This window comes from Notothenia coriiceps, unplaced genomic scaffold (assembly GCF_000735185.1).
Source record: "Notothenia coriiceps isolate Sejong01 unplaced genomic scaffold, NC01 NC01_scaffold00024667, whole genome shotgun sequence".
NCBI classification, from domain to species: domain Eukaryota; kingdom Metazoa; phylum Chordata; class Actinopteri; order Perciformes; family Nototheniidae; genus Notothenia; species Notothenia coriiceps.
The window spans coordinates 4,683,698-4,754,500 of record NW_011357368.1 but is presented as its reverse complement, the minus strand read 5'-3'; the positions used below and the strand labels follow the sequence as shown (position 1 = coordinate 4,754,500).

The following is a 70,803-nucleotide window of genomic DNA, read 5'->3' as shown; positions in this document are numbered from 1 at the left end:
ACAGGTATACCGATTGTTACGGTCGGAGTTTGACATCGTTGGTTGGAAAATGGTCCGGAACAAGTATGGTCATAGATGACGTTTCTAGACCGGCCTCTTTAACTCAATCTAAAAAGGCGCCTTATGTTAGTGACGCTGAAAATTTCTTTTCCATGAAAAATAACTAAGTTTCGCGCCGTATACTACGAGTCTCAGGATGTAAACAATTACCAGTTAACTTATTGTTAAGCATCTTTTACGTCAAAAAATTCGCCGAGGGCAGTTATATAACCTCCTCAAAGGATAGACAAAGAAGCACAAGACATAATAAGAAGTTCTTCCCGACCGAGTAGAAAAGTCAAGTACTTAACAATACATCAACAGAGATGACCACTCTTACAAAGGTGGGTACGAATTACAAGTTTGTCCGAGAAATAAAGGAGACGGTATCGACGACCTTATGGTTCTTCGGCTCAGACGAGACTAACCAATTCCGACCGGCCGAGACAACCACTAACCGAGTTGCGAATCTCTAGACAAGAGCGGGGAGCGTCGGATAGTCGATGATAGCACAACCTCGCGATCGGTTCAAGACGGATTAAAGCGTATTCAAACGGTAACGCTCTTGTTCACTCTCTCCGGATAGTGACCGTCCGGACCCGTGATTTTTTCGTGTAGAAGAAAGGTTTTCTTTGTCTTGTCTTCCCGAAGCACGGTTAATTACAATCAAAACAAAATGAAATGCGTTTTTATTTATTTGATTGTCTAGCAGAGGTTTGTTTAGAAGTGTGGACACCGTTTATTGTTGGTATTGTAAACATAAACAAAAAATTTGCGGAGTAAAGTGGTGGAAAACGTCCTACGTAAAGTGTTGCAATCTAGATATAACCGTCGAGGCCTTATTAATGTGTAATCTGCTATATTCTAAAGTCACATCAAATTGTCGAAAGCGTATCCTTTATCTCCACTCCGCTAATAATACTTTCGAGCGGGTTTCAGCAACCGTCCTTCCGGAATGACGAGTATGGAAAGGATTTAATGTCAATAGAAACGTTGCGTTACACACCGTTTTCCTTGGAAGTGTTGGCGACGTATTTTCGACTTATTTCGATAACACACTGTATAAGTGACTCGGTGGAGGAAGCTATCACTTTAAAGAAACGTACACATTCATCATCCGACGTAGAGAGTCCTAATCGTCGTCCGCTCGTCCCGCTCAGAAAGCGGAAACAAGGAGAGGAGAAGGAGCTAAAGACGTTACAGTCCGGTGCACCTCTGTCTCCTCGTCTGTCCGTCGGAAAGAATGGACATGATCGTCCCGGGCACTACTCCGGGCGTTATGAACTGGGGACCGTCCTATTGTGATTTGCATATCGTCACCTACACGAAGAGTCCACCTAAGTAAGAGCACTTCAAAAAGGTCGCAAACGGAGGCAAGTAATACCCAAAGTCGCCACGTTTCCGTGTCCTTTACGTAGTCGGCCTGAATGTTTAGGTTCGGAGCGGAACTAACCTAATGTCTTGGAAAGACTCCCAATTCGTTAACTTTGCCTACGTAGCACTACTCTGCAGACGACGGTAATCCCCCGATTAGTCACAACCCCTTGCGGTTTCAATTTCACGCACGCCGCCTTCCGTCGACAGCCGGGTGTACAGGTAAATGTAGCTAAGTGTTAAAGTTAGATTACAAGCATCTACTAGGTTGGAGGACGGTTATGTCGTGGCTTTCTTTTTCTCACAACATCTATTTTCAGTGTGTCACGAGGACTGGCGTCAGCGCTGTTTTTGCGTATAAACTTCCCTTATAAAATCAGATTTAGACAACTTTACAGCCTCGGCCTGGTGTAGAAAATACCTCCTCTGCTTTTAGTGCAAATGTCATGACTGCCCCACACAGAAGCTTGGAAACTCCCTCCATCTATAGCAAACAATCAAATAAAAATGATTAATGCTGAAGCTGTTTGTTATGGTGCGTGTGTGGCTATGTGATCTGAACGCTTTGTTCACTCTTTGATTATTCCGACCATCTGTCCTCACTTCCCCTCCCGCTCCTCCCCTCACTTTTATTACCAGCCCACTTTCACATATGACCCACACGCACGCACGCACGCACACACACACACACACACACACACACACACACACACACACACACACACACACACACAGTGTAGTCAGTGCTGATAAACTCCTCCTCCTAAATATTGACTTATGTGCCTGTCATACTTATCTTTTCTAATTTCATTTGATTTATTATACTTGTTAAAATCATATGCACATTTGGGACGAATGTAGTTTGAACTGATCTCTCTGTGTTCAAAATTTTCTTTTGTTCTGTTGTGTAAACAGCAGATGCCACTGCTGAGCACTGACCCTGCTGTTCTCTCAGCCGGCCACAGGAGGAGTGGTGTTGTGTTTGTATTCTCTGCTGTTCTCTGGCTTCACTTCAAACACACTGAAGGTTAATCTGTGTTTTTGTTTGAATCCAATTTTGTATTTCATTATTCTTTAATGAGAAGGTTGCATTTGAGTTCTACCAACACACATTACTCTATTATTCTACATTTCTTTGGATAAAAGTGTTACAATATTATGATGCAGTAATTGAAGCACAAATACAAAATGTAGACTTCTTGTTTAGCTATGCTGCCTCACTACTTTCTAAACATTAAATCCCATCCGCTGTAAACACTGAAATGACAAACATCCTGTTCTGTTTGTTTGTACTTTGTTTACAGAACCTGGGACTCCTGCTCCACACTTTGAAACCGCACCAAATGTAAACGACCTGACCTCCCGCTACTAAGCAATCTCTGCAGCTATGAGACAAACAGCAAAACAGGAGTAAAAGGGTTCAGATCAAAATGTGTGAGTTTTGCTTGATTAGTTTTTCCCAGAAGCCCTCGGTGGACTGATGCAAGATTTTATTTTCCAGCGCTACTATCCAGACAGTCATTGAAGTGGCACCGCAGGTAGGCATCAGCAGAGCGCTTTGTAGTGCTTGCAAGGATTTAAGATACTTTGCGATCCAAGACTGGGTTTTTTTAATTTCATTTTAAGGGTAAGCTACATTTAAAAGCAGATATCTTCTTCTCTGCAAATGTAAGTCTGTCATACACATCGTTCACATCTCTGTCCTTCCTGCAGGTATGTGACTGCTGTTGCTGTCTCCCGTTATGACGTGGATTGCAGCCGGCTCCATGGACAGAACCATAAACGTGTGGAGAATAGGAAATGGAGTCGACAGAACTGGTAAATACTTGACAGAGAATTGTTTAAGGTGGCGCCTACAAATGCACAATCACTCCTCCTTTCTTCAAACAACAGTCAGTTAGCATTGGTCCAGAGCCCAGGAGTGAGTGCTTAAGACTCCCAGAAGAGTATTTGGGAAGATATCCAGCCAGAGAAGCTCATAGTGCATGTGTATTGCTGCCTGACTGCAGTGTCTAGAGGAGGAATTATGATTGATGTTTATTGAGGCAGTAGGGCTAACTACCTCTAAGCCTCAGAGGGCTGATGTTATGGAGGTGAATCCTCCTTAAAAAAAAAAAAGTCCCAACCCAACATGAAAGCAAACATTTGGAACACTAAATGAAAAGTTAGCAATCGTTAGACATCTGGAGGCCTCGAAGCTTCATCACCGCATCTGCCATCAGTCAGTCAGGTTGATAAAGCAGATTCCAACTCAATGGAGATCTGCCTTTTTATGCCTCTCTTTATCCCCCTTTCTTTTAATCTCGGTGAGTTCTCTCTATTCACATTAAGTTATTCCCTTTGAGGTTTCTCTACAGCTGATAAATGAAGGCAGACAGTGTGCCAAGGTAAATAGATCTACCACTCTGTTTTCTTTTAGAAAGGTATTCGCAGTAAACTCCTGCTGTGTTTCGTTCTTTATGTTCATATAGTCATGAGAGTCTTGCAAAGGTGTTTCAGATCATTTCATGTCTTTGTGTCCTGGAAACATCTTGTCTTTTGAGTCCGTTATGCATGTGATGAAAAGCTTTTCTTGTGATTTTGTCCAGGGATTTGAAATGGAACCCTCTGATGGGTGAACCTAAATTATATGAACAAAGGTGCTTTGGTGAACAAAGATTCTTATTCAACGTTTTTGTTAATGCCAGTAAATCCCATGAAAGGATTCCAACAGCAATATGTGTTTCCACCTCTCAACACTTTCAAGCCCATACGAATGGGTCACTCACCATGAAAGTTCAACTTTATTCTCAACGTTTTAACTTCACACCCCCNGAGATTTAAAAAAATCCCAGTGGACGCAGCGGGTCACCACGTGGGACACATCCAATCCACCCCAGAAACGGACGTTACCACGGCAACTCATTTTAAGCACTAACGTGCTTAAAATGAGTTGCCGTGGTAACGTCCGTTTCTGGGGTGGATTGGATGTGTCCCACGTGGTGACCCGCTGCGTCCACTGGGATTTTTTTAAATCTCAGTGCAGCTTGTATAAACACATGCCCGTCCTCGTTTCGTTTTTGTTTAAATGTATTTTTCACATAATGTTTTTTACTGTTGGGAGGTTTCAAGGACTCCGCCTAACTGAAATGTGCATTTCTTTTTCGTCTATGAAAGAGGATTTCGTGCTTGAAACCCTATTGCATTCTTTTAGGACAAAAAGACTGAAGTGCAGATGATTCAGGAGAGCAAGGTGCCCTTCCTGCAGCTGTGATCACTAGTCTGTATGGAACATTTTCCTCCTCCTGGCTGACTGTGTTTGCAGCCCCATATTCTAATGCTCCATATCCAGAGGATTTCAGCAACGAGGGTCACATTTTTCATGTTGTCAGATTTGCAGCCTGTTTTCTAATTTACGCATACCCTTTCAATCACACCTCACATTTAGTTTAATTTCAAAAGTGTAGACTCTTTTATTTCATCGGCTTTAATAATGTGTTTTTTCCTCACTGAGATGTGAGAGTGATCACTTCAAATAATGAGAATGCAGGCAAATAGTAAATTAGGCTCCTGCATAGCCCAAAAACAGCTTTTTACAATGATGGAGAGGAGGGAGTTTACATTTCGAAACGCATGTATTTACACACAGATCATTTTAATGCAGCTGAAGACCAATTGATGTAACATACTGCAGGATTATTGTATGATGAAGTATTACTGCATACTACTCAGTGTTTTTGTATCTTAAACTGAGAATATTTCACATTTACCGCCAACATTGCTTTGCTACCTGTCAGCAGGTGGCACAACACGTGGAAAACTGACAAAAGTTTGTGTATTTATATATATTAATATATACATATGCGTGTGTGTGTGTGTGTGTGTGTGTGTGTGTGTGTGTGTGTGTTTGTGTTTGTGTTCTCCCTCAGGAATAATCGAAATACAAAATTGGATTCAAAGACAAAAACACGAGATTAACTCTGGCAGTACGTGTACGAAGCCAGAGAAGCAGGCAGACAATAACATAGATCACTAAGCGATCACACATACACACATCTGTAAACTGGCGAGAGAGAATTATCTACAGCAGTGCTCAGCTATGTTAGGCATGTCCTGCTTGTTTACCCATACAGAACAAAAGAAGATTTTGAACACCACCAGCGCAACATTGCTTTGCTACCCTGTCAGGCAGGTGGCACAACAACGTGGAAAAGCTGACAAAGAGAGATACAGAGTTTTGTCAGAGAGCGTATTCGTTATATATATCCCAACATGTGGCATGATTTAACAAGTATAATAATAACTCAATGTAAATTAGAAAAGACGAAGATTGGGACGCAGTGGTGTGTCAGCATAGATGGTCGAGATATGAGTTAGGTGGAGTGTAGAGGGGATGATTTATTCTGTGTATGGCTCCTCCCTCAGGCCCCGTAGCGAGTCAGATCTGTGATGAGTGTGGTGCTGTGCTTACAGGCACCGTGGTGTGTGTGCCCTGTGTGTGTGTTGTGCGTGGTTGGTGTGTCGTTGTTGTGTGTGTGTGTGTGGTGTTCATGGTTGTTGTGTGTCTAGTGTGGTGTGTGTTGTGTTTGGTCGTGCTGCCAGTTTGTGTGTGTTGTCTGTGTGTGTGTGTTGGTTGTGTGCTCCGCGTGAGAGAAGAGTGAGATGAGTGAGTGTCCTAACCCCAAGGATCAGGCAGCTCTCGATCCATAAGAGACACACACAAGACACAACGGAGCTGACATGACCAGGTGGGAGTGTGTAGCAGCTTCACAGTCACAGGCTGAGGGAGAACACAAACACAAACACACACACACACACACACACACACACACACACACACACACGCATATGTATATATTAATATATATAAATACACAAACTTTTGTCAGTTTTCCACGTGTTGTGCCACCTGCTGACAGGTAGCAAAGCAATGTTGGCGGTAAATGTGAAATATTCTCAGTTTAAGATACAAAAACACTGAGTAGTATGCAGTAATACTTCATCATACAATAATCCTGCAGTATGTTACATCAATTGGTCTTCAGCTGCATTAAAATGATCTGTGTGTAAATACATGCGTTTCGAAATGTAAACTCCCTCCTCTCCATCATTGTAAAAAGCTGTTTTTGGGCTATGCAGGAGCCTAATTTACTATTTGCCTGCATTCTCATTATTTGAAGTGATCACTCTCACATCTCAGTGAGGAAAAAACACATTATTAAAGCCGATGAAATAAAAGAGTCTACACTTTTGAAATTAAACTAAATGTGAGGTGTGATTGAAAGGGTATGCGTAAATTAGAAAACAGGCTGCAAATCTGACAACATGAAAAATGTGACCCTCGTTGCTGAAATCCTCTGGATATGGAGCATTAGAATATGGGGCTGCAAACACAGTCAGCCAGGAGGAGGAAAATGTTCCATACAGACTAGTGATCACAGCTGCAGGAAGGGCACCTTGCTCTCCTGAATCATCTGCACTTCAGTCTTTTTGTCCTAAAAGAATGCAATAGGGTTTCAAGCACGAAATCCTCTTTCATAGACGAAAAAGAAATGCACATTTCAGTTAGGCGGAGTCCTTGAAACCTCCCAACAGTAAAAAACATTATGTGAAAAATACATTTAAACAAAAACGAAACGAGGACGGGCATGTGTTTATACAAGCTGCACTGAGATTTAAAAAAATCCCAGTGGACGCAGCGGGTCACCACGTGGGACACATCCAATCCACCCCAGAAACGGACGTTACCACGGCAACTCATTTTAAGCACTAACAACATGGAGTGTGTTCAAACGCTAACGAAAATCCAGTCTGCAGGCAGGTTACACAACGAATGAACATACACGACATGTTCTTGTTCTGCTGCGGCTCTTACAAGATATAAATGTCACAGTGGATATACTGTATGCACCTGACCTCTTCTCCAACTTCAACACACACACACACACACACACTTCTCCGCAGCTGCTGTATTTCAGCAAGATGTCTTAAAGTGATCCATTATTAATGACTCAGTCTGCAGCTGATTTATTCCTCACACTAATACAATTCCTCTATTCTGCAGAGCGATTCCAAGGTTAAAGCAGTCAGCAGGTTCTCTCTCTCTCTCTCTCTCTCTCTCTCTCTCTCTCATGGGAGATGGAGGGAGGCAGCTTTTAGTTGAGGAAGCGGACAGAGGGGTCATCCTACCTGCTCCTTCATTCTGGGAAACAACTCGGATGTTCAGCTGGCTTTCCTGTCCACAGGAGGCCAGTCGAAACTCCACACGGCATCCATCTGCAGAATGAAAAACAGCCACATTTCTCAATGTTCATGCTTGACGGATTTTAATATAAAAGGAAGACAAATACCCTCCAATGGCCTGTTTGTGAAGGGTGTCAACACTAGGCAAGCATCGTCTTGTATAGGATATATATTGTGTTTGGATTAAAGGGATTTAAGGGCTTTTTATTCCCAAAACTGAAAAATAACAAACACTGTCTGACTGTCATTCGGATTTGTGGATAGAAATGCTAAAGGTTGCTTTTAACTGTTTGCTAACTGTGAAAGGATTATTTAATTTTCTGTTCAGAATGAATTTATGTTATGAACAATCAACTAGGGGCCGACTGAAAAATAAAACACTTGAAGGATAAGGGCACGCAAAAACCCAAAAGACTGAAGTACTTTTGTAGCTTTCTCTTTACTTAAGAAATACTGAAAATGTTCACCGTGAATATCTAAGATAGTGTTCTGTTTCAAGATACTGAAACTACTTTCATTTAATTTTCAATCATTAAATTAGACTGTTTCTTATGATAAATCAATTCCATCTAGTTAATGAAAAGTCAGAAAAAAGACAAACAATTATGTTCGCCAGTTTAAATGATAATATCTTCAAATGATTTGATTAGTTGTTCCACAACACAAAGATTTTTCAGTTAACAATGATTAACAGGAAAAGGTATGAACACAAAGCTTTATTAGTAAATAACATAATGAACAAAACTAGTTGCATGTTAAGAAACCAATATGGATAGGTGAATAATAGGTGGAAAGGTATTTTTGGTGACATGGGTAGACTGACCCTTTTAACACTGAAATATCTCACTGACTTTAAACTGTGGTGCAAATCTGCAGGTGACTCAGAGGTCATGGGCGTCCTTCTTGCAGGAGATCGATATCCTGGTCCCACAGTTCGAGGTCTCCATGGGTGCAGCCGGTCACTAACATCTGGCCACAGGGAGAGGAGCAGCAGGCCATAACACTTGCATTGCACTGGACCTTTAATAGTCACAAAAACACCACCATTTTCAAACTAAGGGATACAAGACAGCAGCCTCGGGGTTCCTGTAAAAGCTGTGATCTTCTGATAAAGACTTGGTTACACATCAGCATACTTGTCTCGCTGGTTGTGGTTATTACTCCCATGCTTCTGCATTGTTTAACCAGCGTATAGTAGTGAGCGAGCTCTAATCTTTCTAGAGCATTGAGTGAAGACTAGGCTGAATGTAGGACTAACCCAAACAAGTCTGAATTAAGTTGATGTTTGAGGGCTAGGCCTAATAAACGTTATTTATAAAGCACCTTTCATGCAAGATGCAGCCTAAAGTGCTTTTCTGAGTAAGACAAGATACAAAATAAAGAGTGAGGAGCATAATTAAAAACAGTCTGTAAACAAACAGAAATAGTTTTTATCACAGAACCATAAAACAAATTAACATGAACACTGATAGCCTACTGCTAAAATTACCTATAGGTCTTTAATTTACTTTTAAAAGTTCCAATGGAGTTTGTTGTTCTAAGATCCAATGGGACTAAGGACTTGCTCTAAAGTTACCTCCAGTAGTACAGTGTTCATTGAAATAGGCCTTAAGATAGCAGCTTTAAAATGTTACTGTGAGGCTGGAACTAGGAAACAGGACCTTATTTGCTCTTAAATAGTGTCTGTCTGATCTGCAGCTTTAACTCTGTAGGCCTACGTGATTGTCTGGCCCACACTGTACCACCTCCTCACCTGCCTGCGAGCCCCCAACCATGGTGGATCCGTCCATAAATCAGACGCTAAAGGCCGTAGTAGTGGCCCGAAAGAGCAGAGAAACGAAGCTCCGAGAGGTCTGTGCTATAAACACAGAGTTTCATCTCCCGAGCAGGACGCGAGGAGAGCGGGAGAAAGCTCCATGGCTGACTTCGGCTGTGTGGTGAAGAAGAGTGCAAAGTATTGACACCATCTTGTGACTGGTTGGCTCTGAGCGGTTCACTCACAAGGTGGCGCAAAATACCTAAATATCCACTTGTAAAAGAGGAGAGTTGGTGGACTGAGTCAAACTGTTGCTCCTCATGTGGCCACAGTTTCAAGTATTTATTTCCTCTTCCAAGTTACAAGTCTTATTATCTTGCACTACTACTATCAGTCAGGTGAGTAATTAGCTGCATGATGTTCATAGTCCATTCCTATTTTATTGAAAGCATTAGGCCTGCTAAATTCAAAAGGTAGCCTACTCATTATCCAGAATGTCTCTTTTTTGTGTTTGATTGGATTATAATTGACAGGAAAAACATGTTAAAACTGCTTTAATGTCGATGGAGGTGGTGCCAATGTTAAATACCTTTTACCTTGGGTAGTTTCATCCTAAACAATTCTCAATATGTTATTTGATGATCATGTTTTGTATGTTAATTTGACTCTTGAGGTTACTAGTGTGAAATGAAGGTATAGCTGTGAAATGCCTGTAGTGGATTACACGTGTAATACTTTCTCCTTAAGTGGATCACAATTAAATATAATAAATAAAAAGGTGCCTTGTAGTATGTTTCAAATGAAGTCTTTTATTCATAAATACCAGATAAATAAATAGGGAAGACAGTAAGGGCCTTGTTTTTGAAAAACAGGTTTATTTTTTCTGTGCCACACATCCACTATTGAAAAATAATACTCCCACAAAAGTTGCTACTCATTTCACAATATTCATAATAAAATACAGTTACTTCTTCAAGTCTCCTGACTTCAGCTGTCTGGAGACGTCTCTGATGGACCGTGACTCTGTCCGACTCCCAGCTGGATTAAAGCCCAGCGCAGGTTTCATGTCTGCCCTCAGGATGTCTGACAAGACTCCGGCTGAGGGGAATGCTTGGAGATGAAACACATTATATGCACCACATCAATTCTTTTTAGAAGAGAAGTTCAGAAGTGTTTTACATTTTGGGTAAGGGCTCTATACAGTATACTGTGCAGGACACACGTACAGTACACATAGAAAAACAACGCACCACTCCATACACTGTTTAGAGGTCAGAGGTCAGGCACTACAATACTGAGGAGAGCAGTGTTGTGAGTGGGTATTCAGCACAGGCAGAGTACAGTATGAGACACATGAAGTGCTACAATCATCCTTATGCATTGACAATATTTTAACAAGACTGTACTGTATTTACACACTATCTAAGAAATAAGTCCTGTAAATAGTGACAGTGATACCTCCTTGTATATTACACAAATAACAGTAGAACTGCTGGCAACCTAAAGTCAAAAGCTGTAAACATTTTTTTGATTGGCTTGTTCAATCGTCCCTAAAACAATCTTTAGATTTTTTTTTTAAAGCTGTGTGCCATTTCCTGTTTTTTTCTTAGATGAGACTGACGGTAACATAAATACTTCAAAAAATAAATACACGCATATACAATAAACTAAAGTAATGATGTTAAAAAAAAGCCGAAGGCCTATCTACTATGGCCATCTTTAATTCCCAATGACAATATTGAGTACAAGAGTCAGTGCATTTTGATGAAGAAAACAGTATTGCACTTTCAGATATTAATGCTTGAAGTTGTTTTCCCTTCTGGAGAATGTGTCCTTTCACATTGCAAATCAGTGTCATTTAAACCCGTTTATGGACTTAGTGTCTCAGGTGAAGAAAAAGTCCTCCCACACCAAAGATGAAGTTTAATATGTAGAGGAGCGTAGAAAGTCAACACTGAAACATTTTCAATCCAGCAGTTCAGTCCATCGTTTGTCAAAAAACCTCCTCATGCTGTGGCCAGCTCGTCCAATTTCTGAATCATCTTCATTGAATTTTTCACAGTTATCAAAAATCAGGTTCACATCAGCGATGAAAGTTTCCAGATTCAAGTACCTGTATCAGGAGAAAGGGATTTGTTTACTTATATGCACCATTGACATTTAAAAATGGGAAATATATAGATGTTATACATATAATGTAAGACGGCATGATAAGAGCAGTATAGTTAAAACAAAAATGCATAGCCAGGGAAGGGGGTTACATTTCAGGAAAAACGTTTAGAGATTAAAGTGTGGTACGTTTAAGAGAAGGAACAAAAAAATCAGACATTTATGATATACACTATACAGTATGAAATACAAATGATATCACATGGTATGAGAGTAACACACATACTGGTTGTTGGTGAGCTTTTCTCTGATGGTGGAGAGGTCCATGGGCTTTTTGATGACCTTCCTGTATCCAGGGACGGCTTTCTGGTTGACAGGCGTGAGGAAGGGCCAGGCGTCCTGATGAGCCTCCAGCTCCGCCAGCAGCACTCTGGAGAGAACAAATGAAAGTTGAATGGAAAATCATTTCAATTGAGTGACACTAGTATAAAGAAACGTTTTGAAACATATTAGATACGATATAAAAGGACAGGATGAAATTGTCATGTTGGTTCATGACTGCCTGGGGAGTTTCTTTCTTGTAAATGTATCACAGGAGAATAGTTAAAAAATAACTTTATTTCAAACAGTGATAAGAGGAAATGCTGCTATGCTTGCAGTGAGGATGTGTTTGATCGTACCGGCACTTCGTCAGTCCATTTGTGTTGCTGTCTTTGGCCGTTTTGGCTTTCTTCACACAGGGGACAGGACTGTCATGTCTGGCCTGGGATCCGGGGGGGCTGTCGTCTCCTCTCCTCTTTTTGAACTCCTTGGTACCTTTCTTTGGCACGCTGTTGCTGCCGGCAGCCTCCTCTTTGATGAGCTCTCCCACCACAGATGGTTTACCGTTTCGTTTTACCTCACTGCCCTTCTTCCCTCCTCCAGCTGTTCGGCTCTGCTGCCTCCTACCTCGGGGGGATAGACCGCTCTCCTGAATGACAGAGCACACAGGAGACTGGTGAAGAGACACACTAAACATATCATATTATAATCACTCATGATACGGCTATATCATCATGTGTCAATTAGATGTACTGTTATAGTGGATTCTGGTGTACCTTCTCTACACATGTGGGACAGAACCAGTCACCGTCCGGTACCGTGGTGATCTTGGGTTTCTGGCAATAAGTGTGGCAGCCTTTGTCACAGCCATCACAGAGTAACAGCAGCTCTTCATTATCCCCCTTATGACAGAGCTGGCAGTGCTGGAAACACCAGATATATGTTCACGGGAGTGAGGTCAAACTACTAATGCATTTTAAATTTGCCTTATTGGATTTCATGTTCACCCTATTAAATTCGAACAATTTATTGTAGTAATACTGGATAGATGCCAAGGTAGTGAGAAATATTGTTAAGTCAATGGTGAAAAGTGAAATTATGTCAAACTGCATTGCATCTGTGGAAGGCTGAAGTGAAAATGAATCATAAGGTAAAAGAAAAATAGTGATTTATGCAATTATGTGCTGTCAGGCATATTGCATGATGTTGATTTGTTAATGATTGCCTATTATCTGATAATGGTAATGATGGAGTGTACAGATTTCTTGTGTTATCTTTAATTGCCTTCTAGAGGCTTGTGTACTAGTATTTGTATTCGATATTAATATAAGATGTAATGAGACTTATGCTGTAAATTGGTGTCTGAATTTATATCTGATGAAAGGATTTAAACTCTTCTGTGATTATGAGAGCGAGAGTGACCGTTACCACTTTCATGATGGATCGTTCCCAGGAAATGGATTTCTGCAGCTGCTGGACGCAGAGCGACAGCTGAGCCGAGCTGCGGACTTCACCGAGGGCTTTACGCCACAACCTCATCCCCGGGGCAACCTCCTCCTCTCTGCTTTGAGGTTACAGAAAGAGAGACTGCAGTCACTACAGTCTGGGACATTATCGAACTAAAGGATGATAAGTGCTAACATAAGACCTTTGTCTACGAAGAATACTGTGAGATTAAAAATGTCTAAAACGAGTGTGGAAGAAAAACAATCACTAACTATTTTGCTAATAATTATTCTTTAAAGTAATTTAATAATCCCAGATAAGGCTGGTTTATTTAACCACTCAAATATTGAGTGTTCCTGCTTCGTTTGTTTTTTAATGTATAATATATCAAAGTTCACATTGTTGGGTGATGAACTGACGAAACAAGACATATCAAAAATAAAATGAGACTTTGAGGAACTGGGATGGGATGCTGCTGCGTTTATTGTATAACTCTGGCACAACAATTTCCTTCGGGATAAATAAAGTTAGGGCTGCTCGATTATGGCAAAAATCATAATCTCGATTATTTGGGTCAATAATTGTAATTGCGATTATTAAATTCGATTGAAAGCATCAATTTATTGGAGAGAAAAAATGTGAACAGTATGTTTTTAACAGTTGATTACCCTGAACCAACATTTTTTTTTAAATTTAAAAACATAATAATAATAAAAAAATTATCGTTTTATTTTGTTGTTTTCGTAATCGTTGCGAGCCATAATCGTAATCTCGATTAAAATACGATTAATTGAGCAGCCCTAAATAAAGTCCTATCTTATCTTATAGGAATTCTTTTATCTTTTGACGTGTTATAGACCAAACAATTAATCTATGAATCTAGAGAAATAATCTGCAAATCATTTGAAAATGAAAATACTTGCTAAATGCAGCCCTAGTTCGGTATGAACCTGCACTTCACCGATGCACCACAGTGAGGAGCAGCTAGAGTGACCTTATCCCATCTGATCTGAAGGTTGTTCTTAAAGAGCTGGTTTTTTTCCTCCGTACCTTCGCTCGATGTTCCTCTCCAGCTCTGCCAGCCTGATGACAGCTATATCAAGAGGATTGTCGGGCTGTCGCACCACACTGCCAGGAAGTTCCTCCTGGCTGCTTTCTCTCTGTCCTTTCCTTTCTGCAGCCGGGGAAGATAAGAGCTTGTGCTCATGATAGACCAGATCCTCCCAGTCTGACTGCCGCTCAGGATGCATCCAACCCTGAGAGAGACATCATCACATTTGATGACACAGTAATTAATATGAAGACAAAGTGAAGGAACCGGACAGGGACAAGCATACATTGAATAATTACTCATGAAATCTACTTTGGATATGAGCCTAACAAAGATAAGAGAGTAGGGTACAGGTACCTTAACCTGCAGGCTGGCAGAGACCACCCTCCTCTCCAGACCCTCCACCTGCTGCAGTAGGCTGATGTCCTCCTCCATGGCCTGCTCCTCCACACACCAACTCTCCACCGCCTCCTCGCTCACCTCCTGCTCCTCCAGCTCTGACACATCTATCGCTGCCACCACAGCATACATAAAACTAATTACTGTTTACTGTAAGCAACTGTATGATATTTAATGTAAATAATAAAAGATCTGATAACGTCATTTAAATGTCACTGCATGTCGTTTGATATTTCTTCTATCATTTATTAACAGCACACAATGACTGTTTTCAAATGCCATTTTCTTAATGTCTTTCATTTTTGTAAAGCACTTTGAATTGCCTTGTGTTGAAAGGTGCTGTATAAATACACTTGCCTTGCCACACTTATGTATGTGAAATCTTGTCAAATGTAAATTGAAAATGTACTGGCACAATTTAACCTGTTGTCCTTATAGTGTGCTTTATTATATAATCCTTAACACCTTTCTTTCTTCAATGGGATTTCTATTTATATGTGTAAAACAACCAAATAAATAAACAAACAAATACAAAAAAAGAGAGCAGAGAAAATGTGCACCAACCATCTTTGCTGTTGGCACAGAGCTGGGTCCTGTACTCGATATGTTTTTGGATCTGTTTTTGCAGGGCCTTCTCTCTGATTCCTCGGCTATGGAGGGCCTTGACCAGACTTTGCAGTTCCTCCATGTCTGCCACCCTCCACCAGCCACACAGCATCTCTGCCAACAAACACATTAAAAAACTATTCTCACAAAATGGTTTATTTTTTTCTTTTGAGCAAGATAGAAACGTTAAACTGAGTGACAGTCTGTCTGGGCAGTGAACAGACCACCATATTTGACTTGTGCGCACTGGCAGTGAGCCGTTCTTACCCTCGGGGACTGGCTGAGGACGAGGGTAGTCCTGGGTCTTGGCCACTTCCTCAGCAGGGGACGAGGCACACTCGGGCCTGTCACTCAGGGGCTCTGGGGTCTCGCTCTTGTTGACAGAGCTGGTGTTTGCCAGGGAGAAGACCCTGTTGCCATTACCCTCGGCATGCTGGGAGGACAGATCCAGCAGGAGGGGTAGAGAAGACCCCGAGGAGGGCAGGATGGGACTCGCTGCTGTGGACACGTTGCACTGTCTGCTTTGATGAAGGCCAGACTGTATTTGTTGAGGGGGGGGGGAGAATACACACACTTTAAATGACCATCAGATCAACACATAATGTATAAGGATGTTGCAGTTAAACAGTCCAACAAGTGTATTAAAGGTCGCCTATTATGCAAAATTCACTTCTTCATGTCTTTTATACATAAACATGTGTCCCCTCTGTGTACAGAGATTCTGAAAGTTTCAGGAAAAAAGATTCTCTGTCTTTTTGTCCTGATCCATTTATATAAAAACCTGTCTGAAAATGAGCTGATCAGATTTTGGTCACTTTATGACGTCATAACGATTTGTTGGCTTGTTTAACCCCCCCCCACCTTATCACCTGAATCTCCTCCTAGAGCACCATTGTGTTCTTTTTAACCAAATATCTCTCAGAGGAGCGTGGGGAGTGACTCCTTATTTTCATCTAAAATAACGGACCCAGAATCAGCACTTTTGAAACAGGGCTGAAACAGAGGGGATTATGGGATGCTACAATGCACGATCTGTTTGGTATTTTGAGCCAAACACTTCAGAGACATGTTTTGTATATATCTGAGACCTATAATATATTGATGAAAAACCATATAATAGGGGACCTTTAATAAAAAGCACAGCGTGATCTCAAATAATCGTTACTGGTTTATCTAGGCCCTTTTTGTTTTGTTTTATGTACCGTAATTTTCGGACTATAAGGCGCACCTGAATATAAGCCGCAGCAGCTAAATTGAATGATGTGTACATATATAAGCCGCACTGGACTATAAGCCGCAGGTGTTTTAATGTTTAATTACCATATGTAAGGGTTCGTGCACAGAGGGGATTGTCGGGAAAGAGATGGCTGTTTGAGGAAGCTCCCATTTATTAACATTTCAACAAACAAGTTGCATATTTGCATAACGTATTCAAGTGTTACCATTTAGTGCAATAGTAGCTACAGAACATGTACTGTGCTGTGTAAACTGTACTGTATCACATAGCGTTTCAGACACACAAACTTTTCAACTTTCAAACTTAAACGGTGCGCTCCCAGCGCACGTACCGGCAGTGATCTACAGCAGTGGTTTTCAACCAGTGGTACGGGGACAAACTGTCTCGCTCTCGTAATGTCTGTCTGTCTTGCTCTCGTTCTGTCTCTCGTACCGCTCTCGGTTCCACTTTTACTTTTGCGCGCTACCTGTCTCACTCTTTTCCAGCCTCCAGCTTTTCCTGCTGGAGCCCGCCGCTTAAAGCCCATAGAGCCCATAGAGTTAAAGGTGGTGGACTGTAACCTGTAAAATCCATAGATTAAGGAGGTCCCCTAGTGGCCGTTAGCTGTAAAAATCCATAGATTAGCCGCACCGTTATATAAACCGCAGCGTCGAAAAATGGGAAAAAAGGCGCGGCTTATAGTCCGAAAATTACGGTATATATGTCACACTGTGGGAAACGGTATCTCGAGATTTCTGGATGTATAAAACACATGTAGTAATTTTGACAATAAAGCTGACTTTGACTTATTGTTGAAAACCGACCTGAAGGACAGACAGCTGCATGTTATTAATCCCAGCAGAAGCACTGAAACTGGCTGCAGCTAGGGGATTAGGGGAGAGGGAGGGGGGGGATTTAGTGCTGGCGGTCTGCAGTGGAGAGGCGGAGGCTGATGGGCTGGAGCCGGGGGTGGAGGAGGAGGACTCGTCGCAGGAGGAGCGAGGCAAAAGGCTGAACCACTGGTTGCGCTGCTCCATCAGCATCTTGGAGAGCTGGTCCTCATGAAGCATAGACTGAGGGCTGCAGGTCATCCAGGGACTGTTTATGAGCAGAGGTGGCACTGAAGTATCGCTTTTATCTATCAGTCCCTGCTGAAAAGTGGGATATGAGGGACAAGATGCAGCTGGAGGGATTTTAGAACAATGACCATTGTGAGAATTGATGTCCGAGTCTTGAGCCATTTTGGCGACTTCCAGGAATTTGCTGAGTTTAGAGAAGGAGCCGGGTCTCTGGAGGAAGAGATTGAGACTGTCCTGCTGGCTCTCCTTTGTGGGGGTTTCACACTCTCTGCTCTGTGCTGGGCTCTTTGTCTCTTCCTGCTCCTCTTCTTTTACCCTGACTGTCTGAGCAGTTCTCACTTGTTTCTCCTCTTGCTCTTCCTCTTCAGAACCTGAGTGACAGGAAAAGGTAGCTCAGGCAACGTACAAAAATGTCATATATCTCCTAACTGCCATTTTCTCATACATGTATACAGTTCATTTGCTCGAGGTTATATCACTTTTAGATCGTTTGACATGTAAATCATATTTCTCGTTTTTGAAAAGTGGCAAATAAATAGTTAATTATTATCACAATAATTAAAGGCTAAAACGAAAAAAATGAAATAAAGGTTTGCACCGTCACCGCTCTCCATGCCTTCCACAAAGAGGCCACTGCACTGCGGAAGGACCCAGTAACGCCTCTTGTAGCGGTCCTGACCAATCGTCATGGAGCGCAGTAAGTGGGAGGAGTCAAATAGCTTCTGTCTGATCTGACTTTGTTGCTAAAGAAACACAGAAAACAGGTTCAATTATACTTTATAAATTCCTTGATGACGTGATATGAGGGGAAAAAAGTATTCCACTCACTTTGTGTGTTTTCTCTATCTGCTTCTCCAGCTCCTCCGTGCTGGCTGATTGTACGCTGTCATCCTGATGGAGAGGTGTCATTAGTGAGAGGCCAGTGTAGCGGCTGACATTCACTATAACAAACACTATGAGCATCATGCTGTCACTGACCTCCTCTTCACATATTTCAGATTTCTTCCCCTTCTTCCCACCCGATTCTTCTTCATCATCGTCATCGTCGTCTCCTTGGTCCTCGCTGTCGTCATCCTCGTCCTCTTCCTCCTCGCTGTCCCCTTCTTTCCTCTTGCATTTGTTTCTGGCAGTGGGGGTGACAGAGGTGTGGCTGTCCTCTCCTCCCACACTGTCTTTCTTCCCGCTCTTCTTGGCGTGGATGCTCCTCAGTCTTTGAAGTCAAAATGGACAGTCAGTCTCATGTGCTACATTTCATCTGATAATAGCTTATATAGGATGCATATACTCACTTGCGAAGTTTTCCCTCGACAGCCCACTTGTCCTTCCTCAGGTTGGTCATGTGATCAATGTTTTTGTCGATCTCACTGCAATGCATCAGACAATATTTAGACAGATGTTCCTGTGACCTTTTTGTACAAAGACGATTTCTTTACGCTACACTGCAGTGTGCACCACAGCTGTTTCAAAGTGTAAGCAGTGATACTAAAACATGTATGACAAGATTTGATGCAACACTGTGAAACTGTCCATCAGACCCCGATTTGCGTTATTCCTTTTGGTACTTCGGTTAATACATCAAATGTTAAAACCCCCATGAATAAAACAAGCCAATTTTTTGGTCTCTCAGGCAGAGATCAACTTGTTTGCTTGAGGCACATAAGGAACACTTGTTCATTAAGAATCCCCAGGATTACTCTACATTTAGTTCATTGAGACTACAGCCCTACCAAACGGAGAGTTTGCCTGAGGTTCAGAAGGAGGCAGGACCCTCACCTGATCACAGCCTTACTGCAGCAGAGCTCATTGACCAGGAACGCCAGCATGGAGGCCTTCTGTGAGGGGCTGTGGGCCTGGAAGGCTTTGGTCCTGAGGCTGAGGGCCAGAGCAGCCAGCTGTGTCTGCTCACAGTGAGCCTCCATGTAGATGTGCAGGATCTCAGACACGTTGTCTCTGTTGATCCCCACATTAGTCAGGTTCTCCCCCAAGGCGGTCTTATTCTGATAAAAATAGGTGTTTCAAAAAGAAAGAGTTAAGTGGTTTTTCACAAACAAATGCTCTCCACTGTTATTTACTGTGACACCTGAGAGTAGAGCTTAGGTTGGAGCCCATGAGAGTGCAATGGGAGTAAAACACCAACATTTTGAGCAATTATCTCTTCAAGCAATCTTAAGTGCTTAAATGACCCGTGGGATGTGTGCGGATTATCATAAAAAAAAAAAATATATCATGTTTTAGTTGACAGCCATCTTCTGCCTCAGAAAGCCTCTTCATTTGAAGGGGTTTAATAATTAAATGTAATGTTAAATCATGTAAAGACATAATGACACTGACAGCACGTCATGGACAAATGAATGGTAGGTATATGTGTACTGTGATAATAGTTAATTATTCAGTAAATATTATTCATTGTAATTAATTGTCATTGTTTGTTAAACAGATCTTAACTATTAACTAGAGTTTAATTACCATTAAGTAATGAAGGTTATTACAAAGTGTGACCCAGGTCAGTGCTTGTTATTGGATGTATACACACATATGTAAAATGCAGAGCAGCAATATTTTATAATTCAACAACACACTCTCACCTTGTGCCCTGCAGGTATGCCGGGATCAGACACAGCTGCGGACAGCATGCTCACCAGCAGGTCCTGCACTTTACCCAAACTGTCCCCAGTGTTGAGCAGCCCCTTCTGGAGGTCATTGAGGTTGAGCATGTTTGGGTTTAGGTCCAACCTCAGCACCTTCCCAAAGCTGCACAGAAACTGCAGCACCACCAGACAGTCAGAGAAGGTACTTCCTGTTAAAACTAGACCAGGGATCCGGGACAACTCTGGAAGTGGCTGTAGACAAGATACAAACAAGATTTAAAAATTAGGTTAATAATAAATATCGTCTCAACAAGGATCCATTTATATACAATTTCAAAATAAATGTTTCTTACAGTGCTGATGTTTCAGACTACTTTTTTTTTTAAATGTATTTTTAAGTCTGGATATCTTGAAATCTCAAAAAGGATAACCAGATTTGTGTTATTTCTAAGTATCTGATCAGTAATACTCTGGTCTGTGTTGCGGCGTGAGTAACCACTTGGTGGCAGTATTTTTACCTACACCTGCTTCCATTTTAATCAATTCAAGATGCTTTCAGTGATATTACAAGTCTATTTTGGTACATCTGATAGTGAACAAATGAAACCATAAAATATGTGTCAAAAGCATGTCTAATCTTTATGTGTATAGCTCTTACAGTGATTAAACTGATTGATTTCCGTGTCAAAAAATCCTCATGCTAGTGGGAAAACCCTTCCCCTCACACATCTACTCCACAGAAGGAGACTATACGCTCACATACATGTACTCTTGTTCTCGTCTGCCAGCAGTACCAGTGTGTGAATACCTCATGATCTGCTAGACACATGTCTTCATTTGGTTTCTTCAGCTCCTTTGCTTTTTCCACTTCAAGTCTCCTGAGCCTTCGTTTTCTCTCCTTGTTCAACAATTTCTCATCCTTCTTCTCTTTCTTCAGACGCTCTTTCTCCTATAGCAGAGAAAGTGTTATTGTCATCGATGCAAAAATATGATGCTTAGAGGGTGGGGAACACATACGGTGACCTCAATTAGCACAGTGTTGAAACATAATAAATGCAATTATTATGGCTAGGAAAACAGAATATGAAATGTAGAACAACACAGGCACAGTAATGAGCAGGAAAAAAGGGATATTAAAAGATCAAGTGTCACTCACCTCTGCCTTCTTACGGGCGTCCACAGCCTTCATGAGCATCATGTGCTGCCTGCGTCTTTCCCTCTCCTGGCAGAGCACACACACAGTTTATTTTCTATTCACAGTCCCTAACATTTTCTGATAAGAAAAAGGGCTCATATTTATGCAATTCACAGTATGAACATGCATAGATGAAGAAACACAGATCACCATTTGTCACACAATCAAAGTGTTGTACCGTAGTTAAAGAGTTACAAACAGTTAAGCCAAACGGAACACAATGATAGACGAAAAGCCACATTGCGGGTAGTGATGCACACACAAAGCACAAGCTCACAGTTAGAACAGCCATTATTAATCTGAGCGTGTCGGCAGGAAGGCACACTGAAAGGAACAGGCCAAGAGGAACTATAAGCAGTACATACTAGGGCTGCTCGATTATGGCAAAAATCATAATCTCGATTATTGGGTCAATAATTGTAATTGCGATTATTAAATGCGATTATTCATTGACATTGAAAACATCCATTTATTGGATAAAAAAAATGTTGAACAATATGTTTTTAACAGGTGATTACCCTGAACTTTAAGTATAAACTTAAAAAAAAAAAATATATATATATATATATATTATAAAAAAAAGAAAAAAAGTATTAATAATAACAAAAAAATAATCGTTTTATTTCGATTACGTTATTTTCATAATCGTAATCGCGATTAAAATACGATTAATTGAGCAGCCCTAGTACATACAGTATTAATTGTTACAAGAAAAACACATAATTAATTACCGACTGATGTATAATATCTCCTGGAACTCACTGGATATTGAATGGAAATGATAATATCTGAACTCTTAATTTTTTACTGGTTTACTTTTTATATTTATATTCAATTATTACTAATGTGTGCTTTTCTTCCCTATTTTTTTTTACAAGTTAGCTTATTCTTTATTATCGCATGCCTTTTTTCACCTGCTATGCCACTTTTTGCTGTAACAACATACATTTCTGTGGGACTCATAAAGGAATTCTGATTCTGATGTACAGTTAAACCTAAACAATGAAATCCATCATTGCTTCTCTTACAATTAAGATGTATTAAGTGAGACTGATAATGCAACAGAAACAAATGATGATAAAACATTTAAATCTCTAGTGAGGAAAAACAGGAAATGTGTTTGCTATAACGCAGTGGTTTAAATAACTATCAAGAACACAAACTGCAAATATGGACTTCTTCCAGGTATTCAAATGTCTGCTCACACGCTTTAGAGTAAAAGGATCTTGAGCCGCTACATTTAATCAATATAAAAGACAGTAGTGTGTAGTTTGTTGTTTTTCATTTTTCACTGCTTTGCATCCTGTTATATTTTCTGTGGAGTTTAGGCGTTCTCTTGATCGGATTGGCCAGATAATGGATGTGTTTTTCTTTGGAAGACAAATAGCGCAGACGAATGCAGTGCACTGTTGAGGAAAGCCATGCAGAAGCATGTATGACTGCAGCCGATGCTACACTTTACGCTTTGCTATGATGGCAACCATTTATCACAACACGTTCACAATATGCTGTTAGATGTACAGAAACAAACATACCCATACCATATCTAGTCTATGTCTCTCCAACTCCTGGTAGAAATTGTTGGCAAAGTTAAGAAATAGAAAATCACACAGGAAAATCAATGCAAGAATGATCCAACCTGTGGAAAGCTCAATTAAAAATACGCCAAAGAGAACCCCAAAGCATCATTTGACAGGGTAAAGTGTACAACATAATTCCATTAGGGCACCTAAAATGCTCATTATTTAGAGACACGGAGTAATGGCTTTAATCAAATGTGGTTGTGGATAATAATAATAATAATAATAATAATAATAATAATAATAAAGAAACAACATACCTGGTGCTTTAGAAAGACAGCTTGCATTCTTCGTATCTCCTTATCCTTTAAGATTAAAGTCAATCAGAAACTAGATTTAAGATTCTTGTATGTCACACACATGAAATATACTGTAGAGAATGACGTGTTCACACTCAGGGAATGCAGAGCAAAGGTAGAGAATATAATAAAAAAAAATTTAAAAAATGGACTATAATCATAATTTCTCAATTAGACTCAAATTGACTAGATTAGATTACTTTATTGTCATTACATAATGCAAGCAGAGTGTAATGAAATTAGGAGGGTCTAACCAGAGTGCAAACAGTCAGTTATATACACATCTATCAGCAGTCTGTACAAAATAAATGATACAAATAAAAGGTAAATAGATGTAAAATGTATAAATAAGAAGACTATAATCACAGTTTGTCATTTACACTCACCTTGGTTCGCCTCTCAGCCTCCATCATTTTGGCATTGACTGCTTGTTCTTTCCTCTTTCTTTTTGCCTGTAAAACAGGTGGTAAAAGGTCATGCTAAGGAAGTAATAGACTCACTAAAACAAACACTAGAGCACATTGACCACAGGAAATGTTATTTTATAAATAGACATTTGATTGAGACATAAAACTCTAATTACTGAAAATCTAATTGAGATACTTTTCATAATTAAAACATGAAGCGAAAAAAATAAAGCAACAATAAAATTATCTCTAATATAATAAACATACATCTGTTTAAAAGAAAAAACGATTAGTTAAGTGTTGCACTTGATGTTATGTATTCCACAAAGAAAAAGCTAAATAGAGCCAGCGGCTTACTGATAAAGTTACATCTAACATATTGAAACAACATATTAAGCAATGAGATGATTATTTCCCCCCATTAACATAGAAAGACAAAATGGCTGCAGTTATTATGAAACACCAGCAGGCAGAGAGAATAAATTAAGCTACATTTCTATCAGTAATTATAGCCACAACCAAATCCTGTTAAGAGCTGCTTGCCAAGCGTGTCAACTGAAATTTGATTTATAAAAGCTAAAATACTTTACAGCCTCTATTAGTGAGAGAATGCAAAATAGGTGTTTCACCTAGCCATGGTAAACTCTGAGCCACCTCTTACTTAATGAAATACTGTCGTTTTTTTTTTTTTTAATAAGCTCCATCACGGTCTGAAGAGATTTTCATATTCAATGGCACTTTTTGCAGAAAACCAATTAGGCATTAGTCACATGTACTCACTAGATGTGACTTAAAGTGGGAGCACATCATTTAGGAATAGCCTTTGGTTGGGTTTTAAAAAAAAATCCCATCAACAGCAGAAAGGAAGTGTTTTAGAATGTTTCTACTATAACTTTTAGGACGAACCTCGACAATTTGCTGTGCACGGACTTCTTTCTCCATACGAATTTGCTGAATGCGCTTGATCTTCTCCTGGTAAAAGGATGAGGGCAAGATCAAATGAATTAACTGTTAAGTCATGCATGTTATAGAGTGTGGTGGTTGGGGGGGGGGGGTGGAAGAAGTACAGTGGGTCTATGCAGATGGAGAAGGTGCAGGATTTAAAGGATAGCATCTTCCTTGTAGAAATTCTAAAGCAATTCAACAGAAAAGTCCTTACTTGCTGTTTTACCAACTTCATCTGCTCCCTCTTCTTCCTCCTCTCCTCGGCAGCCATTATTGCTGAAACATAAAAACAAATCAGGCTTGCACACGGCGTCATGATGCAGTGCTAGAGAAGAGTGAGATTAGAGAGGAGCCGTTTACCTTGTTGCCTCCTCGCCTCTTTGACTGCTTGTGCCATGGCCTGCTTCTCAAGTTTCCTCATCATTTTAATCTGAGCTGCCTGTCGAGCTATTTCTGCAACATGATGCAATAAGTTACTGAGATCACAAGCATCATTAGAAACAAAAAGGTGACCCACAGATCTTTTTACAATCCCTAAATCTCTTTTTGTGTGTATTTCAAATTCAAAGTAGCGGGCCCTTCTGTGATTATAGAAAGAACCTAGTTTTGAGGAGCAACTGATGGCCTTTTACAAATGGTTCTGCAAAGGTCTTGTGATGTATTGGTATTGACGTAACCATGATACTTATGAAAATGAAATAGATATCATATTAATAACATACATATGAAGATATAACAGTGATTATTTAAATCATCAATCATTTTACTTTTAGTTTGCTTTTATACAGTATTCTTACAGTCTCTCTCTTCATCCCTTTATTCAATTTTGATTGAATTTGCCGAAAAAGAAATAAAATTCCCAACAGACAAAGTGAATGACTCCTTTGACTGATAGCACATTCATTATTTTCTATTACCGGTATATATATTTTTTCAAATATTCCAGCCTGAAATATAATTAAGTGTTCATTTAATAATCAATCATTCAATTATCCCACAAAGATAAATGCCAAAACAACTGATAAAATACATAGGCAGCAGTTGATGGTGTTTAGTGGTTCATTTCCCACTGGACTAGGGGTCTGACGCTCCAAAAGGGAACTGACCTTGAGCCTCCAGTTTACGCAGCAGCTTTGTATCACTGACATCTTGGAAGTTATTTTCCCCAACATTCAGAGGGTAGGGTTTCCACTGCCTGGCTGCGGGGCCGTCACCTAGCGACCGTCGCTCAGACTGAGGGCAGCGGCTGCGCCTCCCGTCCATCGCTATGATACTGGGAGCGACCTCCTCCTCTGCCAGCAAGAACCACTGCAGACCCTGGGTCATCAGATGGAGAAGACAGGCAGATTAGGACAAATATAGAAACGAAATAAATTGCTTATCTACTTATTGATTTAATGTATGGATTTGTATATAGAAGCATAACTACTTAAAGCTCCAGTAGAGCTGTGTAGGGAGTAAACAATATGCCTCAGAATGCATGTGTTGTGATTTTCCTGTATGGATACCCGCAAACTAATCTTTCTTAAAAGATATTTTGAAAAAACGTGTCATTCTATGAACTATTTTATCAAAGTGTTTAATCTCTTTTTAGCTTTCAAAACAAAGATGTGCAGGATTTGTTAGGCTGTTAAATCAATAACAAATAGTAGCTTTAACGTGCACATTGGACACATGGCAAAACTATTACACTGAAATGTATGTGAGAATAATTTAAGATGTAAAAGTAAAACAATGTCATAATGCATGTTGACATCCTACAGTGTTTAATCACAAATAAGAAGTAGCAACATTTACCTCTTGTCCTTCTCTGGCTTCATAGAAGTCACCAACTTTAATTTTTGTACTGAAGCTAAAATTATCCCGCGAGATTTCAGTTATCCCATTCCGGAGTAAGTACTGCAGACAAAAGAATAATACATATTAATTAAAGTACTTCATTTGATCCATCTAAATCAGTCAGTCACCACACACTTCGTCATGTCTTACCTGAGGGCATTTACATAATGCTAAAAGAATGCAGTGAGCAATGTGTAAACCTTTAAGGCTTTACATCTATTAGCTAATGTACCAAAGAAGTGAAGCTACACAAAGTAGAGTTACCTTCATTATATCAGGGTACTGACGCAGCTTCTTCCCACATGGTGCAAAGTAAGCCACCTCTCCCTGCAGACGACCTGCCACAGTCCTGATTCTGGTCTCTCTCTGCCACCTGAGAAACAAAAACGTAAAAAAACAAACTAAAGCAAACTGAACATGGTATCATTTACATGGAAAGATGGCGCCGGTGATGATGGCTGCCGTGTCTTTGGCTCCTCTCCAAATCTTTTTATCCTTATATTTCAGTGTTTGTTTACATTTCGTTGTGTGCTTTTATATACTTGAACATCAAAACATTCTCTTGCACTATTGTATCTGTGTTATGTCCTATATATATATATATATTCATGTTGCACTGTTGGAGGTGCCTGTGACTTCAGTTTTTCATTGCCATGTCTACACTGTAGCTACTGTGCACATGACAATAAAGCCTTGAATTGAATCAAATTGATTTGTTATATCCTCTGTGCAGCTGTATTCAATCCTCATCAATCTATATACATCCACTAAAGCTTGTTTCTCTCACATAAGTTCCCTCTAATAACATTGTAGGATCAATGTTGTCACAACAGCAAACAAGGAGATAAGCTATGTAAATGCCGCCTGTACAGTGGAGTCGTCTGTGGCCTTGTCGTCCTCTGACCCTTCGTCAATCACACTCCTAAATGGCCAGACGCCAACTCGGGCTACCCCTCAGTTCCCATGAGCTCCGCTGGAGAGCAGCCATGGCTTTCACACAGGACGTACAGGCTGTTATCCCACACAGAGCAGGGGCTGACATACAGTCTGATGGCCTCTGTTTCCTGCAAACACACTGATGAAAAACATCCCTAGAAGATGAAAGGCGCTCTGATCCAAGGCTGCACAATTTGTGGGCAGGGAGCTGCAAATGTTGCATGTCTGTGTTGAGGCTGGATGCAATTAACCCATTGATGCTGAAGTGCTGGGCCTCATTCCATTTCCTGCCTACTGTTCAAGACGAGGTTTAAGGACTCTAAAAGGGAGGTAAGGTTTTTTTTGTTGTGGTCTTTTCATATTAAGCTCTTTGTGAAGACATCACTGTTGTTACATAAATAAATAAATAATAAATAAATACATAAATAACTCTAGTGGTGCCTTTTAAAAAAGGTAAAATGTACAGTATTTACCCTGGGGAAATTGTCAAAGCATGATTAGCGCATTCTTGCCTGGTTTGATTTTCATAGTAACCCACTTTTATATGTTGATCTGCCAAGACCACAGATAGAAATCGTGCTTTTAGTGCCTTGGTAACAGCACTTGCTTTTTTTCCATTTTCAATCTGGCGTGATTGTTTCATATTAAATGTTCTTAATCCCAAATAAAGTTTCTAAAATTCACCGTCTGTTGTATGTGGCTAAGCCTGAGATAGGATAGCGTTAAACATTGGTGATCACAAAGTTAGGATGACCGCAGGCAACCTTTGAGGAAAGGTCACTCGTCAACCCACAGTGAGCTGACATTTTACTACAACACCAATTGCATAAACACAAACACTGCAGGAAGTATAACAGTGAAGACGAATGGAACATGGTCAGACTGTCAAACCTTAAAGTTTGCCTTTTAATATGAAGTGCATGCACCAATATCTCACCCGAACTCAAGAGGCATCCGCAGAACTCTCTCATCCGTTACTCTCCTCCTTTTCCCTGATCCTAGAAAAACAGGGGAAATGACTCAGCGCTTTTCACACCTCCAGAGGGACTTTAGCAAATCAACAAACCTGCCAAGTTTACAGATATTTCCACAACACAAAACAAGGAGGGGGGCCATTATCACAAAAAGGAGACCCTGTTGGACATATAAGAGAAGTGCTTATAAATGTTTCATTAAGATCAGCCAAAGTAATTCATGGCATATCACAGAGACAAGACTCTTCAAGTGCTATTAAATAGAAGGAAAAAAAGTTTCCATTAAGGCAAGGCAGAATCTCTGTTGGTAGCGTACTATGCTCCATGACTCATCCAGTATCAGATATGTCAGCATTTGTCTGAGTTATTAAAGCAAAAGCACCTGGGGAACATCAAAACGAAGACGCATCAGATTTCTTCCAGAGAGCTTACTTAAACCTAGAACTATTGAGACGATCATGTATTGGTAATGGAAAGAACGTTGATTTTTTTTATTTTTCCACTGATGGCTGTATAATCTGTATAAGCAAAGTGAGTGCTGGCAAGATAAATACCATGCTGACTTCACTGATGATCTAACTTTGTTATCTGAGTGAGTAACACTTTCCTGAGGCCTGGATCACACATTTAAGTATCCAAGTAAAGTGTTAGCTGAAGCGCTGTTACCTGGCAGTGTGGGAAACGTGTAGGATGACGATGGAGTGCCATGGTTACTCAGTGCTCCTGAGCTGGTGGAGGTGAGTAGGCTACTGGGTAAGCTAGGAGGCTTGACGATCTTCAGGTTAAGCAGTTTGCCGTTTGCTGAGAGCTTCGAGGAGGACTTGTGAGTAGACAAGGTCGCTTTGGTGAGTTTCAGGGGAGTCCTCTCTGCATCGCTGTCTGCTTCCGTCTCGCCACGCTCCTTCGCATCATCTTCGGAGCCATCAGAGTCGCTATCAAGATTGCTCTCCGACTCTGCAGGGATCCCAGCGTGACACAAGTAAACAGAGAGAGGGCAAGAATTATAACCTCATTAGCATTCTACTCGTATCCAAGCCCCATCTAGCATCTTACGTCTGCAATAACATGTTGTCAATGGCATTCATTTATTCAATTAAGGAAAGGTCCGTTTAATCTTACCTGACAGGCTACTGCCAGAATCTTCATCCTCAACATCATCATCATCATCAAAGTCATCTCCTAAAGAGTCGTCCGAGTCCCTGCTGCTGCTGTGGATATCAGACTCACTGCTTCTGACCAAGTCTGCAGGTGGACAGGAAGTGCTGCTTTTAGAGAGGCTCTTTCCTGGGAGGAACTTGGGAGTGTTCGACTTCCTCTGTCTGCGAACACCGCCGGGTGAGGCTGAAGATTTAGGGGTTGAATCTGAGCTGCCGGTGCTCAGGTTGATGGGCATGGGACAGGGAGGGCTGGTGGTTACTAGTGGGGGTTTGCTACAGGGGGTGCTGCTCTGGCTGCGGGGTTTAGTGATGAGGGCCAAAGGAGCATCTTGCACTGCGCCGTGGATCATTCCGTTAAGGTGGTGGCTCAGGAACAGATTGGTGTCATTGATGTGTGGGAGAGACATTAAGTGACTGCTCAACGTATCCGACGAATGTTTATGTTGAGTCAGCGATGATGAGGCTGAACTTTTGAGACGTTTATAGGAGTTCTGGCTCTTAGGTTGCAGAGACAATGCCTGCTTGATGGAATCCTTGGACTTCACGAGTAAAATGTAAAAGAAAAGGGAAACAAAGGGAAAGAAAGAGAAAGTAATTACACAAACTGTCACTCACATTACATTACTGTGGGCTGTGAATGATGAAATGTAAGGTGCAATAAGAGGAAGGGACAATGAAGAGCAGTCTCATGCCTGTCAACCACAGGAAAGACAAAAAGGCTGCTGTGGAAAATGTTTTCAAATTATTTGGCTTGGTGCCATTGTGCGACTCTAGCTGTCATCTTGTATTTGTTGCCATTGTCATACTCAAAAAGAAAGCCTGTATTTAATGTACCACCATCATATGAATTAAAACACTCTTGTTACAGACTGTTATTGTCATTATTTTGAAAAAGATGAAAAATGAAGCAGTCCTTTAAAAAGAGACAGATTTCTCCTCTCCTGATAACAAACATCCCAAAGCGTAACAGAGCTAATTGCTTGTCAATTTTATGAAGTATTCCCGATAGAGCTAAATGCATTGTCCCTTCTCGTAGGACTACATGTAGTATAATAAAAGCCCTTAATGTGTGTGAATTGTTTTTTGAACCTCAGGCAGGATTCTGATAAAAAATAACCTCAGCAATGTGAATAACAACATAACTCACCGTTTTTAATTTAAAACTTTGTAACAGTCTTTCATCTGGGACGTTTGCACTGCTCTCCTTCGTGCCATCAAGCAGCTGGGCATGATTCAGAGAGGGCATCAGAAACCTAGGTTTATGTCGAGGCTTTGAAGATAACAGAGTTGGTGGTCTGAGTAAAGAAAAGATGGAGAGAGGCTTTGGTGAGACACAAAGAGACAGAGGCTTCGAAGGAAATGAGGTAAGAGAAAAGTGTTTAGGTGAGTCAGAGAGGGAGAAGGTTGGGTGAGGACCTGGAGGGCAGAGGTGAGGCCTCCCTGTGGGATGGTGCCAGGGGACCGTTGCCACCTGCCAACCCTGTGGCTTGGATAACGCTGATGTGCTGCTGGCCTTCCTCCTCCGCAGTCCTGGAGCTGTGGAGGAACAGCGCTGCAGACTGTGACAGGCCAGCGGGATGAAGAGAGGACTGCAGGTGGTACGGGGAAGTCAAGGGAACAGTGTCACCATGTCTGTCTCCAGTTGGATCCCCATCAGCAGAGTGAGGTCTCTTCTTTTTACCCTCAGAAATGTTCTGTGTCAGCCGCTGAGTAGGAGGATGAGGAAAAGACAGCATGTCATGTCAGCTCCTACTGGGAGAGCCTCACAGTGGCAGCTCTGTCAGCTAGCACATACATCCAGTCTGCCGCCCACCACCATGGCTGCTTCTAACAATCCAACTAACATTGACTGAATAGAGAGCAAATGGTCAGACACAAAGCCTAGACATATTAATTATTCACCATTGAATTACTGCACATTTTTCTAAAAGCAACAAAAAAAAAAGGAAAATCTTTGTCAAGCTTTTAAAAATGTTATTACTCACCTTGACTTTTCTTTCAACTTGAATGTATTTTTCTGAATCAAAGTCCTCACTGTCATTGCTTTGATCATCTTCATCAATATCCTCCTCTTCCTCCATGTCGTCGGGATCACTGCTGCTCTCCTCACCATCGCTGGAGGAGCAATCTGACAATGATCCCGATTGGCTGCCACTCATGCTGGAGCTCTCTAGTGGTCTTTTGTTGAGTTTCTAAAATCATAATAAAAGTCCACATTTTTTTAGTCAAGTTAAATGAGAGAAAGGGTGCCAGGAACAAAGGGATGGTGAACAACAGAACAGTTAGGGAGTTTCCATGCAGCGTATTGTACTCAAGTGCTTGAGCAAAAACAGTGTTAACCTTGTCTTTTGTTTTCAGGGTGATCTTCTGCTGCAGCTGGCCCAGCTCCTGGCTGCTCTTTTGAATCCGACTATTGTTGGCTTTAGTTTTTCCCGAGTTTCCCTTTGTTGGTAATGAACTGGTGTTCCCAGCAGAGTTCTCGCTTGGAGAAGATGTGCTTCTACCATTCGCTGCTCCATTAACGCCTACAGAAACACACATTGTGCATTTTGTTAGATGGATATTCATGAGAACAAGCAAGACAATAGGTCTCATAATTGATGGAATCTTTTATTTTAGAGTGCATTACTTTGAAATATTATGTATGACCCATTGCAGGAGCTAGATTTTTTTTTTTTACCTGAGGTACGTGACTGCAAGAGAATTTGATTGTGGCTTTTGAAGGCTGATGCAAATACAGGATGCAGACCCAGAAGAGGAGGAAAGAAGGCTGCTGGTCCTATGGTTTGTGTCTCAGAGTGCCGCCACCAGTCTGGAGTGGGGGAGCAAAAATACCATCCACAGTTAGCCACAAATAGCTACCTGTTCAACCTGTCAACAGCACACATCACTTAGTAGAGTAACTAGTAGTTATGGGTATAGTTATCGTTTTGCATTGTTAACGAGGGCATTCCAATGACTATGATTTGTTCTCTTTTGGCTAGTTACTACCAGACACTTCACAGCTGCAACCGTTTCTCAAGAGTAGCATTCTTCTGAAACACCATCTGCTATCTTCAACCTCCATTTGCTTTGTGCTGAGTGTCAGGATATCACGTTTAAAAGCATGCAATCCGATACCATCGAGAATTTCTTTGATCCTTTTTGACATTAAAGTATGTATATCTCAATCTTTTATTAGTGTTGCTGTGGAGTTTCCTCATTGCATTGCCTACCTGGAAATGCACCAAACTGTGAGTGAGCAGCCAGGGCAGACAAACCCAGACTTCCTAGGCCTCCAAACTCAGAGCGACCTGAACTGGACGCGAAGAGCCCGAAAGCCGGATGGCTAACCAAAGGAAAACCATTGGAGCTGCCAGACATACTTAAACGCTCTTCTCCGGCGACCCGGAGCAGATTTCCTGCAGAACAAAAAGGACACAGTTCAAACACTCCTTAAAATATAATCTATTGATTTACATATCTATCATTCGGGTATTCTCACTATCTACAAAGAACAGAGAGGTCCAAAAAGCATGTCAGAATGAGTGGGCAGATATACAAATAATGTTTTACTGTTGTTAAGATTGCAATAAAGTCTTTGAGAGCCCTCATAGTTCAAAGAGTCTGCAAATGTTTTAGCGTTGGCTTCATAGAAAATACTCCTGCTCTACTAGAACTGTGACTTCAATCACCAATTCTTTAAACTAACCAGGTTATGCTTTTTCTTGGGTGACAAAATGGAATTAGACGTGTAGTGCTGAATAACCATGATTTTTTAGACACAGTATACACTCACCCAGTTGGAGCAATTACAAAGCTTTCGAGAGGTTGAAAGCTTGAGTATAATCCTATGTGTTACCATCGCTGGTTTGTGATATCATTCCCAACAAGGTATAAGAAATCTCTCGAAAGTACTCCATTTCCTCGATAATCATAGGAACGATGTGACTACACAGGTGCCAATGTGTTTTCAGTATTTAGTGTTCAGTCCAAACTAAATGATCTAGGACATTTCTGTGCACGTTTGGTGTGGGGGTATGAAAATGAATAATTTATGAGAACGTCTCTAATGTGTTCTCCTTTGTGAAAGCACGACAAAAAAAACACTACTTTTTGGGGCATCTTATCATGAAGGAAAAAAAAATAATCACAAACCACAGTATGTAAATTTGCACATTATTTTGTGGTCAGGGGTAATCTGACAGCTTATGCATCACCGCTTCTCGATGCATAATGGCTCTGACCACAATTAGTATTCAGAGAAAACAAGAGGATGTTGGCGGCTGCATGCACACTGTGAGGCTGACAGACATGTCAAATCACACGGGATAAACTGGAGCTAAAGGTTGTCAAAAGATATTCACAAGGGTGTACAAAGCCTTTTAATTGTGGACATTCATTAATTCAACAGCCTTTCCATTCCTATCAAAATAGTCTGTAACATGTTAAGACTGGGAGAGGGTGACTTAAGCCCCCCTTTTGTTGCACAATTTTAATTCAATGTTTCCCACAAAATCTACTTGGACGTCTCCTCTAAATCGATTTGCTTCTTCTTAATGAATATTTCTTTTAAAAGTATGTGTGGAAGTGTGGTTATAAAGTGCATACTGATTTTAAAGTCAGTCGGAATGGTGCATTCATTTACATTCATTAACAGCTTGTGACTTTAATTCTGTTTTTTTTATGAGTGACTACTAATGCAGTTTGCACACGGACCTACCTAGAATAAATCAACCTTCTTCAATATCAGTCCGAATGATACTAAATATCCACTTGAAACTAAAAAAAAGAAATCTTAACGATTCACTTTGAGGCTTTTTTGCACATCTAATTAGTGGGTACATACCACAGCTGGTGAGGGGGGAGCTGCCCGCGGGACTGGGGGCCGGGCTAAACTTTGTGGAGGGGGTCTGGGGTGGAGCAGGGGAGGAGCTGGCTGAAGAGGAGGCCATGTGGAGGGAGGACAGGGCTGAAGATGGGGAGGCCAGCCGCTCTCCAAACTCCATATCTGTCAAACACAATCCATCCAACACTTAGAGATGCATGAGGAGAAAAGAAGGGGAGCAACAACGAAAAAAGCCACACACCCCACTGAGACTTAGTTTCTCTCCGACGCACATCTGGATTACTTCTCAATGTGTACGAGTCCTTTGAGGCTGATCATTTATTGGTATTTTTTAATGACTTTGAGAGGTATTGTTTGGTGATGGTATGATTAGGGACAAAATGATTTGTCGACTAAACAATCAACCGAAAACTATTTTTCGTTCAAACATATTTACAGTCAAGTAGAAATCCCTATGCTGCCGAGAAGTTCTTTAATGTCATGATTTGTTTATTTCTCTGTTCAATTTCAAGACGTCACCATCCAACTTGTTATTGAGTAAATGGTCAATCAATGAATTGTAAAATGAAATAATCAACAATTAGTTACAGCCCTAGATCAATGAATACTGTGTTATCGTTGAATTTCTTGTTATTTGGAAGTTTCCTTGTAGATATTTGAAGATTTTTCTTTAATTATTCTTAGTTCATTATAATACAAATCAACATAAAGATTTAAAATGGGATTCAGTTGCATTTATATGCAGGATTGTATAGTTTAAAGTGACAGACTCTCACACCCACAACACATCTAATCCACCACATGCACACACACAGACGCAGAACAGTGAAGTGCACAAGGTGCTGTGACGGCTTGGTCATATCAAAGAGCTTCACAGCCCTTTCATGTAAAACTGTCTAATGAAGCAAGCAGCCTATCTTCAGTGTCCCAGGAACACATTTTCTTTCTCCTTCCACAATCTTTACATCAAGTCCATACGGATGAACAAACAAGAGCAGTAATCACAGTCTGCGCCATTTACTCTGATGACTCTCAGACCACTGTTGTTCTGCCCCTCGTCCAAATCACGCCACAGAGAGAGTATTACTGTGCTCCTTAATCAGCCCCACATTTCCTGGATTTTCCATTATTTATGCCACTTCACATCCCCCTGATCACAAAAGCCCACATCTAAAATCCTCCTTACGTTCCCAGATTGTGTTTTACAGCCTGCCTTTGTTATGGTATTGAACATTACACCAACACTTTCTAGATCTCCAAGGTGATTCTCCCCTGCACAAGAAAAGACAGCAGCAGCTGATTAATTTGAGGAGACAAAGCTAGCGTCTGAATATCAAGTATCATCCCTCACCAGGAACAGCCCTGATGAGACGTAAATGACATGAAAGCTGCAGCCATGCTTCGCTGGAAAGGCCACTGATTCCTGCCGTAGCGTGAGTGGGCTTTTGTGCAGAGAAAAGAACAAAGGTGCTTTCATATTTATAAGGGTACATTAAAAAAGAAAGAGAAAAAAGAAAACATTTGGTGTCAATTTGACATTGCACCATCACGCTTCACCTGTCATTCAAAGATGTCCACTATGCTAATGGTCCACTCAAAAACCCTTTCCTGTGAATCACTTAAAGTATGAATCGGTTTTAATTGAATTAAACATTTAACAAAGTGGCAATCATTTTGGAAGGATCAAAGCATAAATGGTGTCACGAATAGATTCTGCACACTACATTTTTAGGCCCTAATGTTAATTGACATCTTCATTTTACAACATTATGTGCAGATATGATCTTCTAGAATTGTTTCTTTAAAATACTGCATATTTAAATGTTTGAATATGAGATTAATATGAGACCTGTATAATGTTTAAGGTTGTCTTTCCTTTGTTAATGTAAAAACCAGATCTATAGGGAGATAATGTTTTACAGCATTTACAAAGCTGATATTCGGATATTACCAGAATTGAGCAAATCTGGGTGTTTTATAATCTACATTACCCTTTCAAATGTATTTAATGAATGTATGTACACCATCTCGAGCTAATGTAAGCATGTGAGGTAAAGATAAACAGTGCATACATCCCAAACAGCAGGATACACTTCTTAGAAAAGCATGTATATGCTAATAGCATAGGCTGAAACAACAGATAGGATTTACAGAACAAATGACTGATTGAATCATTTCACAGATATGAAGCATGCCGCAGCTTCTCTGGAAAGAACAGAATGACATTCTAATGAGACAAAGCGCAAAAATGCAATCAATCATTTTATTGTAAGCTTATAACTTAGTAAATACGCCAACGAATAATATGATTAAAGCACGACACTATGCAAGGGTTGTGAGGACGCAGTATCTCAGCCTGAATCCTCGTCTCTAGGCCCAGATTCACATTTCTTTCATGGTAGATTTTATATTTGTCTGTGTATAAATTGCTATAATGCAATCGTTTTCTTGACATTTTGTGTACACAAACTGGCGTGTATAATAAAATTAGGTGAAAATATATATATATATATGTTAACAGGCAAAACTAGCCTGTACCCAAAATGTTGGACCAGATACAAACATGGCTATACATAAATCATAGGGCTTAATGCATATAAAGTGGGCAAAGTGTTATTTTTTAAACTTTTTTTCCATTGTCTACAATTACCTTTGTTTACCTCCTCTTTAAAACAAAAGCCCAGCATCCTCTTTTATTTGGTCCCTCGCTGAACTGGCTCTTATTGTTAAAACGCATCATATCAAATGAAAGCTTTCAGTTAGTTGTTCAGTGGTGTATTATCTTAAATTAATAAATGTGACGTTCCAGAAATTATGATTTGCTCATAAGGTCTTTAATTAAGAATTATTTTAATCTGCTGATAATTTTGTCAATTAATGGTTTATCATTTAATCTACTTATCGTTGCCCACCTACTTATCATAAAGACTGGAACCGGGGTGTAACAGCTAGCCTGGCTCTGAGAGAAAATGTGCACACTAGCATGCAGACTGTGTCTAACCAAAAGGATTAACAAACGAGGCAACATTGTTAATTAGAGAGCTTTAAAATGGTTCTGGTAGACAGATTTTATTACGTATTGACGGAGACAGGCTAGCTGTTTCTAAAGAGTCTTTCTCATAATGTAAATGGATGTATTTCCTATCTATGTATTTACTCTTTCCTGTTAAGTATTTGTGTGTGTGATGGATCTGTGGATATTTCCACACATTATGTTTTGGGTACGAGTAACTTAGGCATTTGTTTTCTGTGTTCCTCCTTGTCCATCTTATCTTCTTGCAAAATAACAGATGGCTGATGCTAACAATGATAATCCAGTAACAGAGTCATCAGCATGGATCAGCAGTATTCTGACTGCAAACACAGAGTCTTTACAGCTAATGGATGCAAGAGAAACAGGTAGTGTCTAAGACAGAGAGATGCACAACTCAAAATCTGCTCTCTGGAGATCTGTGATGAACTGACTGAAGATTTCATTGTCTTTAAATATGTCAGGTTCTGACTGTAATTGCCATGCATGCTGGGTGGCCAATAATTAGCATTACATCACAATGATAAATCCACCTCCTCCGTCCTCCTCAGACACGAACATCTTTCTGATTGATTCTATAAATGATGGTTTTGAAACCAACTTCAGACTCCCAAGCCTCACAAATCCCTGCTGGTGTCCATCATCCCACTAAACTATCCCTTCTGCTACAATGGGAAAAATAGCAATGCCACTCACTGCCTGGCCTCAGTGATTTTCTAGCTGGTTGGAAATAGAAGGATGTAAAAAGCAGAGGGACTAAAACCTTCCCAGTGGATGACATCACTAAAGCACATTTATAAAAGCCATTCACCCACTTGCCGTTCTCTCTTTAAGGTCACCCAGCAGACCAGCTTAGAGTCAATTATTTGTGAAGGCTCCCCCCCCGCCCCCATCCTATTTGTGTACGCGCAAGACGTGCAGGATGAGAGCCCACTGTAGGGCAGGCTTTTATGGTCCACGAACGACAGGAAATGGAGTTAGTTAGCTGGCAGTACACAGTAGGTGGAATGGTACACCCACAGTTAGACTAGAGTACCATGGTCATAGATGTAGGGCTATGAGTTTCCATCAGTGCTTCATTCTGCCCAGGTCTTCTCATGACATGTTATTGTCCCTGGCCCTGACACCTTCACTACCTGGGAAGTGATGAAGTGTTCTGTCTCACCCATCCCACCAGTTGAGGAAGGGAAGTGCAGACTGACCTGCATCAGAGACAACACTGCAGTAACACACAGCACTACTCAGAGAGGAAAAGGGGGGGGGTTTGAAGGCCAACTAATGCCTTTTACATTGAATGATGACGCGGAAGGGGATTTATGTCACTTTGAATAACATTTTCTTTTTTTGTTTCTATGGAAGTACTTTTAGAAAAACAAACTTTCTGCAAAAAGGTCAAAGGAAACGAATATTTAACAAGGTGAGACTACATCATTTTTTAAAAAGGCACATGATTGCATACTAAGCAGAAAATCCATGTGTCTCTGCTTTCTATAACATTATACACTTAAATGTCTTCCTTATTTTTTGATGTTCCTACACATACTGTAGGAACACATCGGCTCTAGATCGAAGGCGTTCAAGTACTGTACACTAAGCATGCTGTCATGAGAACAGAGCAGAGTGATTATAAAGGAAAACATGGCATTACTAAACAATCAATACTCTGCATCAAGGGCTGATTTACCATTCATCTCATGTTTGTTCTCAGCAGCGAGGGCCCCTTTTTTTATGAGCATGCTGGGAGAAAAAAGAAACCATCTGCTTTCCAGAGGTTGTGTTCATGAGCGCACGTAAAGAATGGCTGTCATCAAGGAGGAAAGGGTCAGATGAATCTACTGAATCTTGGTTGTAAATAATAAATCTATGGAGCACCTGATCGACTGACTATTACTTTTGGGTGGCTGATGGCAGAGACTGTAGAGCCTATAGGATGCTCTATGACACTGATACAGTCCTAGTGTCAGCTAATGTGATCAATAGCAAAGCCTAGCCTAGTGTTACTAAACACTTTTAAACACCATCTATTCACTGATTCACCTATCTCAGCCAAAGTCTTTTATGCATCATTGGAATCACATCTTTGACCTCCTATGCAAATGTGCCAATAGCCGCGCATAGAGCATACCTGCGCTCGTACTGCCAGGATAATAATAATTTTTTTGCTCTTGAGAATTACCAGCAAAACACAAAGCGTAGGCATTCTGTTATCATCATTCTTCCAGGCACATCCATCTTTTAGGGAGACCGTCACGGCAAAAAACGAATTTGTGTTTGCATCGACCGCTTCAAACAAGTATTGAAAGCTACCAGGAATATAGTGAGTGGAAAGGCTGGTAGTTAAGGAGGAAAATGGACTCTGATGAATGGGGTGAGGCTTCAGTATGACAAATGTTTCAAGAAATGTATTTGTCCTTCACAGTAGTGTTGGCACAGTTTGCCGTTTGCATGTGGATCATTTTCATGAGGAGTGATCTGGGGGTGGGAGTCCCACATGTTCTGCACAGACTGACATCCATCATGAACACATTCCTAGAGCTCCTGCCTACTGCTGCCCCATCGGCAGCGAGCGTTAGCCATAAATTGTGTAGCTCAGCCTCCAGTTTTAATTAGACACATACAGAGAAGGAGGAAGAGAGGGGGTAGAGAGAGTGAAAAGGACAAGTAATTTCATGCATATCCCAATCAGCTGCTATTAATCTGTTGTTGTTGGCTGAGAAAATGCAGGTGGTACAGGGGGAATGGAATCTCCTGAATGTCATTTTCATTGTTAATGCGTTGCTATAGCAGTATATTTTCCAATAGAATGCAACGCTCAATATACGTGGCATAAATTATATAAATGAACCATAACTGAGAGCTATGGTATACCTGGTAATGGCTTTACACGCAGCCAGTTTCCTTGTATTAGCAATGAAGGACGTGGCAAGGCAAGCAGATACTTACAGATAATCACACGTACACATTATTATCACCACCACACATTACAACCATCCAACAAAGCCTCCTTGTTTACTCCTGCATTACTGGTCCCCATTGCTGAAAGCATCTTTTTGGACCAAAGATGATGTCCATGCTGATGTTCCATTGTTTAATAAATAAAGGTATTTCTAGTGTTGCTGGTGTAGGATTCTTGCACACTTTCATAACAATGATTAGAATGAACTGGAGAGAAGCAAAAAAAAAAAGGTGTTGTCTTTCGGTGAAGAAGCAAAAAAAAAGGTTTCTGCTTTTTGGTGGGAACAATGTGCACTTGACTTTAAAATAGTATACAAAGAGAAGGCAACATGCTTTAGCGTTGGTTTCCTTTGCCACTTCAGTCATTCTCTTTAGATGAATGAAAACCTTGGCTATTTAAAAACACACTGATAAGAACCATAGTTACGTTTGTGTTAACTTAGTGAACGCTTGTTTTTTTCAAATACTTCCTGACACAAACAAAGTGTGTTCATGTGTTTGATAAAATGTCAATTTCAGGAAAACATTGGTCGCATTTTGCAGTTGGTAGTGTGACTGAAAATGTTATACAAACTCAGCAGGTGAATAGGTCAGCTCGTGGTTATTGGGTTGTGAAAGATGTGTTTTTCATGTAAACAAGAAAAACAGCCTAAAATCAGGTACAAGCATCTGACAGGAAACATAGCTACAAATTAAACACCAAGGTAGGGTGCAAAGGTTATCCGTCATTCTGCACAGCTAAATAACAAGCAGCAGAGCAAAGGACACCTTCTGCTATTTTAGATCCTTGTGACAACAAGAGTGTTGCTTATTTTCTTGTTAGCCAGTTGTCCAACCCAGCACCCTTTTGTTGTTTGTAGGCGGAAGGTGGGGTGGTTAAATCTGACGGCGTGATGCATCATGCCAGAGACAGTGAAGATGAAAAGTCCAAGGCTTTGTCAGTCTTGGAGGATAAACAATGCCATTCCAATAACACTCTAATGCTTTAGATGATCAAAAAGGAAATGTACAGGAAAACATGGGGCCTAACAGGGCTTTTAACCCATTTCTCCCCACTGTCAATGTCCAAGATGAAATAAAAGGCAGCCAGGATCAAGGCAAACATCCCTATCACGGCTCTTTCATTCCCGCCTCCTCTCTCTCACTCTCCAAAGAGCACAACATAAATCACATGGCAACCATAATGGGAAGTGGGACTGCGGTGTGCCAAATGAAGCAATAAAACAGATCCCGAGTGTCCCTTTCAAAGCATTAGTCACACAGTGTCCATATGTCCACTGCTTTATTGAAGCATGCTGGTTACATTGAAACAAACACCTGTGCACATGCTGAATGTCCTAAATGAAGGTCAATGATAGGGAAACAACAGGAATATTAACTTCATCATTTGGCGCTGCACCCATACAGCTAAAAAACACTAAAGAAGAACACCGTTTTTGATAGCTGGACTCTTGCATCAGCCATCTAATGCATAAGAACTGACACATCACATCTCTACACCAGTCACTTTGATGTGGGCATCCATGGGACTATAATCCCATAACAGATTCTTGGAAGAGAAAGAAAAAGGAAGGGCCCTCAACACTTCGAGGCAATGATTAAGACAACACAGAGGAACATGAAACACTGACAGAAGAAGCAAGAGACTTTCCAGCTTTCATACCCTCTACACTGTAGAAGAACAGAAACACTCTGGAGAGTCTACAGAGTGTTTCTGTTCTTCTGTAGTCAGTAACCCATCTTTGCCTATACTACTGTGTCTTTAGTAACAGTAAGCGTGGTAAGTGATGATTTTAACCATCTGCAAGTGTGTTGTGAGTAGGAAAGCTAAGCACCTCACAGGCTACTGTATTTTTCACCTTTGCTGTGTGTCATTTAAACCCTCAAAATATCATTAGCAGTGGAAGTGGCAGTGATATAACTATAGCCTGTAGGAAAAGGAGGAAATGAAGTGAATACATTAAAAAAGGTGTACTTTATAGGTCACACCTCTAGACGAGCTGTCATCGGTTGACATGCTTTCCAGGCATTTGGAAGCCATTCACTATAATATAGAGACAATGAATTCATAAAAGGAGCACAATGCAACAACGTTTTCCCCACCACTGTGTACTGCAAATTGTTTTTCATAGTTTAATTCAGTTCCATCGCTGACACCAATGATTTACTTTGAAACCATTGGCAGAGGAGTTGCAAAAACGTGCCTGTGATGAAGCCCGCTGCTACATTTCCTGTTACAGCAACCTTACACCAACACCAAAGGAGAACAATCAAAGAAAATAACCCTCGAAGAAAATGTACCGTTTAACCAGCTTCCCCATTTGGGACAAATGTTATTATTATTATTTAAAGATGTCTTACTTATCATATGATTAATGACATTTTAGTTGGGCCAAATTAATATGTATTTTTGGCATTTGCTGCATATTTCAGGCTTTATAATTGTGACGCACATCAAACCGATATTACCGACTTCCCCACTTCCATCCATAATGCTCTGGCAAGTTGCTAGACAAGAGGCACAGACTGCATTTGGCACAGAGACAGTCCCTGTAGACACTGTGATGTTTTTAAGGTTAACAGGAAGTGTGAAAGGCAAATGTCTTACAGTGTTGCCATCCAGAATTCTTTGTTCTTGCCAGGATGCAACTTTATTTAATTTCTTAAGAAATGGTCATAAAATGAAATGGGGCAAATCATTATTTTAATTTGTATAGGATAAAGCACAGGACAATGGCTTTGAGATGAGGAAGATGAAACAAATAAGTGCTCAAAAACACCTGAAATTCATAGGAGAGTTCATACAAAGCGCATGCAGCTGTGGCTTCAATAGATGTGGGAGAGTCACTTGGGATACTCATCAGACTATTTTTATTTTTGATGAATGTGTGGTGAAAATAACTAATTTCCTGTCTGCCTCTGAGCCATCTTCACAAAAAGAGCAGCTAAATGAATATTTCCATCACCTGCTGCCTAGCTCTACTTCAGACTCGGTTACTCTCCAGTAAAATGGAGTGCTATCAATGACTATATAAAAAAGGTACTGACACCACTAACCACTTAAAGTAACCATGATGATAGGTGGACCATAGCCGTGTTATATTATTATACTGGTATAGCTACAACCACCATCAAAACGTTGGGCTACCAATGCCTCCTTTTTAAAAACTAAAATAATTGTAGAGGCTCCCCCGTTATTTGCAGACATCTTCAATTAACATTATCAAATTAAACACACACTAGTGTTGGACTATATTTTTTAGAATGATATAATACAATTAGATGACAACACTTTTCCACGGAGCTGATGAACCTTTTTGCATGCCAAAAAAAGTGCTTATCCAGTGCTCAGGGAACTGAGTACTGGATAATTGTCTACAGCCTTGCCTTCAGGACAGTATGAGATAAGTCTTATAGGCCAAACTGTCATACATTATTTGAGTTAAATGGCCTCCACCTGTTAGTCCAACGAGCAGCAGAGCAGAAAATGTCCTTGATAACATTGTCACCGCAGGACAGTTTCTGAAAATGACCACACAGAGCCTTTCTGATAGAGTTTTTTTCACACAGTACCTGTTAGTGAAACGTGACAAGCACTGCTCTACTATTCTGAAAGCTATGAGCAGCCAGGCCTGAAAGAGGGAGGGGAGGGAGCTTAAGATGAACCTCCTTACAGATAGGAAAACAGCTTGCTTGTAAGGGGGCACTATTTTGTTACTACGCTATCAAGTTCTTATAGGATGCTTACATTAAAAACGCACGTAACATGATGATCTGAATTTTAGCACCACTGAAATGTGAACCATGCTGTTAAGTATATGAATGGAGAAGTGGCTAATGCCCACAGGGAGGTGACTGGCCAACATGTACACGGCTAGCATGCTAAAGATTTTTCTTCCACTTTGAACAAAATACCTAATTGACAGATTCCTGCCAGTTACCCATACAATTGATATACATATTTAGATTTATTGTAAACTAAACATGAATTCAAATTTCACTTGTTTTAATCAAAATGATACACAACATTTAGGTTGTAAGAACAAAAATATCTAAAAAATAATATTTGAAATAAATGAAGATCAACATGTTGTTCAACCATCAACATGATGAATATTCAGGATCTGGTTGAGAAGGCAACACTGTTACTGAAGGACACTACTCAAATCCAAACATTTCCTCCTGAATATTCAGGCTACGTGAATACAATATCCATTTTACTGCAGGGGGACAGTCGGTGCATAACAATGAGATCTGCTAATGAAATCAACATTCAAGCTGAAAAACATACATATTAAACTGGGGTCTCAATGTCATTTGCATCGTTTGTTCCTTTTCAGCATTTTTCCCCGGGTTTATTAAATATATTCAATTTTGACTTAAACTTGTTAACAGCGAGAATTATTGACCGCATATCACAGTTGTATTCTGTGCGCCTGTGTTTCCTGTGTAATGAGAAGAGCAATTACCAAAATTAACATTGTTTGCATAAACATTTTCACCTTAGCAAATTATCTATTGCGAGTGAGACAATGCTAATGAAACCCACTTGTTAATATATATCTGTACGCCAGAGGAATGTCTTCTATTAAAAATGCTGTTTAAGGAAAATCAGTAACAAGATTTCTGGAGCTATAAACAGCTGCCATGGATTGGATTGGATTTGATCATTGAGCATGTTATGGTGCACCAACAATAAAATATCAGTTTCATGATTACATATGCAATCTTTCTCCCCAAAAAAATGACATTTAAGTCCTTTTCCACTAACTTTGTAAACAATAGAGGTGAGATCATTGATCATGAGAGAGGGGATCTCTTTGAGCAGCAGAAGGTCACCGCCCGCCAGACGAGCTGATAAGGGAAAATGGCGTTGATGCTCCCGAGCTGCCATTTTTCTTCCCTGACAAAGACTCCATCTGCCACCAAGCCATTTGCAGCCTCCGAGTCAGAATATCAATGATTTCTAACCATTCTACAACTCGCCGTTCACCTTGGCGTCACCTCCACACCCGTCTGAACGCTGACACCGCAGATCCTCTCTGCTCTATAGGCTGCCAACAAAACTGTCATCCAGCTAAGTGACATTTGTGCCGCTCAAGATTGGTGAGCATCTTATTAGAATTGATAATATTTGAGTGTTTTGAGATTTCAAGAAGCTGCAAAGGTTTCAGATTTTCTAGGTTATAATCGAAACGACACATCTGTGCTCATAAAAGACTTTGGGAGGTTTTTTACAATACACACTGCAGGATCTTTATTATGTGATGCATAATGCTGCTGTACTAATGAAGTCAGGAAGGGACTAAGGATCCCTGAAGACTTAATGCCTTCAGAAAAGAAGGAACAGTAGGCAGCTGGCCATGCCACCCAAGAAAATTCAATTGTCTTCAATACCATCTGCACACCTCAGTGACGCTCTCGCAGGCCTACAGTCTTCAACAAGCTCTCTTGTAGATTATGTTAGTGTTGTACTTAAACCCAGCATGTCTGACCTCTCACCACCGAAGAGAAGCTTCAATTATGTAATTATTCCACTTTATTGACAACAAACTAGCCTCTGTGTCTGCATCTGTCTAGAACTTGAACAATTATTTTTATGACATTCCTTTCAGCGGCCTTATCCCATTTGAGCACAAGTTCTCCACATAAATCCACATGGCTGCCTCCATTGTGTTCATGTCCTAAATATTAAATGACTTTCTTAAAACTCGCAGACTATACTGATCTGAGAAACCCAAATAAAACATAAAGGAATGAGCTTCAGCCAGTATACACAAGTCGCACACGCATTCGCCACTTATGGGTTGGATTGGTGTACATATAAGAAGTTGTTTGGTGCTTTCATTTATCAATTTATTATGCTAAAGGTTCATTCTCTAAGTTCCTTTGCTGCTAAATAAAGGGGTCTTACATACATATATCATCTAAACATGCACACTTTCAACTGCCAACCAATCCCCAAAACCCTCTAGAAAACAATACTACTTAGTACTTTAGAACTATTCTACAAATCAATATTACAACAACTAACCTTAAAACGTGTTATTTCTACAGATGACCCACTGCGATGTGTTGCTGAATTTTGGAACTGCTCTGGTCTCTCTTTTGTCTGCCTTGACTCAATCCTTCATGACTTTATCAATCACTAAAGTTATGTTGTAAAGAAGGGTGAACCATAACCTTCAACTTCTTTGACATGCTGTCATGGTAAACATTCAAAAGGAATAATGACTGAACAAAGCCAACAATATAAAGATGCTAATAATTACAAATTGTAATGCAGCAACAAATACCTGGATTTTGCACTAATTTTTTCATTGGAGAACTTATAGATCTCATGGTATCTTTATGTTGTTGTAAATGCATAATACTCTAGGCTCTTGTCGTCTCACGCCTAGCCTACTGCAACTCCCTTCTGGCTGGTCTACCTGCATGTGCCATCCGACCTCTGCAGCTCATCCAGAATGCAGCTGCTCGTCTGGTCTTCAACCTTCCAATGTTCTCCCACACCACGCCGCTCCTCCGCTCCCTTCACTGGCTTCCAGTAACTGCTAGAATCCACTTCAAGACACTGGTACTTGCGTACCATGATGCGAATGGATCTGGCCCTTCCTACATCCAGGACATGGTTAAACCGTACACCCCAGCACGTGCACTCCGCTCTGCATCAGCCAAACAGCTCGCTGCACCCGCACTGCGAGGGGGACCCAAGTTCCCATCAGCAAAAACACGTGGGTTTGCTATCCTGGCTCCAAAATGGTGGAATGAGCTCCCCATTGAAATCAGGACAGCAGAAAGCTGACACATCTTCCGGCGCAGACTAAAAACTCATCTCTTTCGACTCCACTCCAAGCGATAGAATTACTAACAAAGCACTTATATACTAATAAAGGGCTGGCTTATCTAAAGCCAGTTGAGTAGCTCTTGAAATGTTTTAGCTCTATGAAACCTGATGTGCTTATATGATTCTGTTTTCTTCAAGTTTGTATCTTGTTGGTCGTAAGTCGCTTTGGATAAAAGCGTCAGCTAAATGTAATGTAATACTCCCATCATTTTTTTTGCCAGTTTAATAAACTGAGGAGTTGTCATCTGAACTTTCTAGTTTAATCCAGGATTTGGTCATGTAAAGATCAGCAATCTCCTAATGCCACATGAATTAAGTGGTTCTGGATTAGTAACATAAAACACATTACACACAGTGCTGCCATTGTTGGAATCTAAATAAGTCTCAGTATTAATTGAATGTCTAAAAACTGTCAGTGTGAAAGAAGTATCCATACAACACAAACAAAACATCTTATAGTTTAGATTTGCCACAGACAGAGACCTTTCATCACTTCAGCTTTCCGTCCTGCATGTAGGCGCTCCTCTGGGCAGAGATATGCAGAGAGCAAAAGAAAAGTGGGCCCTGATAAGTAATACCTCATCATAGTATACAGCCACAGCCTCTTTTGGTCACAAAATATAGCCTCAATAAAGCTACACTATTAACCACAGCACATACATATATTAAAAAGAGGGGGGGAACTGAAGTAGCTCAACCTCTTACACATACAAAATACACTTTATAATGATGCATATAAAAACACACATGACCATAAAACTAGCCTCCCTCTCATTTAAGACTGAAGAATCAGCATTTTCCGAATAGCACTACTTTTTATGTGGTATGGAAAAATATAATATGACTGGCAGGCAACACACTACCAACTCGTGTCCACCTTCTTTAAAGTACTTTTACATTAAAAAAAAGAGGAAATTGTATCATTCCAATATTCAAGCAAACCTAATCATTGATAAAATAAAAACTGTAACACTTATTTGTTTATTGGATTCTAATTAACTTGACATTTGAACAGTGCGAGGAAAATGTCCTGCTTCACTTTGTCTCTTATTAAAATATTGTTTGAAAACAACCACGTCTGCTTTGTCCGGGGCCAGACATGCCCTTTGTGTGCTTTGTATCTCCATTGTGTTGAAGTGGTAAAGAAATGAATGGCAGCACGGCCTGGCTCTTGCTCTAAAGCAGCTGCCGGCACGAGGTACAATAAAGCACTGATTTAAATGTATTTTCTTGTTATTAAAGTTAGTCTCGCCCTCTCTGTATATGCGTGTCCTGTCTCTCTTTTGTGGTTCAGTTGAAAACATTGCTCGGGAGAGTTGAACTAAGAAAAACTGATCATTGTGTTTAGAAGAAATCAGGTAGGGACATATTGTTGGAATCATAATACTCACACATGTTACCATCTGTTCTGTTCACAAATTCTTTCTTTACTTTTTTTAAGAAATCCTTTGTACTTGATGTGATTTGAAGTGTTGTCTTTACCGAGAATAAAGGCTACATTACAGTAAAGGGATTTCAACTTTCCAGACGGCTAGAGCTGTTCTATTATTAGCTTTCATCAACTTATACATTATATACACACGACTGACAACTCTTTTTCAAAAGTATCATTGAGTAAATATGTTTGTAAAAGCACCAAGAGTGAACTCTCCAATATTTTTGTTGTAGAAATATTGAAGTATTTAGTCAAAAATGATTGAATTTATATTTGATTATGTCTAAATAGCCCATCTCTTTTTGAAGTCAACTGAAACACAGTATCAATAATCATAGTTTTGTGAGAGCAAGGTAATGATATGTTAAATATCCTTGTGTCATCTTTTGGCAACCAAAACAATGGCTGACTAAAAACTTGCCAACTTAGCCAACGTTTCTGAAACTTTCTGTTTGAGTGTGCAGGTAAGCTGAAGGTTATTCATAACTGCAATAATAAATCCTTGAGGGCTTCTACTACACACAGATAAAAGGTGGGTACTCAGGTTTAGAGATGATGGGATTCCTGTGGCCAGGCTCATTTTGCCATTGCCATTTCGACTCGGTTTGTCTGCAGCGCTACAGATGACCTGTCTCTTTCCAGGGTCAGTCACATAAACAGTAGGAGACATTTTCCTCTAGATCATGAGGTGGCCGTGTACATGCCATCAATTTCATGGCACATTTTCAGCATTCTTTGCTTCATAAAAAGTGTAAGTGGCCAGTTTCACTCATCTTTAGGATTTCACTTGATGTTAAAAAGAGCTGAGAAGTACAAAAGGAGTCAGAGTAATGACGACGCAATGAGGAAGTATTAGAATTCCATCGTAGGTAAATGTGAGCACACATCCTTCTAGAAACTATAGCATTGTTCACTAAACTATATCTGATTTTCCACAAACACAATTAACAAAATGATTACTTCGCTTGCAGCACAGATTATTTCATCTCAAGTGTGTCTGCTGTACACCTGTGTTGATTTAGTGTGAACTAAATTCAAGTGTAATTATCTTCATATAGTCAAACAGTTTCATGATAAATACCTCATTAATTAACACCGACTCCACAATGGAGCAAAAATTAGCTGCACTTGCAAGGCTGCAAATTAACACTCTCGTTATTTGGCAGCAAGTTTGGCAGTCGGAGAAAAAACTCGTCACACTTCCTGGTAGAGCTCATTTGATATACTCAACATCTCTGTCCTAGGGCCATTTGAAAACAAAGCCAAACAAAAGCTCCAACCCCACCAATTACCCCTGTTTGGCTCACAGTCATTTATCTTAATACACCCCTAAGCCAGAAAAGTTTTATTTTTTCCTCCCAAGAGATTTAAATATGTTATGAAGCGTTGACACTCCAATTCTAAGAAAGACGGGAATTAATTAGATACACACAAAATGAGAGCACAGCGTAATGCAGCACAAACTAATTTCATAAAGGAGGACTTTGTTAAATCTCAACCTAATTGGAAATTCTAATCCTATGCCCAAAAAATGTTTTAAAATGAAGTGTTCTGCTTAGTCCTGTATTACCATTCATGAGTTAGTTCCAATTTAACAAAGCAAACTGTTTTTCCCCTTGCAATATCAAAAGAGGCACTTCAAAGAGCACGGAGGCAGAGATGGACAATGGGCAGCTGATGTAACCAAACACTTACTTGTATAAGACTGTCTTCAGTTCCGTGACATCACTGGTCTGCACCTGAAACACGAGACAACAGCAGTCAGATTTATAGCTTGATTTTATCGATTTACTCATTCAGCATCGTTCCCATCTGAAAGCTCTGTGAAAATAAAATAAAAATGGTAATATGCACCCCGAGGGGAGATGAGTTATCCATTCTAAACATCAGCAGAAAATCAAACTGCTGCTCAGAGAGAAAACCATAGGGCAATGGGACATAGACAAAACACTTTGAGGAAATTGGATTATGGTTAAGTAAGTATAACAAGGGTAGCTATTTGATTTAGCAGAAATCTGATGACCTTAGGAAAGTGTATCAAAAAATGTCTACAAGAAACACATTCATATCCAAAATATACTTACTTACCATACCCTTCTACTGAAATGTCGGTTTTAAAATTCTGTGTACACAAAGCAACATTCATTCTTAATGTTCATATTTTGACAACGCTGCTCTCGTGGTCAAGATATTTTATAACGTAACACAAATAATGTGAGACGCTGCAAACATTTCTGACCCACATGTAAACTCTTTATGAATTGCCATCTGGGTTGTTTGGAATGTAAAGGAAATGGAGCCTGAATCTTTTTGATCCTTTCAAGTCTTCTTCAAACAACATCACTCAAATAAATGGACTAAAAAGGTGTCTCTACAAACATACAGTATGAGTGTTGAAGTCATGGTCCTGTATTTGACTAAAAAGCCATACCACTGAATTATAGCAGCACAAACTAACAAAAACATGAGTTATGCCAGGCCGAGCTGTTATTTTTGAAAAGGAATTTAAATCAAACTAAGTCTCATACTTATGCCAATAAAACATGAATTGGTAAAAACCAACACTGCAAAGAGCAACCTTGTACTCACTTTGTCAACACTGTTTTGGTTCTAGATTCCACCTGATAAGAGTAAAGGGATGGAGTGGTGTTAATTGAGTGCAAAAGGACAGCAGCGTGCATGATTTTGGTTTTTGTCACAGTTACAAAAGCAATTTTCAAATAGCAAGAATGTTGTCGATTCCCACCAACCAGAAGCAAGACACTAATTGAATTAAAAACTGGCAAAAGCTATTGGTTAAAATATTTATTTTAAGCCCATATCAGTCAGGTTTTAGGAAGCAATCACACACGCGTAAATGCAATAGAGTGACTATTGCCTGCTGAGACATGGTGTTGCTGATGTCTCTCCAACACTTCAGCTTGTGGACTCAAGTCAATCACCTTGCATTGAGATGTATAAGCTGTATTGTCTATAGCAAACATCATTGTATTTGCTGGTCTCTTAGAAAGACATACTCAATAGTATTTTTATATTTGTTTGCCCTTACTGGAATACAAATTGCTTTGTCACTCAGATGGGCTCAGACTGACTGGCTTGTGCTTCATGTTCCACAAGATAAGTCTGATTTGAAGAACTGCTTTTAATATAAGTGCACCCGTCTCCTGGAACAAAATACATCATTTTCCTAAAATAAATTCACTTATACCTAATCAAAAACGGGGGTTTTCGACGATCAAAAGAGCTCCCAAGACAGATGCAATGAACAAAATGTTTCCATTAATGTCTCGACACAATTCAAAAAAAGGTCAAAAGTATTACAAAACATGTATTTTCTGATAGAAATATAGAAATATGTTTACCCTCACTCTCTATGCTTTGTTAATCAGCTGTAAACATATGAACAGAAAACACTGGATCTCTCCCAACTTGAGTATGACCTCCATGCTGTAATACAGCAGGAGCAGCAACACTTGTTGTGCTTCATCTAGACGCGGGTCACCATACAGTTCCATCTGTCTCATTTTGTAGTGTGAATACTAGTGTCAAAGAGATTACTGTCTTCTGCACTTGCATGTTTCATACAGTATCAAGAGGAGAGAAGGTCACTCTCTAGTTTCAAATAATTGGTTGTTGCAACAAGCCTTTGAACTACTACAAGGCTCTCAGGTTACTCAGCTGTACATCTATCTGGCAGATAGCAATGACAAAGCTGTTGGTTATGACGAGGAATATCTAACAGTCAGTTGGGTACCAAAAGCAGCTTGTTTATAGTCTATTTGACAGTCTTTGCATTAAATGATTTGAAGGTCTCAAGCTCGCGTGCTATTGAGGTCTGGGTGAATATTGTGTTTGTTATGACTCTTACATCTTAATATTCCCTGTTTAAGTTTTAATCTCAACTCTGACAAACTAACACAAACTATATTTGGAGCATTTTTTTTTTTGTAACAATATAAAATTAAATATTGAACAACAAGTACTCAGCACTTTCTGGGCATTACAATATTAAAACCAATGGGATCAACATGGAGAGTGCCAACATAAGTTCATGTGGTACCTTATACAGATTATTTCTAAGAGAGATCATTTACGCATAACCTAGACATGTGGATAATATTCAACCATTCAGCTAAAACACTTTATAGCATTTCAATAAATAAAAAAAGAGTTTGTAAAAGGTTAAAATCACATTATGATAACCAAAAACGCTCGCCCACTGACTGTGCAATGTCTCATCTTGGCACGTAGAATTTACTCAATTAGGGTCACTAAAAACTCGATTTTGGCCTTTGCTGATTCAAACATTTTACGGGGGAATGATTTTTCTCTTGTCTTTAAGACCTGCCACTGTTGAGTGAAAATGTAATATTTAAAATGAGGCTGCAGCAGCCTGCCTAGTTCAAGTGGGAAGTGTTTGGGGCAGATTTGAAATGGACAAGGATCAATAAAAAGGGGGCTGCTAAGGCACATTCTTTGTTTGAGAGGGAAATGGTTTAGAACAAAAACTGGATGAAAGGTTTGTATTAGTCCTGTAACTATCTGACTGAGAATATGGAGCCAAATCATTCATTCTCCACTGGCCTGGAAGGAGGAGAAATACTAAAACAAACAAGCAAATAGACTTCACTAGACCACTTGCATTTTAAACATCAGCCCCATCTACACAGCAGGGAGACCTCAATCTCAACATCATTGGTTTAAATAAAGCACTACGAAAAGCATCTCCAGGCGGAGAGAAAATAGATCAGGAAGATGAGTGAAAAAGAGTAATCTCCCTGACATATTCCTAATAATCCACCTCCCTCGTGCCGGTCCCCCCAAGCTCACCCAATCATAAAGTGTCAACACTGACCTACAAAAAGGGACTCCCGTCAAGCCTTACATGTTTAAAAACATCAATCACAGCAGACAAAGAGGGTACATTGAATTATACAGCATTAACCTTCAGGGTTTGCATATAAAGACCATAGATTTATTTATGCTTGTGTGTTAAGGTCCGCGGCACTGTTCCTTACAGCAAGCTGGCTGCCAAATTGATGAACCTGCCCAGCCCTCAGCAGGAGGCCACAATCTTTGATTAATGAGTGCAAACTTGTGGAAAGGGTAAGAATAGGAGAGACAAAAAAAATGGGAGAAAACACAATTATTAGCAGTCCTTTTTTTTTCCCCTTTCAAAAAGGCCAACGGAAAAAGGGGCACTTTTAAAAGACCCAAGGACCATAAAGAGGGGAGACCCTCATATTATGTAACAACAAGAGGGGCTACAGAAATTGTTTTTGTGATCCCCACTCAAAATGTTGAGCACTGTTCAGCAAAGCACGACCAATTGCGGATTTCACAGCTTCTCTTAAAACTGGGGAAATATTTAAAACAACTTAATCCACACTACTGTTTAGACCTCACGCACAAAACTTTACCCAATATATGTGATGTATTGCTATGAGAATTAAGATTATGCTTATAGTACCTATTTGAAGTTAAAGAATAAATAGTTTCTAATCAATTAAACACAACTTGAATTAATAATTTAGCAATTATAGTTTGAAACCAGAAAGAACAAAACCATTTAATATCGTTTTAACATTCAAAGCTGCTGACTCTTGAGTTTTTTTTATGTTAAAATTGCATATTAAAATCCAAGTATACAGCATCACAACATTGTTCTCTCTGCAGAGGTTTTCAAGGACATGTGCTCTGAATAAATATGAGGCAAATTTAGTGACCTTCTACCTGTGTTTTGATTCATTGGCAGTTACTGGGTTCATGCATAACACATCAAGGATGTGATCTGATTTATCTCGCTGCCTTGGCTACTGAGGCCATTTAAATGATGGACTTTACCAGCAAAATGTTTACTGCCATTTCACTTAGGACTGTGTGTGCAAAGGGCACACTGGATTTTATTACTATCAATTATATCTGTAAAGGCAAGTCAGTTCAACTGCGCAAACAAAAAATGTCTGCCAAAACAGTCAAACAAGGTAAATGTACAGCAACAAAACACGGTTGTATGAGCCCAAATTGTTCACAAAGCATCACACACCGTGTTTCCAATCCCAGGTCTAGATAAGCTTTAGCTCTCTTATTGTAATGCTGGCTGACTGTCATTTGGACACCTGAATACAACAAAGCCATCGTTAACGCCATTAGCAACACCTGTGCTTTACTAACTGACAAGTAAAGATGAATGCAGTGAAAATATGTTTACCTTTTCAAGCCTGATTTTAATTCATTTAAGGTAGAATAGGTTGTAACATAGTTGTCTTTAAGGTTGCAATTTTAATGTAGTCAAATGTTGTCATGTATTTGCTTCGTCGCCTGTGTGTTTAGAATTGACGAGGTACTTTTTGTTATTCAAATATACTGTATAGATGTTTTTCATTTAGAGCAAGTGAAGTATGCCCAGCAATAAGTGTTTTGATGATTATTTGTCTACTGTCACTACAAGGTTTACAAGCTGAATTACTTAAACTAAGCCAAACATATGACATGTCATCACAGGAAGAGGAAAGTGGTTGGATTGCAGTTTCATAAAATACTCTATCAGTTTTGAAATCTTAAAACTCCAAACCCTATTTATTAAAATTGTTTGATTAAAACACTTCTTTCACTTTCAACTCGACATAAATAGAGGTTGTATTATTCATGTTTCCTCCTCCAAAGTTTCATAACTTTGTTACAGATAAACACAGTTTAAATCGACAGCGCTAATCTAATTTAAATACCCCAAAATGGCGAATGCCTTGTTGTTAATATGAAAGCAGAAAAATGGAGGGTATTGTCATAATCTCAAAGGGTACATTTCAGCCCACACCGCAGCTGCAGCATTAGCTGCGCTCTCCATATAGGAAGAAACAACAAAAAGAGAAGATAAAGAGGAGACTACCACGGCGGGCAGCCCCCTTTAAACGCTCACAACAAATGATTTAAGATAAAACATTTAAAAAGCCCACCTGTGTTATATCCAGTTATTAGCCCTTTTTTTTTTTAAATGTTGTCACGCGAATCGTCCACAACAAGCATTAGCCAAAACCATACACTACTTTATGATGCAGTCCAACGCGAGGCGTTAAAACCCATTTATATGTGCGAGAATCAAACTTATAGACATGTGTTTATCACCCTGTCCTGTTAACGTTTTCGGACAGACGGTGGATCCGCAGAGTGGACTAGCTGGCAACAAAGACAAGATCCATGCTGCAAGGTAATGACAAGACTGAGCAGCCTGAGCCAAGTACCGGTGAAATGTTAACGTTAGTTTCTCTACGTCCGAACACTCTTCTTGTGACCAGGGTAAAAGTGCAACATGACAACAGTTACATTCCGAACAAAGTTTGAATCAGAAACATCCGTAAACTGTGTATCTAGTTTGACGCGAACTTTTTTGTTCTTGTTAAATAGCCGCGTTGAACTCACGGAGTCGATAACGCTTCAATGAGACAAGTGTATGAACAGATGCTACTGTTATAGCTAACAAAAAACGTTAGCTTAGCTGTTAGCCCAGGCGACCGAAATCTGTGAAATAACACATTAACTGAACGTACGTTGGTGACAAACACCTAGCAAAAACATAAACAATTAAACTCACCCCATCTCTGAAATTCGATGTAATCCTTTGAAAAAAAAAGAAGCGAAACAAGGTGATGATTTACTTCCCAGTTGTGTGCAGTTTTTGGGATGTTAAACAGACATGAACGGAGAGATTGGTCAGTGTTTAGTTGGCTCCGGGTGGCAGTGTGACTAAGTGTGTTGCTCTCTGTTCGCAGATTGAAGAGACTCTGCTCCGCTTCAATCGGAGCAACTCAAGATAAGTGACGTCAGCTCCACGCTCCGACAATGCAAACTTTTGTTTCCCAAAAACTGCAGCCAGCAAGTGCACAAACTGTCAACACCAGCGAATATACTCCTCACATCTGTATGAGGCGTGCATCTGATGCCCTGCAAGTGTAAACAATAAATGAAATCATAGCTCACTAATGATGATGCAGGCATTGTCAAAACGGTATTGAATATTGATATATTAATAATAATAATAATAATAATAATACACTGCTCACCAGTCTTTAGCAGTAATGGACGAAGTAGTTAGATATTTGAGTATAGTAATACTAAAGTTTAAACAACTATTACAAGTCATGAGTTTAAAATCTTGTTTAAGTAGGCTAACAAAATATAAGTTTCAAAATGTACTTAAAGTATCCGAAGCAAGTAGTCAATATGCAGAATGGCCTATTTCAGAATAAACATTTGTATAGTATTTGATTATAGTTATTGATGGATTGTTTGGAGTGTTCAACACTTTTATATTGCAGATGAAAAGGTGGAACACATTTTCATATTTTGTATTAATAATCTAAATATGTAACTTGAGTTGTCAAATAATTGTAGTGTAAATAGTGATATGAATAATAATAAATTATATTTTACATTTTCAAATGCTACACATTCTCAGGGTTTATTTAGAACTCTTCAGAAGGGTTAAATTAAAGCCAAAGTTTAAGGTTATGTTTTTTTTAATCAAAATAAAGGCGAAATAAGGTTTAGGGATGGACTGTATTGCATGGGATAATACAATATTGTGCAGACATTCTAATAGTCTGTTTTGTTATTGATAACCTAAGGAGGCTGGGTGAGTAGCATTGTCTTTCTGACGAAGGCATGGAGAAGATACTGTAGAGTAGAGTATCATCTGAAAGAGAAACTGACATACAAATAACTAAATAATGTCTTTATTTTTTTAATGGTGCTTTAGTTGGTATCACTTCAGTGCAGGCAACAGTTCAGGTCAGTCTTATTGTTCCCAGGCAACATTTAGATTGCAGCATTACAAAAACAGACACATCAAAACACTGACAAAGCTCTGTATGTAAGGCTACATCAAAGCAAACTCATCCAACATCAAATGCAGTAAAATGTCAAAAGTATAAGATGAACATGCAATAGCAGTAAGAATAAAAGGTGTGTGCGTAAGTAAATATAATCTAAAAAAGGAAAACCACTAAATAAGAGCAATTAAATAAATGAAAACTGTAGATCTGTGACAGTCTCAAAGGGAGCAGTGTAAACTATTTTTTCCTTTTTTAAGGGATAGTAGTCTGCTAAAAAGTGTGAACTGCTTCGATGAAGTAACCAATCAAACCAAATGTTTAAAAACCCATAGAGAATACATTAACAAGGCATTGCAATACATCCTGTTCTTCCAAAAAGTGACATCAGTTTCGCAACCATCTGCCTTTTTTCCTCATCGTTAAGCAAGCATACAATCTGCAACAGGAAATGAGGTGCATTTTATCATTAAACTCACCGACAAACATTTACAGCACATTGTAATTAAACATGTAACAGTATGAAACGGTATCACTTATAAGGACTGATTTAATTGTGTAGATCCAGTGTTTAAATAGCACAAATTATGATACAGCTTTTGTAAGGAATTGTTATAGAATGAGACATTTGCGTTGTGGGAGGTCAGAATTAAGGTAATGAGATTTCTGTGTTTATTTCTGGATGAATAAAACAATGTCACTTGTAATAAGAGTATCTTGCATTATATTGTTCTGTTTGAAATAATGTGTTTGTTTTAGTGGATGGAGTGGATTTAAATGTATGCCATCTTTAGCCTAAGCACATTGGACATGACGTTTATCTAATTAGATACAGTAATTAAGGCAAGCATATAAAGCAGTGGGGGAAAAAAAACATTTGACAAATAACCATTTTAAAAGGGTGCTTGTTCACCATCCCTTGTGTTCATTGATTTTTCTCCATCCCCCCTCCTTTACTCTGTGTCATTTTAGATGCTGCAGTCACAGTCAAAGGAGCTACTGACTGAACTGAGTGAAACACGCGTGGCAGGAAGATCACACATGGTGAAATGGGGGTAAAAAAACTGTTAGATAAATGTGTCAGCCGAGCCACAGGATACCTGTCTTTTTAATTGTATTGGACACATTTTCATCAGAGTGAATGAGCGATGAGAGAGATCAGGGCAGCGCCACTTCCAAAAGCCTTTTCCGACCATGGTTTTTCACATTGCACACTCAAAATGTCAGCCTACCTTGGTCATTTGTAACATACTAAATCGCAGTCGATGGCTGCAATGCAGCAGCATGCTGGGGGAAGGGCAAACAGTCTGTCTCCCTTTAAAAGGATTTTTAAAGAGTCTTGATTAGAAAGTATAATGAGATACCAAAGTCACAGCAAAGATGATCTCTCTAGAGACTGATGGAAAACAAATTAAGATGGTGCTTTTGTTTTTAATTATTATTTTTCTATCAGTCCAAAGAAAGCTCAGTGTACCCGTAAGGCACAGGAGTTGGACTCCATGTCATTGATTTTTTTTTCTTCTCCTGTCATATTTGAATAATGCAGATTTTAATCGTGTCAGCACACAATGCTCTGATCCCTTTAACACCAAAGCCTTCCAGCACTGTACATGCATTTGATTTAGAAAATGGCACAGAGCTAAAAGCTAGGTACTTTGGTCACGTAAGTTTGCATCTGTGTGTGTGTGTGTGCCAGTCTCTGTGTGCCAGTCTCTGTGTGTGTGTGTGTGTGTGTGTGTGTGTGTGTGTGTGTCACACACCATGTGATTTGATAGATATCATATCTATGACCTTTGTTTTTGGCTGTGCATTCATAGGGTGAATCATGGATTGCAATGATTTTTTTTTAAATATCGTATCAAATACATATGTGGAATTACAAATTGTGAACACAGTCACTTTTAGGGTTTCATTTTAAGCGAACAAATAGGATAGTTAATAATAAAGATGCAGACCTGTATGAGGTAAAGAATTGAAGAATACTTTGTGTTGACATCATTTATTTGATTATACTGCTTTTCTAGAATTGAGTGCAGTCATCTAAATACTGGCCTTTATTTTGCTCTGTTAATTGGAGCATGTTCCAGGATAGTGAATGGGGGAGAAACATGAGACTTCCAGGACATGAGAAACAGATGCTCTACAATACTGTGGACACTGATACCTTTCCTGGGAAAGACATGAATGAGCTGAAGAGAAATAACTGATATGTGGAGAAAGAAAAAAGAGACGTGAGATTGCGGTGAAACCGGAAAGACAGGAATAAATTGTGACTGAATTGAGTCTGGCCTTCTGCATTTACACAAAGGCCTGATTTAGTACAATTTCTTAAGAATTAAAACACTTTGAAGTGTGTATTTTATTGACACATAACTATTCCACAGGCTTGGTAAGCTTGTTCATATCCAGTGTGCCTCTCATTTCATTCCATTAGTCGTGCTACTGTATGTCATATCTCATTCATGCATACCAATGTCCATTTTAATTAGTCATTCTGGGTCAATGCAGACCTCTCCCTGCTTTAAGCAGCGGTGTGACAGATGTGTGAATGAAATCACGTGCTGTTCTGTGAGTTAAAATGGGCCATTAGAGTCATTGTGATGAGACAACAGCCCCTCTATGGTTATAAAATGCATACAGCCCAGTTCACGGAAAAGATGGTTTTAGCGATGTTACAGCATTAATTACTTTAGTTACAATCCGCTTGCAAAAAATAAAAGGTTATGCCTAAAAAGGTTCATCCCAAATTAAATTCAAACCCATTATTTCTCAAAAAATCTAATGAGGCATTTTAGTATATTAGCATTACAATTAATTATCATAATTATGCCCGTGCATGAAAACACATTTAATAAACCCATCCTTTTGCATGTCAATACACATTTTCTCTGTTGCAGCTGACAAACACTCTTTTCCGAAGCATTATAACAAATTACAAATCTGCGTAGTTTCAGCAGACCTTGCTCAGCCTGATAATCAGATTCATTTGCCATTTTGTTTTCATGTCATTATTCATTCTCAACTAATTCTATTTGTATTGCTTAAAATAGAATGTGAGATGAGGGCAGAAATTCAGAGACCAGACTAGAATATGTATACTGCAATCACACTCCAAGCTTTCCAAATGTGTCATACAGCGTGCCATTCAAAAGCTCACAGCATCTGCTATGGAATCTCTAATACATGATACTCTGTTGCGCGTAATGAGTGTGAATCACTCTTTGGCCTTTGAAAATCTGCTACATTTGAGTTTTGATGAAAACTGTATAATTAAGTTATTTTTAAACTATGTGGATTTGAGTTAATACATAATGGATGTTGAAGTGATGAATGTTTCAGTTACATTAGTGTTCTTCAACCACCATTATTGATTATTGTATGCCCATTTTACAATAGCTTTTAAAATTACTGTATACAATGATATTTATAATAAATAACATATAATAAAACAACAACAACAACAACAACAACCCTAAAGACAGATTATATTGAGACCTGTCAATCAATTCCAGAATGACAGCAGGGTCTGATATTTGATCAGGCTTTTGTTCACATTTTTAGATATAGGATGTTAAGGCTTTTATTGACATCTAAAGAAGGAAATGATTCCTCGAAGTCTATTCACGCAATAATCTTTTAAAACATTTTTCTAAATAGTTGGTTTTTGTGGAAGAATACTTTTTAGAAGCAATAGTGTAATATCTCCATTCGTGCACTTCTGCAGTTTTGGACCTTCGTCTTCCATACCATGTTAATTATTTGCCACCACAGCAAGGTTTAAGCCTTTCTTAATCATCAAAAGGACTTTCACCTCAGCCTGGAGAAAAGACAAGCCTTCTATAACTATAACATCAGATCTTGTATTACATCTATTATAATTACTTCCCATTATAAATATATTTATGGTCTATAAATGAACAGGTGTTTTTTTTAGTGTTCCGATAAATTAATGTTCAACAAAACTCCTTGCACAAACATACCAAAATAAATGTATTCAATGATTCTGGACCTCATTAGTAAAGAGAATCCCTTCACAGTGATGTCAGGAGTGGGACTTGACAGAAATGTGAATCACTGTCCCACCTTGTGGCCAAACCTAGAAATGACCTGTAAAGCAGGGACGAAAAGGTTATTGTTATGGCTATCTCTTAGTGTTTCACATGAATTAATGTACACAGAAATGCTTTGGATAGTTCATAACAAGATTTTACAAACATTGAGAGAAAGTACACAATAAAATATTCATACATACTGGGGATTTCTTTAGGTGAGACTTCTTGAAAGGTCTAAAATTAAATGTTTGATTGAACAGGAAAACAAAAAAGATTCCCTGCCGACTTCTCTCAGTTCTGTTTAATCTCGGCCCACGCTGAGATGTCAACAGAGCTACTGGACATTTGAAGGGAGTGGCGCTTTACACATGACAGTGATTTAGACATCCTTTCAGAACTAATGAATCTCTATCCCCAATTTCAGTGTCCTTCTTCATCCTTCTGCTCATGCAGTGACATGTTTATTTAGTAGAAACATTCAAAATAGATCCCAAAGAAGTCTATTTCTTCTCACTTTGCTAGCTTTCGACACTGCTGGACAACACACGGCTGGGAAGCCTGGTAACTACTGGTACCTAGCGGCATACTAGCAACACTCAGATCAATTTAACAAAGTCAACAACAAACACTTCTAATAGTCAAACATACTTTATTATGAAAAGCACAAAGGGGCTCAGATACAAACAAATTATCCTCAAGTATTGCAAAAAATAATAATCAACTGTATTAAGAAGCCTATTTTACACAATGTAATAAAGTGTCATCATTCTGGAGTATACCCATCACACAGCCAAGTATTGATTATCATTAATGTTCACAGGAGGAGTTACTTTTTCCACTAACAAAATCATTAGGGCACTCCTAAGAAATAAAGCACAGATAATTCAATAATTGGATTTCATGTGGCAGGAAATATTTATATAGTTTTTTATATATATATATATTTTGCATCTTTCAACAGGGTAAACAGTGCATAAAGGACTGGCAATGTAGATTAATAATATATAATATAAACTCTGGAATAAATGAAGACATCTTCAGTGTTGTGATTTTACTGGCTATATTTGTTTTAGTCTTGTCACAATATAAACTCAAGCACAGGATAAAATGCAAGGAAATGACAAAGTACATTCTCTGGCAGTATTGGCTTAGGACAGCTTTCCATTACAAAAAATATATTTATAAAGAATCTGCTTTACGGACTGTGCAAAACAACATTTACATGCGTGGAGTAACGTGGCAATTACTCAAGCTTTTGTTTGGATCAAGCTATTTACATGTGTCCCTGATAGCTTGTGATTGATAATACCTGTTTCTCTGAATGCTGCTTTAACCGGGAAAGACATGAAGGAAAACTGTAATGGATGGCATTGTGTCGCTGCATCAGTTGACCCTAATAGTACAATCTCCATCTTGTTAGTCTCACTAACTCACAAAAAAGTGTATTTAATCCCTTTGCGCTTGGTTTGCGAAGAAGAGCAGAAGTAGTGGGATGTTTATGTGCCGCAATGATAGGTTAGTATTAGAGTAAGCCTGCAGGCAGATTTATATTGTGAGTCGTAATATTGATATGTGTTAACCAAACACTAGTTCATTAACTGTTTTTTTAGATTGAACTTCTCCATGCATGAACACCCACCTATTAGGTACTGTAGGTGCTTCCTTTTGTGAAACAGAGAGTAAGTGCTCCTATGGCACGTTGTCATTCTCCTCTGCCTCCACCAGGCAGGACCGGTCTGAGTCCAGGACTCGGAATGGAGGGTGGTATTCAAAGGGCGTGAAGATAGAGGTACCTAGATTGCGCTTCTGGTGAAGGAACCAAATAACTGCGGAGACTCCCATGATGGCCACCACGCTGAGAATGACCAGAGCAGACAGCAGCGCACTGGGTTCTGAGGAGAACAAGAAACAATGCAAGGAAGGTCACTACAATAAACACTAAATCACTGAGGAATAAGTAAAGAAACAGCTAAATCAGCTCAAAGGTCGACTTACTCTGCTTGACTTCCTCTGCCTCTGAAGAAACAAAAAACACATTGTGAGGCCAGTGGAAAACTATTTTGACTATATCTCCTGAAGACACATTACCTCAAACGTTTGCTACATGGACTTAAGATTTAAAAAAGACTCAGGAAGTTTATGAACATAACAAAAGGTCTAATAGACATTGTGACTTACATGTTGTACATCAAAAATTCGAATTCAAAGGAGCTTTATCGACATGACCATACTGTAGTATTGCCAAAGCATGTTGTATTATGTGTAAGGAGGTAAAAACAATACATGTGGCACAACAGCAAAAACATACATGCAACAAATATCAATCTTACTTTGATCTGTTTCGCAGACCACTCCATTCTCTGCCTGTTCCAGGCAGCTGACATTTTCCCATTTTCCTGTGTTGGTGTGCAGGGCCACACATGTATCCAAGGGCATAAGGTCTGATGGGGAAGAGCTGTCCTCCCAGTTACTGAATCCTACAGGTTTCTCACCAAACCACTTCATGTTGTCACCTGACAGGACACAACAACATTAATCCAGCACGACAAGAAGCAATAATACAGCCACTACCTTAATAATGTGAACCATTCATGTTTGTGGTAGCTTAACATAATTTACTAAAGTTGTGCTAGATTTGAATACAATAGGAGTGTTTTCATACAGCATTTAAAAAACTAGACATTGTGTCATGTTCTCTAAAATAAAGGAATAACTTAAACATGGAGCTGACACAAATCTAAAAACATCTGCAATAATTTTTGAGTTAAGACCAGTTAAGATTTCTTTGTCAAACTACTGTCTCTTTTGTAGAATTAACAACATATAATACCCAAACAAATAGACACCTTTCCAATTATGATCAATTGACTTTAAGACAAAACACTTTATGATAAATAAAAACATCCCCTTTGAGATACAGAGTTGGTCTTCCACCTAGTCACCTCCAAACAATTGTTAAAAGTTGAATAACCTTACTGATTGTTATAGCGAATCAAATTCTATCTCCTGGAAGTCAGCCAGCATGTCTTCACAGTCCTCCGGTCACATGGCACTTACTGTTTGTGTCATAATACATCCCCAGCCAAATGTTGACATTGTTTTTCCAGACCTCTGGGCTATATTTAAAGACAAAGTCATTCTCCTCAGCACTCTGGATGGTCAAAAGCTCTAGAAAAAGAACAGCAATGTATGACAAGAGAATAAACATCGAGAATACACACAATCCATTTGCCATTAACAAGATAGTTTAAAAAGTAAAAGTTGTTGGTACCAAACCCTTGGCAGAGAGTTTTTGCTCTATCAAAAGTGTAGCTTTTGATTTTGTCTTCTGCTCCATGGACAAAGTGGTAACACCCGTCTCCAAATGGCACCCAGGTGCGTCCATCTGCAGGGCAGTCTGAGGAAAAACATGGGACAAACTATGTATTTATTCGTAGCTGTTAATGATGACTTAAAAGCTACAGGATGAAACATTTACAAAAACACCATGTCAATTATAACTGACTTAAACTAACTTCAAGTTTCTGTAACAGAGGTGAAACTTTATGTACAGTTGAAATAACCCTTATGATTAGTTTTAACTTGTGACCACTGTTCCTCTTTATCAATGCAGTTGTGTCATGTTTGGCAACTGGTGTCTTGATTTTCTAGACTTTTATACACGTATTGTTTTCTGCTTTGTTACTGATGCACCTGTTAATTGATAAAATGGTTGTCCCCTCAATGGTGCTCTTACTGAAGTTACAATAAAAACACAATGTCAAAAATGTTGCCAGTTTATTGAAGAAGTCTCATCGTTGTAGCAAGGTTTAAGGTGGTTCTTTATTTACTCCATGGTTATTACTCTTCCAGTTTTACTCGTTTGAATGTCAACACAACCAGTAACTCCTGTAGCCTACATAAGAGGTTACTGCCTAAGTTAGCCACGAGGCAACTTAAAAGCAAAATAGAAAAAAATAAGATGTCCTTGAATACACCCACTTCTAACGGGAAACACGGGTTTATAATTTGCTTAAAAAAAACCTGTATCGCAACCATAGACTGAATATACAAAGATCGCAACCCAGGAAAGCACAACACTTTGAACGCAGTAACTAATGCTAACCCTGATTCAAAAGTTATGTTGCCATTAGCTCAACAACAGTGTCGACATTTGGGAAATGTGCTAACAGTACTAGAGCTGACGCCTTATCGTGAGAAATTGAACAAAAAGCAAACATAAGTACAAAGAGCAAACAGTTGCTGCAACGTAGGCCTACACAATGCTAAATTCAAGATACCACGTTCATTTAGCTTAGAGCGAATATTTAAACTCTTACCTCCCGTCAAACCCAATCGCAGCTGAAGAAACAACACAAGGACACCGCATGTAAATGATAGGGAACGCTGATGCTTCTCCGTTGACTCCATGACAGAAAAGATAATATTATATAATAATGTTGTAGCACAAACTAGTTCTCTGACTGTTTCCAACCCTTCTCTGTTTGACTATAGTGCCTGTCTGAAGCAGCAACGTGAGCGAGATCCCACCCACACACCACCCACGCACGCGCACGCATGCACGCACACACACACACACATACACACACACACACGCACACACACACATACATACACACACACACACACACACAAACACACACACACACACACACACTAATACACACATAACAGTAATACAGCCCACAAAAAGGGCCACAACATTACTAATAAATACTGTGTGTACACTCACAAGCCCGTACTGATATATAATACCCTCAAGGTTTACTGTTGATTCATGTCCTTACATTGCTTAACATAGGCTTAACGTATGCTTAACATACTGTCAACAAAAAAGGCAATTTAAACAGTTGGGATGTTATAACAATCTAACATATCTAGCAAGTAGAAATCGATGCAAACAGCGTAGAGCTAATGAAAAAGCAGGGTTTTTTGGTATAAACATTTTTTTTTTTTTAAAACAGACCTCCAGTGTCAGACTATAACACACACAAAAACCTCTTGGTGGTGCTGCAAGCACAGTGGCATATTGTGCCAAAAATCATAATAAGGAAGAAATATAATAAACAGAATGTTTATACAAATCCAGACTTTGTCTAAGAGAGCCCATTATAAAATGGTCTAAAAATAATAAAGTTGTACTGTTTAAATATATATATATATTTTTTTTATGATTCTAAATATAGTGTCTTGTCCCAAATGTATTGAGAATAGTTTTGATTCAGGGTGTTTCCTATCTGAGCAGGTGAGGAGGGTGGGGGCAGCAGAGAGGCTCAGGGGGGGGAGGGGTTTCATCTTCATTGCTTGCAGGCGCAGGTGGCACAAACACAGACAGCTGGGGGGTTAGTTTTGCTCCTCGTCTGGAGCTGGTGGCTTCCCGTAGGGTGGCACAACACTCTGCAGGAGACCGTGTGGACCCATCTGCCATGGCAAGGCCTGCTCACAGATGCCCCCTCCTCCCACCACAACGTACCTCCTGATACCCAGAACTCACCCTGCCCAGGCCACACATATTGTCCACAATACCATGCGACAGTGTTTATATAGTTCAAAATCAGAAATATTGGTTCATGTATGTGTATGGTATGAGATGGTCACTGTCACAATAATGGTGTCTGCTATAGGGGAGGAAAATTTCATCAAAGTGGCCTCTGTCAGCTGCTACGTTCATGGGGGAACAAAACATGTTTATTTTCTTCTCCCATTTTTGTGTTCTTGAACATTTGTCAATGAAAACCGACTCATGTATCTTTTTCCACTGTGTTTAAAAATAAAAACGATAAATGCAGAGATATACATGATACTTTCCATCTCCGAGGTGTTGGGACACCTCTGTATCTATCTTTTGTAAAGATACATTACTTTCAAAATGTTATTTAACACTTGCATATTATAAATTCTAATAAGACCAGATTCCTTATTGACAACAATCAAAATGTGAGAGACAAAGTCAGAGACTGTGTTTGGACTCAGCCCTTGCAAGCTTAAAGTATATTTTACTGGTGGACTATACCAATAAAGGATTTATTTAATTGTATAGTTTATACTCAATTATAGGTGAGCTACCGTTTATTCTCAATCAAATGTGAAAACACACACTCAGGGTTCAGGATGAAGAAAAAAGACTCGACTTACAATCAGTTAAAAGTTGAAAATTTTAAAAGGTTTTATTCAAAAATGTCAAAGAAAGGAAAAGAATAAACCTTAGGCAACATTCTACTGAAAAACAAAAGTCTTTGGCTTTAACAAACACTACAAAACAAAATTACAGAGGAAAGATTCCTTTAAACTGTACATACAAGTTACCACTGGCAATTGTGTGGCACAAGTTTAAAACAAATAATAAAACACTAAACTTTCATATAGCTCTATGAAAATCTCTTATTTTCTCAAGCTGTCTGTACAACAATCTTCATAAATTAGAACTTTTTTCATATAACTTAATGACTGTTCAACATGGTGGTAACTTATATGAGCATGTTTTCTTATGTGCACTTCTGCAACTCTTGACCCAGATACTATGGCACTTGGTTCAGACGCCACTAGCAGCATTCACCTCACAAGACAGTATTACTTCTCAGTCTTAGGCATTACACAGAAATATCAAGTATAATCACAGCAGCCCTTTACATTTGTTGCACATCCAAGTTAACTATAGAGGAAATGCTGCTGTGAGTTTGTCTAGACCCTCGGCAAAGCAACACACATGTTTGCTTAAAGGAGAACAGATCCAGTTAACCCCATGCTTTGTTCTCATTGTTTAAACAATTTTCAGCCTCTGGTATTTATTGCCATGAAAGCAGCTTAAACTATGAAACTGGATGTTTGAACATGAGCAGGAACATGTAGTTGCCTACTCAAATGATTACACTAATACATCATTAAAAAAAAATAGGTTTGAAGGAAATCAAAAAGTATTCAAAACGACCTATAAGGAAACAACTGTATGTGGCCAGCTCCTGAGCGTGGCATTGGGTCTGCAAGGTGGGGCTGGACCTGCTAACCCGACCTACTACAGAGGAGAAAGAAAACTCTGAGGTAGATAACTGGTCTCACTGACCACCAGGTCGAATCACAGGCTTACTGGAGGATACCATAATGAAATATAAGCCTACTTTAATCCACTAAGATCAAAACATTATCTGAATTTTTCTTTTAAGAAGGTTGTAATGCTCACCTATAATAGTATAAATGTTCTTTCTTTTCAACGTATTCATACCCATGATGCATTTTTATGTGTGAAATTAATTTGTTGCACTTCATGCTTGTGTCCGTACTGTACTATTACCTATGAAAACTGAACCTTATTGTACAAAAAAGGCACACTATCCAAACTGCAATCTGGTTTGCAGAGTCACTTGTGTCCTGGGTTGAAGAGCTAATTGATTTCAACAATGTACTATTTCACAATCTTTGGTGAAGTAAATTACAATTGAAAGTGCCTAGGTTGTTTTCTTTCAAAGAGCGAGGTGCAAACACACACACGTAGTCATCTTATTTTACACCCCCAACTCGCTGAACTTTTGCCTAAGTTACTTTACAAGGCTGCAATTCGTTTTTTTGCACAATCATAAGTCTATGTTTTTTCTGTTTGTTTATCAAATGTGAAAAAGACAAACCCCATCAAAAAAAACATAAACATCACCCAAAAAGACAAAAACACGAACGACAAACAAAACACGTTCCCCTTCTCATTCCCCCACCCCACCAAGTTCAATTTCATCTACTCTACAATACCAAGTAATCAAAAAGGCAAGATTCAAAAAGGTAACACATTCCAACATCCAGAAACATGAAAAGTCTTCTTACTAAATAAATATTACATTGAATTAAATCTCAGATGTGGACTCATTAAAAACGGTTTCTCTAAAATGTCTTCTACTTTTCTATTAGTTTTGTAGGGGAAAGCATTAACACATTGATTTAAAAGATTCACTAATTTCCAAGGCAAAAGCTCTCAACATTTTGTTTTGCTTATTGCTGCTCTCTGTGGTCAGTGTATCATAACTATGAAGGCAAATTTGAATCCGACAGCAAGATCAATCTAAATTACTAAGAGAAATCACTTTACAAGAAAACAACACGTAACACTTCACCAGAGCAACACTCACACAGCAAGCACAAAACATCATTTTCAAAATGTCAAAAAAGAAGTCTGGAAATATCAACAAAAACATATTTACTATCATGCACCTTGAACAACTAGTCCCGTGATACTTCTGTGTATCCTGTGGCAATCCTCGGTAAAAAATAAACGTTTTCTAGTATGAAAATAAAACTTTTTCAAAACATTTTTTTTTATATATATTGATGAAGTCAGATATTCTCTCTTAACATGATACCAAAAATAGTCTCACTTAAACATTTGCAGAACCTGTGCAAAACAGTGAAAAGATCCTCAGCATCCGTAGACATGATTGTTTCAGCTGTTGTTCCAAATGTTACCTCAGAACTACTTGGTTTGTTGGTAGGAATATGGGGAATGATTGCCGGAAGAGTCCACTTGTGACTGTGCGCCATTTTCCTGGAACATAGAGTCAAATAAAAATGAACTTCTGTTTTAAATAGCGATCATCCTTTACATTGCATTACATGGTATTTGGCTTTCATCAAAAGTGACCTACATTCATCAGGCTGCACGTACCTCTAAAGGAACATTTGATGTCTGCATGTGTGCATACTGTGGAATATATGCTCCTTGCATAGCTGAGTTTGCTGCCATGAACTGCACAATAAAGGAAAGAGAGACATGTTGTATGTTCATTTACATTTTAATGAAGTGCTTCAAACACCTTGTTCCCAAATAGGTATGATCTGTGGGCTCATATGTGATCCCATGCAGAGTTCCCTTACCGTTCCTGCGTTGCCCATCGAGAGGTGACTCATCTGCTGCGCAAGAGGGGCCATCATGGAAGTAGGCTGTAGTGACATAGATGGGTCCATAGAGGGCGATAACACAGTACCCTGGAAGAGGAGTGTGAGAGGATGAGAGGAAGATTTGCAGCAAAGTCATTGAAGGAATATTCCCCTCTAAAACTGAAATACTACTGACAAACGAATCAATGAAAAATAAAATGCTAGAATGACGAAAAGGATGCAGAATATCTAGGGTTTAAATGTATATTGCAGGATTGGATTTCAGAGAAGGGAAGCAGAGTAATCTCAGACTTAACATGTAATGCCCACACCAGAAGGGGAGTAGACTCAAGTTGAGCAAGTTGTCTAAAAGCATCTTGGCTGGCCTGATGCAGCTTGTAATGTTTTCTACTCTGACTCAACGCAGGAAAAT

At 39.4% G+C, this 70,803-nt stretch overlaps 3 protein-coding genes across 6 annotated transcripts in view; all 3 read right to left on the bottom strand.

The window, feature by feature from the left end:
* Positions 1 to 10,245: 10,245 nt before the first annotated feature.
* baz2bb (bromodomain adjacent to zinc finger domain, 2Bb) lies at positions 10,246 to 56,402 on the bottom strand. Of its 3 annotated transcripts, none has more exons than XM_010782534.1 (39): positions 56,226 to 56,402; positions 50,330 to 50,373; positions 34,367 to 34,528; positions 32,754 to 32,939; positions 32,219 to 32,350; positions 31,879 to 32,063; positions 31,524 to 31,730; positions 30,955 to 31,244; positions 30,686 to 30,833; positions 29,501 to 30,077; positions 29,048 to 29,335; positions 28,345 to 28,405; positions 26,736 to 26,844; positions 26,430 to 26,531; positions 25,739 to 25,949; positions 24,993 to 25,085; positions 24,847 to 24,908; positions 24,594 to 24,659; positions 23,667 to 23,732; positions 23,242 to 23,286; positions 22,943 to 22,969; positions 21,363 to 21,428; positions 21,015 to 21,155; positions 20,204 to 20,458; positions 19,392 to 19,615; positions 18,908 to 18,982; positions 18,597 to 18,828; positions 18,447 to 18,509; positions 18,217 to 18,361; positions 17,364 to 17,989; positions 15,591 to 15,861; positions 15,282 to 15,437; positions 14,676 to 14,830; positions 14,318 to 14,523; positions 13,250 to 13,382; positions 12,598 to 12,744; positions 12,181 to 12,470; positions 11,787 to 11,930; positions 10,246 to 11,504 (listed from the first exon to the last, which is right to left on the bottom strand). In XM_010782534.1, the coding sequence occupies exons 3-39, from the start codon at positions 34,524 to 34,526 to the stop codon at positions 11,357 to 11,359; spliced, it is 6,492 nt and encodes a 2,163-aa protein (XP_010780836.1). In that variant the 5' UTR covers positions 34,527 to 34,528; positions 50,330 to 50,373; positions 56,226 to 56,402; the 3' UTR covers positions 10,246 to 11,356. The 3 variants fall into 3 exon arrangements, with proteins under 3 accessions (XP_010780836.1, XP_010780837.1, XP_010780838.1); XM_010782535.1 differs by having other exon boundaries at positions 18,223 to 18,361; XM_010782536.1 differs by lacking the exon at positions 22,943 to 22,969.
* Positions 56,403 to 62,146: 5,744 nt separating this feature from the next.
* cd302 (CD302 molecule) lies at positions 62,147 to 66,022 on the bottom strand. The gene is made up of 6 exons (XM_010782533.1): positions 65,834 to 66,022; positions 64,786 to 64,911; positions 64,572 to 64,682; positions 63,845 to 64,027; positions 63,510 to 63,530; positions 62,147 to 63,406 (listed from the first exon to the last, which is right to left on the bottom strand). Exons 1-6 carry the CDS (start codon positions 65,922 to 65,924, stop codon positions 63,204 to 63,206), a joined length of 735 nt encoding a protein of 244 aa, XP_010780835.1. The 5' UTR covers positions 65,925 to 66,022; the 3' UTR covers positions 62,147 to 63,203.
* A 1,633-nt stretch (positions 66,023 to 67,655) lies between these two features.
* Positions 67,656 to 70,803, bottom strand: part of rbms1b (RNA binding motif, single stranded interacting protein 1b) — a 15,932-nt gene continuing 12,784 nt past the window's right edge. The window contains exons 11-13 of one of the 2 annotated variants that reach the window (XM_010782532.1): positions 70,368 to 70,433; positions 70,159 to 70,239; positions 67,656 to 70,038 (exon numbers count right to left, since the gene is read on the bottom strand). In XM_010782532.1, coding sequence (XP_010780834.1) covers positions 69,967 to 70,038; positions 70,159 to 70,239; positions 70,368 to 70,433 — 219 coding nt within the window. In that variant the 3' untranslated portion in view covers positions 67,656 to 69,966. Of the gene's footprint in view, positions 70,039 to 70,158; positions 70,240 to 70,367; positions 70,479 to 70,803 lie in introns of both variants that reach the window. The other variant, XM_010782531.1, reaches the window with a different exon arrangement.

Coding starts and splice junctions, on each gene's coding strand:
- baz2bb (XM_010782534.1), bottom strand. CDS start 34,526: ATGGAGTTTGGAGAGCGGCTGGCCTCCCCATCTTCAGCCCTGTCCTCC. Junction 32,064..32,218: donor CTTGCAGTCACGTACCTCAG/GTAAAAAAAAAA, acceptor GTGTTTCTGTAG/GCGTTAATGGAGCAGCGAAT. Junction 18,362..18,446: donor AGATAGAGAAAACACACAAA/GTGAGTGGAATA, acceptor GTGTTTCTTTAG/CAACAAAGTCAGATCAGACA.
- cd302 (XM_010782533.1), bottom strand. CDS start 65,924: ATGGAGTCAACGGAGAAGCATCAGCGTTCCCTATCATTTACATGCGGT. Junction 64,683..64,785: donor AACTCTCTGCCAAGGGTTTG/GTACCAACAACT, acceptor TTCTTTTTCTAG/AGCTTTTGACCATCCAGAGT. Junction 63,531..63,844: donor GGTCTGCGAAACAGATCAAA/GTAAGATTGATA, acceptor TTGTTTCTTCAG/AGGCAGAGGAAGTCAAGCAG.